Source organism: Abrus precatorius, unplaced genomic scaffold, assembly GCF_003935025.1.
Source record: "Abrus precatorius isolate BTA unplaced genomic scaffold, Abrus_2018 Scaffold3, whole genome shotgun sequence".
NCBI lineage: Eukaryota > Viridiplantae > Streptophyta > Magnoliopsida > Fabales > Fabaceae > Abrus > Abrus precatorius.
Window position 1 is genome coordinate 29,139,264 of NW_020874373.1, and position 72,089 is coordinate 29,211,352.

The following is a 72,089-nucleotide window of genomic DNA, read 5'->3' on the forward strand; positions in this document are numbered from 1 at the left end:
TCTCTAATTTGAGAGGTAAGAAGAGAGTTGACCAGAACACTAAACTTGCAGGAAACAAAGCTTAGACATATTGACATCTCTAATTTATTTCCTTTTAAGTAGTTTGAGTAAACCAGAAGCCGCATTTGAAAAGTATAGATAAATACTATACAAAGCCTTAGTATTTCTGGCTCCTAAATTTGATGTCATTGTTGAACTAAGTTCATTATCTTTCACTGTCACACATTTACTTTTCTCCAAGCATGTGGATAAGATAAAGTAAATAAAAAACAGAGCATCAGTGGACCACATTCTAAGCTGCCAGTGCCTTAATGCTTGTTATATTGTATGTTATTGCACTATTAGTTTAGGCTTCCAGCATGTGCAATACCATTCCTGGTCACATTATGTATTCCATATATGATGCATTCTTGCACATCTATTTGCAGAGATCTAGCGATGGGCAAGTTAAAAGCAACCCGAAGTTTGCAGATGAGGGTTATGAGGATGATGATGATGAGCATAGTGAAACACTTTGTGGTTGCTGCGGTGGAAATTACAACGCGGATGAGTTTTGGATTGGCTGTGATGTATGTGAGAGGTGGTTCCATGGGAAATGTGTTAAGATTACCCCTGCAAAGGCTGAGGGCATAAAGCAATATAAATGTCCATCATGCAGCATGAAGCGGAACAAGACTTAGGCTGAAGGCAATAGGTATATGTGAGGTGAATGCTGATTTGTTGCTGACAATATACTGTAATATTGTTACATCACTTGGAGAAGTTAATGTAATGGGGCGTAGTAGTCTAATGGGATTAAGTTTGTTTTCACCAAGATGAATTGTTAGTATCTGTTATTATACATTTACAGTATAGAATAGAATATGACAAATTTTAATTTGTCAATTAATTGATATTTTGCTTGAATGCACACCATAATTTTGTTCTTGCTTCTTCTTTTTTTTTTTTTTCTTTTTGTTTCATTATTGTTTCAGAAAATAAAATGTGGTCATTTTTCACCTTTTCTCCTCCACAGTTTCTTCTAATCAAACTTCCTTTTATGTTGCTTGATGGTTTAATTACAAGATTATGTGAATGGAAAGCTTGGTGAAGGCCTTTGATAAAAGAAACAAAAACCTGAATTAATGTATGTGGCTAGTAAGACAGTGAAAAAAGTTTATTTTTAGGTGCATTCTGTGTGTCGAAGTTTATTATAATATCTCAAAAACAGAATATTAAATTTAACTTCCCAGCTAATAATATTGTTTGCATTATTAAGCAAATGAGCTAAGGTTTGATTTTGAGATTTGTAAGTGTAGAAAGAATAGTGCTAGGAGAGATAATACATTCTCACTTTCATACTTGAGAGTAGTTAGAAAGATTAGTCATTTACTTGTTGGATAAGAGAATAATTTTGGAAAATAAAAAAAAAAATACTGTTGCTTTAATTGTTGAAGTCATGTTGACCATTGGAATGTTGATCTCTTAGGGATTTAATGTCAAAGCCAACTTAGGATTCGAAAATTGTTGACTCAATGGGATCTAAAACCCATGTAATGCTGCAGTTACCCCAAAGAAAATGTTGCAAAAAATGACAGAAAAATAAATTCATAAATGTTAGGCAGAGTTGTATGTAAACTTGATGCAATAGGAATGAAGGACAAGATTCGAGTCCTGAATATGTTACTTGAAGGATATGGGTTTAATTGTACGAATTCAGAGGTCAAAAGTGTAGTGTCCAGGGACGATTTTATAATTGAATTTCTTTTAATAAATTTTTTGAAAAAAATTTATTTAATTTATTCTGGTAATTTATACCATTTAACTTATAAATAAACTCATTTAGTAAAATTTTGTTAAATAAAAGCTTAATTAAGAAGCTTATCTAAACCCATTGTAAGTCTTTTTTTTAAAAAAAAAAAAAAAAACTCAGTCGTAAGCAAATGATCCGTTTCTCTAAGCAACATAGAAGAGGCCAAATAATCCGCTAATGAATTTAAATTGAAGAGGAAACTACGTGTGCTATTTCTAATTGGGGACATTGACTCAATCATAGACATTCTCGTCAAGAAAATTGTTAGCAACATAGTAGTATTCTTTAACACACGTTTTATAATTAGTTTATTTTCATAAAAGTTAAATACTCACCTTTACAATTAATCACTCCTTAAGAATCACTTTTAACATTTTAAGAAATATATCAACTATAAATAACGTGTTAAATTCCATCCATGGCTTAAAGACAAAGAATAAAGCACAAGGAAAAATGAAGTGTTGGAACAAGCATACACCTGGGTTTTTTCGACAATTACAGACACTGAGCAGAATCTGAGGGGGAATGTAGCTTAGTGAACATCGAAACCTTGGTTAATTCTCTGTGTTTTGTCCTTTGTTTGGCGTGCTTTTACTATAATCGTGTTCTTTACAACCCCATGATGGCTTGGGCCTCTTAGACCCCAAAAAGTTGAGTTATGGGTTCGAATCGCTCAGATGGTTCAGCCACTGGCAAAGAACGCTTACGATGGACACAACAACTCCATGAACGATTCGTGGAGGCTGTAGATAGACTTGGGGGCCCTGATAGTAAGTGTTTCCATCATTATTCATTACTATGAATAACCATACTACTTCTACTTCTGTTCTTTATCTTCAGAGAAAACAAATTAACAGGTTTAGAAATTTTATTCTTTTGTTTGAATTAATTGTTGAATTTATTAATTGTCCTTTAATAAGGTATCTTTTTTTAATACTTGAAATGCTTAAACAATATAAATGTTTTAGGTAAAAAAAAATCAATAAAAGAATAGTAATTAATATTGACCTCGTTTATTTTAGCTTTTGGAAAAATGTGATTTTTAAGATATATAAAAAGTGATTTATTTTTAAAGATATTTTCATAAAAATACAAGTTACGTTTGTTTGGTTAGAATTATAAATTTTTTTTTATAATTATATTAGTAGGTAGTTATAATTTCAGTTATATATATATATAGAAGATATTCGAAACAGCTTCTCTGAAAAAGGTAAAATTAGATTTTTTTCATCTTCTGATTTTTTTTTCATAAACTTAACCAATCAATCTAAAAATTGATAAGTGGTTTTTTTAAGTGCCTTTTCATGAAAATAATCGTAAACAAACGGGCTCATTGTCATGAATTTCTATGGACAAATAAATATCAATAATTTTAAGCTTTTGTACCATATTTTAAAAATAATCTTTTTAATGTGAATCTAAAGATACAATAAAAATCTACATGCATAAGTTTGACAATATTAAATATTATAATTTTTTATAACAAATTACTATGATGTGCCTTTAGACACATTAAAAACTTAAATAATGGTTATATATAATTAATAAATATTTTTTTATTCAAAGTTACCATAAAAATATGTAGTAATGTTAAATATTGTTACGTTTTTACAATATTTAAAAAACTTTTTAACCACCCCCTTTAAAAAATTGTAACAAAACCTTTTGAATTATTAGTGAGGTTAATTCTTAAGAATTATTGGACTAACATGCTTTGGTTTTTGTTATGTCAGGGGCAACACCAAAGGGTATATTGAAGGGAATGAAGGCTATGGGAGTTTCAGAATTAAACATTTACCACGTCAAAAGCCACTTGCAGGTTTCTTTATATTTCTCTTTTTATTTTGCGGTGAAGATCTTTCCACATTGAAAAAAATAAAAAATGAAAGTATATAGTGACAGTTTATAATTTATGATTATAAATTATAATCAGAATAATTTATAAAAATGAAACCTTATGCTATTAAATACACTCTCTTTCAAAAGCCACTTGCTGGTTCCTCTGTATTTCTCTTTTGATTGTGTGGTGCTGATCTTTCCACATTGAAAAGAAAATGAGAGGAATACAATATGCATAATGCATGTATCATTTCAAGCTCATTTTTCAATTTCTCTGTGAAGTTCAGTAAATGAAAACATGCTACACGCTCACTTATCTTGATATCTGAAAAATTTATAATTGATCATATTAATATTTAAAATATAAAAGTTTTAATTTTATTGCTAAAAATGAAAAATCAACAGAAAATTAAATTGCTGTGTTCAAATCCAAATATAATCTTTTAGAGATTAAATAGTATTTCATTTAAAAAATATTTGAATAGAACACCATTTTAATTTCTGAAAAATATAGAATCAATTAAATTTTCTTTTTCATATTGATATAATTTTAAAAATATTAAATTAATCATTTTTTAATATTTAAAAAAAAACTTTCTGGAATATGATAATTAAGTTTAAATCTTTTATGAATCAACAAGTTTAAGAAAGTGCATAAGTTAACTGACAATAACAATATAAATTACAAGTGTTGACCCATAAATAAATCCTCTAGTCAATAGTGGACCCAATTTTTAAAGTCTCCTTTAATTATGGGTCCACCCTCAAAATACTCATAAAATTCACCCCAAAGGAAAGAGAAACGTTTAAACCTAAACACGGGTTGGTTGTACGATTTATTTTTTATGCATTTAATAAATAATTTTTTAACACGTGTCTAAAAAAATATTAAAAGATTAACAAATAATAATTTTTTATTAAAAATTATATCCTATAACATCATTAATGTATGTATTTTTAATAAATATTTATTATATATAAATTTTTATTGTGTATCTTAAGCCTATATTAAAAAATTAATTTGATAAATATGTAGCTCTCTAAAAAATATACGATGATGTTATTTTCAACAAAAATATTTATTCACACATTATTATTTTGATAGTTACAAGTATCTGCCTACAATTTTTATTTTTTAAGACAAAAATAGTAACAGAGAGTGTTAGAAGTAAATTAAAAAAATTATAAGGTATTTTATTTTATACGTTGTATCGCCTATTTTAAGATTTAATTTGGTAAATATACTCATTTAAATTTATATATATATATATATATATATATATATATATATAATTTTTGTAATTCAAATATTGGATACCAATGTCGAATCTTTTATTATTATAGTATATAGATAGAAAATCAAGTAAATTTGTAAGTGTCATTCCACATTTATTTATCTAGAAGTTATTTAATTTTAAATTTCAATATTTTACATTTCTATAAAGTGAAATAGAATAATAAACCTGAAAAAAAAAATTTAAAAAAAGTTGGGCTCTAATAATTTAATATTGGATGTGTTCAGAAATACAGGATCTCCCAACTGATTCCAGAGTCCTCCACAAGTAAGGTTTTGAATTGAGGTAGTCATGATTCTAATTTATTATTTAGAACTAAATTCATATGACATTATGACTAGTTACATAATCATTTATGAAGGAGGAAAGCTTGAAAAGAGAAGCATATCAGATATACTGCCAAATTTTAGTTCTATATCGTGAGTCAATAAACTTGTATATAATATTTTTTTTTTTTAAATGCTAGTAACACTCTCTAAAACACTTTTTATTATTGATTAAAATTTATTAAAAATTAAAATAAATTGAAAGATAAATATTAATTTAAGAGTGAGATCTGTAAATTTTTATAATTTTTAATAAAGTTTAATTAATAATAAAGAGTGTATTACAAAAAGTGTGTTACTAGCTTTACTTTTAAGTGTTAATTTGCATTCGTTATCATATTAATTTTTTACTAATTCCGTTTCTAAATCAACAGTGCTCTTCAGCTAAAGGAAGTTCTTCAAACGCAGATGGAGGCGCAAAAACGCTTAAGTGATCAAATAGAGGTTTTCCTTTTTTTGGTTTTTCAAGTCTTTCGCAAAAATATTCCTACTAGAACTGAAGTAAGGATCAACCCATCCAATCTTTTTAGCAAACTTTCATATAATATTACTTCAATAACTTATTTATTTTGTTAAATTCTTCTGTCTTGAAATTATTATTCTCATTTATATTTTAAGTAAAAGTATGATATTCGATGTCCAAAATAAAACAGCAACAAAATTATTAAAATTTTTGTACAAAATTTACAATAAACAGAATTTAAGACCTTTCACAAGCTAGTAAATTGTTTAGATAAGCGTTTTTTATATGGATCCTATATTATAAATTTGACCATTAAATTTAATAAGTTAAAAAGAACTTATTTTTATAAATTAGATCTGGATACTTATTAAAATAAACTAGAAAAACTTATAAAAGTTATTTCAAACTAAAAAATTCCATTTTCTTTGAAAAAAAAAACACCAAAAAGTGAGAGAATATCTCTAGTGATTTTTATTTTTTTGTTTTTATTGGTTGGAAGGTTCAAAGAAGCTTGAAGCAAAAAATTGAAGCACAAGGAAAGTATTTGGATAGAATTGGACAAAGTAATCATGGCAAAATAATCATTGGAAAAGCATGCAAGCCTTTGGTTGCTACAATTGCACCTCTGCCTCCTCTCTCTGAGGAATCTGAATCTTTGAAAACACAGCCTGAGGAAGAACATAGATCAGCCAAAAAACAAAGAATCGAAGAGGAGAGTGCTTTTCCAACAAGTTTTGAAGTTGAATCATCCATCACACAAGAATTCTACAACCAAACCTGGAATCTTTCTTGGAGTCAGCTTGCAGCAGCATGCCAATCACCTTTGGTGCCCAATTTCTTATTATAAGGTTTGTGTAATTAGAATAAATGTTTCCCTAATAAAAAGGATGGTGATTATTGTATGATGATGTCGATCTTATTATAATGTTTGCTTGATTTTTGGGGCCTTCAAAACATTTTAATGGGAACATTCATATCTTGGAGGACCTAGAAAGGAACAAAAAGAAATATATGTACTTTGTAATGTGGTGTTGGACGAAAATAAAAGTTTGAGCTTGGCTACAATTATCATGTATATACTTTGATGATGCTTGATAGATTGAAAGGAAATTAATTAACTATATTCTGATTTAGAATATTATTGGTCATGCTTCATATCCATTCATAAGACAACTTTTGGGGGCACATAAGGATAAAATAATCCAGCATGCTACTAAGATGTTGGCTCTAATGGATAATCTCTACGCATTAAGGGTCGTTTCCTTCGTATTCCTCCAATGATTTTGTTCAATTAACACACCAACATTGAGCTCAGTTATCTAATAAAATATTAAAAAATATTAACTTCAATATTTAAGATTTAGTTTAAATAATTAAAAGTAATAAAATTTCATTAAAAAGTATTCATTATTACTCTTTCTATCATCAATATAATAAATATGTTCAATAAAAAATTACAATTGCTAAATATCTAAACTCAGTTTCAAAATATGAAGATACCCTTATCATAATTAACTTGAAAATGGGAATCCTAGTTGGAGCATTTATGGCATGGGAGAGTCGTATACTTGGATTATCTTTTTGGCACGTCATTTTTAATCCATTTGATATACGACGAATGGAGCATTTGGCTAGGGATTTGCAGAGTTGACTCCTTCTCCACTATGTTCTGGAAACCATGAAAAGTAAGAGCACTTGTTAGACAACAAGTAGGTCCAGTCAAAGAACACCTTTGATGTGTTGTGATTGTAGTGGTAAGGTGGCACTATGTACTTAATGGAATAAGGAAAATCGTAGATTTTTTAGTTCTTCAAATAAATCGTAGATGTTTTGGTATTTTAGTTTGTTTTTCAAGGCTTGGTTGTGTAAGTTCTTCCAAGTGGATTGGTCAACCAATGGTTAACATTTTCAAAAGCTAGCATAAAAAAATGGTTATAGTCATGTAAAGGAAAATAAGAAAATACAATCTAACAGGAAGGCCAAGCTGGAGAGAAAGGATATGTCTTCCAGCTCGAATGAATAATGTGTTAGAAAAAAAAACATCATATTTTCTCTTAAAACTTATTTTAGATAAATAAATAAGGTATAATAAATACTAATCATAATATAAAAATTAATATAAAAACTTTAAAATTAGAATAGTCAAAAAGTCCAATTGATACAACCCTATTCCTAACCCATGTACACTAGGGCTAAAAAATTCACTAGTCCAACTTTGTTACTCTTGACATCAATATAATGTGTTTTCAAATAAAACTAAGATCAAATGAAAAATTAAAAAAATTATATTTTAATTTATTTATATATATACTAAATAAAAAATACATCACAATAAGTAAAAGATTATCTATTATATATATTTTTTAATACATAAAGCTTTATTATTGTTAAATAGTAATGATATATATTTTTATATACTATTCTATAAAATATTTTTATAATTCTTAATTTAATTAAAAAAATTCATTTATAATTTGTTCAAAACTCATTAAGCTATGTTTAATAAAAAAATTTTATTTTTGTATGTTATTGTTCCTTACTTATTACTTTTTAGTATGAAAAAATTAATTTATATGTTATTTAGTATTAATGCATGCATGTTAATAAAATGATTATTTTTTATTAATTACTATAATGAAACAACTAATGTTATTGAATTATTTATACTAAAAATACTCAAGTTATTAGCAGCTAGTTAGTAAAAATTATTCTTAAAATAATAATTAATTTATTATAATAATTGAATGGTAATATTTATTTTTAATAATAATTAAAAAATTAATAAAAAAATTATTTTTCTATTTTAAAGTAATAAATAATTTGAAATAAATGTAAAATATTTAAATAACATTTAATATAAAATAAAATGAGTATACTTATTATATATATATATATATCATTTAGATATAAATATATAATTAATTCTTTAAATTGTTAAAATTTAATATTATTATTTTTATCATAAAAATAATATTTTAAGCCTTAATTAGGAGAGTACTACAACGAATGATAAGGAAACGGAAAAAAAAAATTAACAATGATAACATTATTTTTATAGTATAAATGTATATATAAATTTATACACATTTTATAAAGATATTTGTTATTCATTCAAAGTTTACACTATAACTTCTATAATTTATGGTGATTTTTTGAAAGCAATTAACAAGAAAACTAATAAAAGTAAATAAAAAAAACGTGTTTTGGATAAGAACAATTGTACGTACTTTGTTTTTTTTTTTTCATACAAAAAATAAGTAAATGTTTAAAAATATGTTAAAAATTCAATAATTATGACTAAAAAATTCAACTATTAATATTAAAATAAATATAATACCTAAATGTAATTAAGTTATAAAATTTTCATTGTTATTAATTTTTAAATATTTAATAATAATATTTTCTTAAAAAATTAATTTCATATGTTTAAAATTAATATGATGTTAATATTTTTATTAATTAATAATAGCATACTTTTCAATATATTTTGTGTGTTAACAAGTTTTTGTTCGTTGTTCTTTAAGAAGTCGATTGATTATCCATTTGACATCCATAATTTCTTCACACGATCTGATATAAATGCCAAAAAAATTATTAAATGTAAAATTTTATATAATTTAACATTTCTAAATATATAATCCGAAAATAATTATTTTATATTTCAAATAATATATTATGTCAAATAAAATAAAACAATAAAGTATCAATTAATTTTTGAATCATGTGAAATAATGGTTAGATTAATAAAATTTAACATATATAAAAAATATTAAAAAAATAAATTGACAATGATTATTCTTAAATTTCCACCCATCTCTTAATTATTAAATCAGTCTTCTCTTAAGTAATATGATTTTAAAATTTTCCATATTTCACATGTGTTGATTAATACATGTATTTGCTAATTACTCTTAAAAGTTGGGTAGATATTAAAGTAATAACAATTATTTGCAGGCCTATTTACAACGTGATGGAATGAATTAAATATTAGAATGAACTTTGGCAGAGTTGAAACGTGCATGAAAGGAAACGTGTCAACTCAAGCAGATTGAAGCTGTGCCCTTAATTAATTGGGGAAAAGAAATTCATATCGCATAGTGTTATCTTTATTTTCCTTTACCACATTAGACAACAAGCCTTAGTCAGCATTCCACTAGGACAACAGGGAAGAAGGGTATATATATGCTTAAATCAACCCTATCGCATAGCATTATTCAATTGTTTCCTAAATTGACCAACCCAACTCACTTTGAGATACATGAAAACACATGAAAGGAAAATTCTGACACGTGATTCAACCTGTTCTTTTCAACTTCAACTATTGCACCCCAAAATAAAAACATGATAGATTTAATAAACCATCCAATTGGAGACCAAGAAGTCCAATTATTTATATTCGAATAGTGTCATTTTCTATCAACACTAATCGAATCACGTTTGAGAAGCCAAAGATTCAACTTGGGCCTTTCCACAAGGTCCCTTTGTCCTAATGTAAAGTCTGTATTCATCATATGTCATTGGTGAGTACAAGGCTGGCCTATCCTCTGTCACTAGCTCCTTTGCTGGTTCAATTGCTAAATCACTCCTTGGGTTGTAAAAGAAGGCCAAGGAAACACGATCTTGATTTGAGTTCACTATCACCCTGTGCTCTACACTCTTGTATATTGCATTGCTCAGCACCTAAAAGATAAACATGCCATTCAGCTTTCATTAATCAGTTGCCAATTGTTCAAATCTGAAAATGGAGTTTTCATGCATTGAAAAATTATTATTATTATTATGTATTTTTATCTATAAAACCAATGTGGTTAAAGTAAACAGTGGTGATATAACAATTTGCCTAGTTAAAAGCTTTGAATATTATAGAGTGAGTGAGGACCTGAATTTGGTCCCCAATGTTGATGATGAAAGCATTTGGGACAGGCTTAACTGTGATCCAATCATCTCCTCTACGAACTTGAAGACCAGATACAAAATCATCAGGGAGAAGAATGGTCATGCCACCAGGGTCTGAGTGAGGGGAGAGACCAAAAGTGAGATCAGGTTGTGGGCACTTTGGATAGAAATTCACCCTTAGGCAAGCACCAATTTCACTCTCTCCCCCAAATGCATTAAGGAGAAATTCTTCTTTCAACCCAAGATTTATTGACATCAACTTCAGTATTCTTCCTCCTAGCTTAACCACCCCCTCTCCATATTCAGCAATCACTTTCCTATTATCACAAATCAACAATTAGAGAAACAAAAAAGTACAACTTTGCTAAGGATTTGTTTTCATTCTTTTTCTTCATCTCGGATAGTGACAACATTGTACCATCAATATAAAGTGCTCCTAGGCTAAGGTCCTACATAAATTTATATCAAACAGAGACATCAATTCAATTACCCAAATATGTTTCCTAATGACACTCCATTTTCATGCATAGAAGCAATTAGGTCCCAGTTAGAATTAAAATATACTATGCAGCTCGTGAGTAAAATTTACTGACATCTCTGTATGGACAATGAAAAGATAACATAATTGAATATGGCACCATTCTTTTACTAGTAAACTATATTTTATTTTCTCAACGCCAATTTCATTGTTTGTTGGTATATGGGCATGAAAGACGCGAATGATGCGAGATTTTAAGCGTTTTGTCATATGAAAATGTGGAGTTATTCTAAGATGGAACAATTCGACCGAAATGGCAGCTAATAGGAGTTTTGGTCCATCCAATTTCACAAAGCACTCGTGAATCTTTAATGTCTTTAACGTGGATCTCTCTTTCCTATAACATATTCTCCACACACTGGCCACTAACACGTTTTTTCTTCAATTTTATTCCCCTTTATCCTAAATCTTTCTTTTTTTTATTCTCAATATCTTTTTATAATTGTTAAAACCTGGCCTCTGCACAGACCTCCACATGTTTTACATGCAGTGTGTTGAGTGTACGTGTTTTCTCTTGAAAAAAAGTGTTCAATGAAGCTGCAGCACCCACTGCTTCTGGTAGTTACAAGTCTCTGAACTTGTCAAAAAGCTTTCCTTGTTTTTCCATATCAAAAAGCTTTTGGTTTCATATTTAAATAGCAAAACATTATTATCGCACTTAATACTATAATAATTATTTAACAACATACTTTGAATTTTAAAAAATTTTTTTTTTACTTTTTTGAATTTGTGTCAGAAAACATCTTTCAAAAACTTTACATCAAATTAATAAATTGATTATTTCAATTCATGTGTAACACGGCTTTGCCCGGCACAATTGACAGGTCCAAAATTCTCAATCCCACTTTTTATTCATACCTACAACCCCCAACCCCTTTTATGACCTTAATATAATGAAAAGAGCTTCACTTTAATTAGTTGGTTACCCTATCATTCAGCAACAAATATTAAGTAAATATAAGTATCCACGTCCGCATCTTAACAAACAAGACAAAATAAGAAAACACGGTTTAGAAGCGAAGAATAAAAACATGAGAAAAGAAATATCCACATCCTTATTAACTTTGACTCGGTTAATAGTGATGAGTTTAGATAATTAACTGAATAATTTTAAGTATATGATCTAGTATCTCTTTAAAAAACGTAGTAAAAGTACGTTTTAAAGATAAATGCTTCTTTGACATTAACCTTAAGAGTTTTCAACTTTCACTGCGGGTTGAAATCAACAGAGATCATTGTATTTATTATTAATTCCATTTGTCATTTGTCGTGCATGTGTTTCTAATATAAAGTTTAAAATAAATGTTAATAAAAATAATATAATTTAGATCATTATATTTATTTTTTATTTTACATCCCATCACTTATTGTATTTATTATTATTTTTATTTATCTTTTAAATCCCTAAATACATAGGCTGCTGTTAAATTATCATTCTTCTAAAGAGTAATATTATTTCTACTGTAATTTTACACAATATTTTTTTATCACTCTCTGTCACATTATCTATTTTATCTCATGCTTTCTTTTCTTATACTCCTATCTCTTTCATTATTGAGAATATTATTGTGAGAAATTTACCTAGAAACAGTATTACTCTTTTCAAAATAGAAAGCTACCAAATAAATAAAGTATTTAGATTATCAAAGAGGGATATTAATTAGAGGTATGGTATGCATATACCTTATAGATGGCGGAAGAGAAGGCCACTTATCTTGGTTCCTAAGTGAGGGAGGCATGTAATGAAGAAAGAAGTAGTCACTCCAATCCAAAGTGGCTCCCTTATTCACACCCAAGCGACTTCCATAACCCTCATAAGTGGTAGGAGAGTTTGCATACTCCTCTTTCACCTCAAGTGGCTGGTTAAAGAACTCACGCCAGAGTTCTTTAACACTCTTCATCAACTCATGGCTTACACCATGGTTCACCACTTGAAAGAACCCCCACTTCCGGCACGCTTCCGCGACGTGCCGGAGCACCTCATCCCGGAGGACTTGATCCTCTCCGGAAAGGTGTTTAAGGTCAATGACAGGGATGTTAACATGATCATGGTCATGTTCAATTTGAGAAGCTTGGTAAGAAGCAAAATTAGTGGTTTTGGAGGGTCTTTGGGAGTGTGGCCTAATGTAGCGTGCTGGGATTGAAGTTAGGCCACTTTCAGCTAAGGATTGGACTCGAACAACTGGTTCTGGCCATGCTTGGCAACTCATCATTTTTTCTTTTTATTTATTTTTAGTGTTGAACTTTTGGGTTGTAGAGAGAACTAGAGAAGCACAAAGGCAAAGAGGGATTGGAGGGAATTATAGCTAGTGGGTTTAAGAGTGTTTGTAGCTTGCTGCAGTGTGATTGAGAGCAACTAAGAGAAGGCTATATATAGATAACATGAGATGCCATAATTTCGGCGCCGTGATGAAATTGAATTGCTTATTGTTGTGGCCATAATATTCTATACGTCCATTAAAGAAAAATATTATATATTTATTTTATCTTTGATATAATTCGTATATTTTATGTGATTAACATATGGTACACATGTGAGATCGGGATTAGAATATAACATATTGTAGCATTCACTGTAATACTTCTTAAAATGGGACAAAACATGTAAATTATGTTAATTATTGCTACACCTTATGATATCACAGAACTGCATTTTGATTCTGTAAAAGGTGAAATAGAGGAACAACAAAGCAGATCAAAAATTATTCCGTTCTGTTTGTGTGCAATTGCCACCAAAAATATCGTTATGTAATAATCTTAAGGACACCATAGTTCTTGATTACAGATATTGATCACAATGTTATTTTTCGTTTTTCAAGTTATGTTCGATAATTAGAGTTAGGATCCCTCGTTAAATTTACTTATTTACACAATTTAATAATTTTTTATAAAATGTGAGATTAATTTGAAAGTTTTTATTAAATAAATTAACTTTATAAAAAATAAAAATTAAAACTATTACATACTTTATTATCTTATTTTATTTTAATAGATAATATATATTAAAAATATAAATAAATATTAAATTTTAAATAATATACTTACAAATGTCTAAATTGCATAAAATATGATATGTATCATTAGAAAAATAATGTAAAATAATTTAATAGTTGAATTAATCAATTTTATGTTTTATAAAAAATTCTCAAATAAAATTAAAATTAAAATTTAACATTTAGTATTAACGATGTGACTTTAATAAGAAATACTATTCGAATTTAGTGGTTTCTTTTGGGAAACTAACACTAACCAAATAATATATTATTGTAGTATAAAACACATTTTTTATATAAGGAAATTTTAATTTTAACTTTTAAGATTTGATTTAAGCAACTAATAATGTAAAATTTATTTTTTAAAAAACAATTTATTATATTTCTATAATTTTTAATATAATCAATGTGTTTTTTAACAATTTTTTTTTTTTACATGCTTAAAATCAACTCTTAGAGGTTAGCAAAAGTTTTTTATATAACACATACTTTTTGGTCCCTTTTATAAAAATAACTAATATTATATTTTTTTCCTAATTATAAAATATAAAAATGCATTTTCATCTATAATAATTGCTAATTTTTTATGTTGTTATTATTGTAAAATTTATGTTGATAAAACACTCAGTCGTTACTAATATAAGTGGATATATTTGTCTAATTTAATATGTAAATCATTAATTAAATTATTTAGTAATATAGATATTCTTAGAATATGCTATAAATTTATGACATATAACTAAATTAAGTTGGCGTTGATAATTTAGTTATTTCTTTTTTATAAAAATGACCAAAGAAAGGATTATACCAACAATGTACTCTATATAATATTACTTTCAATATTATTTATGATAAATAATTACTAATTTTTTATTTTAATTACAAGAAATAAATATATATTTTTGAATGCATTAATTATTAATTTTATATACCCTTATTCATTGTAAAATAATATGTAAGACATCAATTTAACTATTTAACTATATAATATTTGTGATAAAATTACAACATATAACTAGGTTTATTAATTTTAACAAATAAAATATTTCCCAAAGTTTGAAAGACTCTAATAACGCAAAGCTATTATTAAATTGGGTAGATATGAAGAAGAATCACGTGAGTATATTAAGGCAGACAAAATTTACTAATAATTTTTATAACTTAAGAAAATTCCAGTTATGAATGAGAAGATATTTTAGTGTACCCCAAAGAAATATCAATATCAAAGCAGAAAAAAGGGCATACAGCTACTTCGTCTGGTTTTGTTGGACAAGAAAATGGACCAAATTGTATAATTTGCGCCTAAGTGTGACTCACTCTTCTCCGGCATCGACATCGTTTTGTCACCCTTTTCAAATATTTTTAAATTTTCTTTTTCTTTTTTAATTCACTACTCCTTTTATTTCTTTTTATTTTTCTACCTTTAGAAATTATTTTTTAGTTATCTGCTTACTTAGGATTCAAAATAATGTATTGATCAATTATGTTTAATACTAGCTTTAAATGTTATTTTAAGAATTAAAAAATAAAATTTCTTAAACAATTACATCATAAGTATAAAAGTATAACAAATATTTTTTATTAATAAATTTCTTAAAATCAATCCTTGACTGATGTTAAAATTTTTCTATAATTATTATATTTTTTATTATATCCTTATGTTTATTTAATTTTTAAATACATTACACATTTATCATAAATGAAAAAAAAAGTAATACTGGATTTCCTGTTAAAAAGAAATAAATTTTAATATAAATGAAAATATTAATTACATCTTTTTATTTGTATCTTATTATCGCAAGTAGATAGATAAAAGAAACACTGTTGGGTGTCATTGATTATTTTCTTCTCGCTTCTTTCTTTGAATGCTCTTTTTAGTTACAGTTTTTAATTTATCTTTGATTAAAATGAATTTACTTTTAAGGAAGATAAATTATGTTATTATTATTTGTGTTTGACTAATTATTAGTTGTTGAGCCAAATCATTGAAAGAGAGAAAAAAAATCTGAAACCATGTTAGTGCAAATTGTTATTGGGCCAAGTGGGTAGTAAAATTTTTCGTATTTGTTATTTCATCACATGCAGTAATTACGAAGGCATCATTAATTCAACCTGAACAAGGCTTTAGCCCAAATTGGAACAGTCCCCGTGTGATTCATTTGTCGACGTCTTTCTTATCTCTATGTAAAAACGAGTTTCATTATTTAGACATTGAAAATATTAATATCATATATAATTATTTTTATATTTTTTTAATGTTTTATACATACGTGCACAGCTTCCACTTGAAGGTGTTATACGAATTCCTACTACTATAATTGATAAGGACTTAGCTTAAAATTTGTTTCTATTGTAAGGTATACTAAAGATATGAATAATGAAAATGACTTTAAAAGTCGACATAGCATTATCTCTTGTGGGTTTAAGTCGACAAAGGTACTAGTCTATTTCTTAATATGGTTCACTGGTAGATTTCGTCCACGTGCTCCTCATATTTGAGCTGCCCCATCAATAAAAATAAGTATTTTAGACATAATAATAATAAACGAAGTTTGAACATACCAGATGAAAAGAATGCTCAACACTTTGAACTCGCTTATCCAGTAAGGGCACTGAGTGGTTTATTAGATACTGTAAATCATGTTAGATAGGCATTTTGAGCCCCTTTACTTGAAGTTACTTCGAATATTTGTCTCATACTCTAAACAATAGGCTACGTAATTCTGAATCAAGTAATTTAAATGGTAAACATAAATATATTTATATGTATAGATAGGTGCAAACATGACAATTGAGTCATTTTTTTAAGAAAAATAAATTTATTTAAGCGAATCTTACAAACAATAAAAGATGGTCTTGGAAAACAAAGTAGGGTAAAGGAGCATAAGATAACAGCAGTTCCATATATGAGAAAAGGGAACAGCGAACAGAAGAAACAAGTAAAAGGATTGAATGTTGAATGCTAACATTAATGACTAAAGAAGATTGAGGGTTGTAATGTAGGACAATTTCTGTATTGCCTTTTGGTTAACATGGTAGCCTAGTTTGGATGAAAGGATATGCTTAAAAGCAATCCGAGTTCACAGATGTTATTGCTTAACTCGCTTATCTGAATATACTTTTCTTTTAAGTTAATTTTACCAACATTTCTTTGTTATTTTGTTAAATTTGCTTAAGCAAATCAATTTTTGTTTACATAAAAATTAACTGAATTATTATGTTTGAGAGATATTAAACCTATATATAGTAAGACTATTAGACAAGAAAGTCAGCTTCAGATTAATGTGGATCTGGGAATTATGATTTAATCATTGTAATAATGACTTGGAAGGGTCTTCCTGTTTAGTCCAATCCTAAACAATATTAAAAAATAGTGTATATATATAGATAGATAACATTATCTTTGATACCACTAATAAATTTTATTTTATTTTAGATTTCTCCAAGTTAATGAGTAGATAACTCAAAATAAATATAAAAGGGGAGTTAAAAAATTTCCTGAAAGTCAAGCAAGATAAAAAAATATTACTTTTATTTATCAATAGAAGTGTAATAAAGTACTCAAGATGTATAAGATGGATTATTTTAAGGGTATGAACAGGCCAAGGCATCATCAATCATTTTAATTAAAGATGAATTTTTTTAAGTTAACATATGAGATAATTTATACAGGTACGATTACTTCATTATTAAACAATTTTTCAACGAGATGTTTTTAAAGATAGTTCTTAAAAAGACTTTTATAAAACCATTGTCTAACAAATCAAACAATTGATTGTAACTACATAGTTTTTTTATTAAAAAAAAAACTAAATTTACTTTTTCAATCCCTTATAACAAGATTTTATCTCTTAAAAAAAATATTCAAAGCCCCCATTTGTACTTCATATTTACCTTTTCACAAGTGTCATTGAAACAAGGGAATACATGTTTTAAAATTGACATCATTAGATGTTTTTTATTTTTAACTCATTTTATTTAAGAATGTTTATATATAATTTGGATAAATTATTTCATTAAAAAAATTTAATGACAAGATCTTCTCTTGAGCATTTAAATATAATATTTTTGAAATAGATAAACATACTTAATTCATTTACCTAGTTAACTAATATAAAATGTGTTGAGATAATCTAACATATTTACTTATTAAGCTTTTGACAAGAGTAGTTTACTTTTACATTTTGCTTACTTAAAAACTGTACAAAAAAATTAAGTTGACATAATATTTTTTAAAAATAAAACAATACTCATTATTTTATTTTATTTTTTGTGTTGCACTATATTTATATTGTTCATCCTAACTTATACTTTATCCAATTTGAGCGTCCTTCCATTGACATCATTAAGAAAAAGTCTTTCTTTACATTAATATCAATAAAATTAGCCGCCATGTAGCGAGTTTGATCATCCAAATTTGGGATCTCTTTTATAGCACTCCAAATATTTTCCTTTACCTCTTTGTGTCTTTCTCTTTTCTCCATCAAGTTAGACATTTTTTCAATTTTGATGGCTATGGTCTCAATGCCAACAGATAGCTAGATTTTCTAGAACTTTGGCTTGACTATTGTTCTTAACTGAGTTAGAACTCTTTCTATACTTAAACCTATTCTGTTTATGATTAATTAGTTTTTTAGTGGGAACCTCTTAGCTTTAAGGGGGTTGAGGTGGTGAAATGTTTGAGCAAGGTGATGAATGCTGGTAAGGTGGTTCATAGTGATCTGGTGCTATAAATATATCATTGTTAAGATTATATGAAAAGTTTTTCATCACAAAATCAACATTTTCTTCTCCAAAAGTTGTAACATAAGTATTATCAAGGTCTACTGATATGAAAGTGTACCCACTAGCAGTTCCACTCCCAACAACAATCTTCAATCCTCATAACTAATCATACTTTTTTCTCGAAATTTTTTGTGACTTGGATGGACTAGAAAAGAAAATCTATTTTTAATATATTGAAAATAATATAATGCACTAACTTGTAAACTATTAACATGTTTAGAAGATTACGAAGTAATCTCACTTTTAAGTGTTTTTTCCATACTTCACCACTAGCGGTGAATGTCTTTGTAATTGAGTTCCACCCAAAGCCAGAGTTGTTGTTGCGCATAAGTGTTGACATATTGTTATATTATTTCTTAAACCACTTCATTCAATTTAAGTAATGATTATACGTTTTAGGAAATTTAATTTTAGCATTGAGACAAAAAAGGATGACTTTCTCCACATTTAGTTTGCTAATTGACCTATTAACTTCACGCAATCCATTTTTTATAGCATCCACTATCAGCTGTAATAATTCATCAGAATTCTCCTTGGTCCAAGTTTCATAGTTTTCTTTCTCTTTTCCTTTCTTTTATTATTTTTTTGTGAATCTCCCATTTGAATTACTAAAACTACATATGTTAGAAACTAGTTATATAAATAATTATGGATAAAAATACTTATTAAATTTATATCTCACCTAATAAGTACCTATATAATTAAAAATAATACTATAACCCTGTAAAAGGCTTAACTACTATATATATAAGGTATACATTATTATTTATATATTTTTATATTTAAACATCCATTTATTCAATTAAAAAAAATATTATATAGTATAGACAAATATTTCAAACTCAACAGTTAAAGGTACTAGTTAACTATTTAAAAATCTACAGTTGATTGTAGAGATTATAATACTAACTTCAACTTTCACTTTTTCCTTTTTTGACGCGTGTTATTAAAAAATTACTACTTAAAAGTTAAAATTTTAAGCGTTTTTCGTGTTATATATCTGAGGCATGTATTCTAACTAACTATTTTATCCGTGATTTTCATGTTAGTTATAAAAAAATTAAATATTTTTATTATATATTATTATAATAAAAAATTTATTTTTGTATGATTAGATTAAATATCATAATATAATTTAACAATTAAATAACTTACTTTACAATATATAAATTATCATTCTTTTGTGTTATCACAGTTTTAATGTGTATGAATTCTAAATTGTAAGAATAATATTATATAATAATAGTAAATAAATAATTTGAAATATATTTTTTTTTATCAATATAGCAATAAACATAAATATCAATGGAACAAGATGTAAGTAACATGTAAACACCTTGAAAAAAATTCTCAAATAATTATGATTTCATATAGTAATTAAGTATGTATTAATTTATCCGCTTATTTTATTGGATTACAGCGATGAAGTGAAGATAAAAAAAAAAATAATAATCATAATAGTAGTAATTACACATTAGAAATTCATATTCAAAATGAAAACTTATAAAAAAATATTAATAATAAATGTTAAAAATAATACAATTATATTTTAAAATAATTTATTAATTATTATTTTTATTTACTATGAAGTGCTATTTTAATTGATATTTTAAATTTTAAAACTATTTTCAAATAGCTGTCATAAATACACTACTACTTTTTTTTATTAATAATAAGACTGGGTAAATAATTACAATCCGTCATTAAAATGTTACATATATTTTAACATCCCAAATTCACTTAGTGTTATCATGAAAATTATTCTCTAATACACAAGATTTAACATTTCTCATTACAACAAATAATTGTAAAAATGTCTCACAAAATTGCAACTCGCTTACCCACTTATCTCTCCAAAAAAGAGTGTGCAAACTGCACCCACACTTCTATCCAACTTCTTATCCAGTCATGAATTTTTTTGATGAATAACGTTCAGCAAATTATGTCACCACAAAGAACATATGTTGTGGACTGATGAACGTTGAATAGAAGAAGCTAATCTGTCACACCTAGTTTTTAACATTCGCACCCACAATGAGTTAGAACAATTAACACCTTGCGACAACTATTTATCAATAAGTGTCCAATAGTTTTTAACACTCGCACCCACAATGAGCTAGAACAATTAACACCTTGCGACAACTATTTATCAATAAGTGTCCAATTAAACCACTGCACATTCTTAATGCTCAAGCTACCATTCTTCCGCAGTTTACAAACGGTTTCCCATTTCACTCAGAGAAACTTAATTCTAAGTTTGAAAAAAATATAAATATCTTTTAATTTTTAATATATTAGAATAATCATAACTGTTAATTTATAGAAGACATTCAATACGATTTCAAGTTTATAGGTATCATAGCAAGTACTAAACTTTAAAACTTATCATATCATATAATTTGTAGGTACATAATCACCTATATATTTCATAGTGATGTTATAATTTTTTTGTAAAATAATAAATTTTTAAGTAATTAATTAATATATCTATTAGTTGCTTAATAGTAATAATGATAAAAGAACAATAAAAACAACAATACATTATTTTTGTATTAAATTATTAACTTAGAATTTTTTTCATAAGTCATTGTTTGTCTTATTAATTATTTATTAATATTTTAATGTAAAATGTTAGAAAAAATTAAAATTTACTATTTAATTTATAAGTTTATAATTATTTATACATTTTATTAATAATATTATAATTATTTTATAAAATAAATAATTTGTAATTAATTAATTTATATATATTTATTCTCTTTATATATCTTATCTTGTCATTTACATTTTCACCAAATAGGGGAATGAAATGGGAACAGTAATACAATATTATATATGAGCAGTAGTGCAGTAGTACTAGCAACAGAGAAAAAATAGAGAAGAAAAAAGCATAAAAAAAAGAGAGATAAAAAACTCACATATAAAAATTCTTGAAACACTTGAAAAATCACTTCAAACAATCTTCCAAAATCTGATAGATTTAGATAAGTTATTTTATGAATTTAGTATTTATAGATATTACTAAAATGTCCTTCAAAATTTCTCTAATACAATAATCTTTTTAAATCTTTATATTTTTTAATATCAATATATTATTTTAAAGTTATAAAAAGTCTCAAATAAATTTTAATGAACTCTTTTAAAAATCTTAAAAATTCAGATTAAATACCAATAGATTATTTTTAAGTAACATAAAATTTTAATTAAATACCAACAGATTTTTTTTACTTAATTTATTTTTAAATCCTAAATCAATATATTCTCCTTAGTATGCATTATTTGTTTATATTAAAACAGCTTTTTTTTACAGGCTTACGTGTAATTAAAAATATATATACGAACTGAAAATTATTTATTCATAAACAAATAGCACGAGAAAATTTCCAACTCAGAGAAATGTTTTTCTTACGTGTCACTTTTGACCGACACAATATTTATTTGCATTTGTTACATCAGCATCCAATGACTCACATTTACTTGGTTTCGAACAAAGTGCGTCGTGATGTAATTTTTCTTTTTCTTGTTAGAAAAATTAATATAAAAATCAATCAATACTTTTAAAAAATAATTATTATAATTACACAGAATAAAAATTTATACATAATACTTTTTATTATAAATAATAAAGTATTACGTGTTTAAATGTATAAATAACAATTAAAATATAATCTTTAATAAAAATTGTTAGGTAATCATTTTTTATTGCCTCTTTTTAGATACACATTAAATAAATTAATTAAAAAATTATTTTTTAAATTTTACTGAAAAATACACAATAAGCACTTGTATATATATAATTTTTTATTAAAAATTAAATGATGTTATTAAAATCTATGCATTAATAATTTTAAATATTGTAAAATTTTAATAAAAATTATTATTTATATTTTATTATATATTATTTTTTTAAAATTTATAAATGTTTTTATTAAAAATTGTATTTATTTTACATTTTTATATATTATAATATAATTTTACATTTTTATTATTAAGACCTAAATTATATTATCCTCTTCGACTTCAACTTAACAACTATGCATGTTTAAATATAATAATTGTTTAATGCATATTTAAGAATGTATTATAAAAAATTATATTGTTGATTTTTATTAAAAATTAAAAAATTAATACAATAATAATGTTAAATATAATTGTAAATAAAAAATTATTATGATTATGTTGAACACATCTTAAAAAATATAAATATAAATATAAATATATATAATTTATGATGATCTTTAAATACTCATAAATCTAGGTGGGGTGTCATTGCGAAGCACAATTCGACGAAACGTACTTAGTAACATTCGCATCAACTTTAAGTAAATCAAATCGATAAATTGACAAAAATGTGTTCCAACCGAGTCTCGTCGTACTGCTGAATGCTTTAAGATTTAAGACCCCATAAGCAAATTGGGTCATTCCCAAGTCAATAACAAATCTGTTAATATTTTACTATTTATTAATCTAAGAAATTAGTTTATTTAAGTATTTTTACTAATAACTAGCGAACATATAATTATGCCTTATGAGATTATTTGTTAAATTTAAATAAAATTTAAAAAGTATATAAGAAAATATTAAAAATTATAAAAAGATATGTATAATTAATTCATTGAAAAATAAGAATGTATCATTTTTTTAAAACCAAATAAACTAAAAGTTTAAGCTACTTTCATATTAATTTAATACTTAATATACACTAGTCAATTTGAAAGTAATTATTTGAATAGTATAATAATTGACATTTTGAGATAAAAGGAAAATATTTTAAAATAAAGAAAAGTTATAATCAATTAATATAAGTAGTTGAGATTTAAATAAAAAATTAAATATAAAAAATTTTAAATAGTAAATTTGAGAGTTAAGAATGTGGTAAGTACGGGTAAATCTTTATATTAGTCCCTAAAATATATAACTTGATTAAAGTTAGTTCTTAAAATTTGAAATTTGAAATTTTAGGTCTTGAAATTAATAATCATTAATCACATTAGTCTTTATTGTTAAAAGATATTAAAATTGGATAATGGAATTAATAATTTATTATATTAAATGACACGTGACAATTTATTCTTAATACAAAATGACGTTATTTTAAAATCTGTCAAAAATAGTTCATTTTCATTCCTAACTCTTGACATTTTCAAATAATAAAGTCTTTCATCATCTTCTATTTTTTTTACCTTCTTCCATGGTATTTTCTTTCTTCTTTCGTCCTCTTGTTGTAATGAACTATCAAGTGTAGGAACAATGAAACCATATATTTCCACCAACAAGTTTGAGAGAAATTGCAACAATCCCTCCCTTAATAGTCTCAAAGAGGTTTTGAATTGTAAATGAATAATTGTAAAAAGATATAAGGATTTCGCAAGTGGTAGCTTTTGGAACATGAGGGGAATCAATGAGTCCTAAGGTGTCAAATTTGATACTCTTTTACTAAATTAATCACAATTGGTTATCTATTCACACTATCACACATTAAAGACTTGAATCTAGTGATTCAACTGAGAAAACACAAGATGAAGAACTTTTACAGCATAAATTTCATTACACCATTGTCAGAGGAAAGAATAAAACACCATGAAAGAAGGCATAGCAGAAGATGAAAATGGACCTTATTGTCTCAAAATGTTAAAATTAGGGACAAAAATGAACTATATTTGAAATATTATAAAACAAAGTGTTTTGTATTAAGAATAAATTATCGCTTAACGTGACATAACATTACTCTGTTACTCAATTTTAATGTCTCTTAACGAAAATGACTAAATGACTAACGTGATGCTAATTTTAGAGACTAAAAGTTCAAATTCAAAATTTAAGGAATTAACATGAACAATACTGCATATTTTAAGAACTAAAGTGAAGGTTTACTCATGTAAAAACTATATCATATATAAGGATATGAAAAAAAAAATATTCTATTTTTAATGTTAATTAAAATGTTTATGTTTAATTAATAAAATATGATAACTTTATCATACAAACTTTTCATATGTTTTATTTAAATTTAAATTTATCTTGTAAAAATTGTGTTAAAAATAGTTTAACAGATTTAGTAGCTATGGTTGAAATTTAAGATATAAAAGTTTGAAAGAAATATTCAAGACAAAAGATCGAGTAGAATAAGTAATCACTACTTGGAATAGTGTTGTAAAAATTTTGTTCAATTCCTCCTCAAATAAAATACAAACATGTTTCTCAAATCTAATAACCTAAATAACTATATTTTCTTTGCATTATCATACATTGAATTGTGAACTTTGTAAATAGAACTAATTAAATTTGTAAATATTATATACTACATTCTTATTTTTTTAGAAACGAATAATTTAGCTAGATTGAAATGTAGATAATGACTATAAAAATGTTGTTAAATGCTAAAAAGTACAAAAAAATTATTTTTTATAATTTTTGCTTAAACTCTACCATATTTGCTTAAAATCTACCATATTTGCTTAAAATAATTTTATACAATAATGAACATACATATTTTGTCAATATTCGCTTAAGCCATTAATTTTAGCTTAAGTCAAACCAATTTTACTTTATAATTTAACTTAAACAAAAATATGATACTCAAACTTAGCTTAAGATTCACTTAAGCAAATATCAAAATATTTTGTGGCTTAAATGAATTAATGACTGCGAATCTCTTGTCCATGTAATATATTTTTCAAAATTTTTCTTATCAACACTACTTTTTTTTGGAGTATTTTTTATTAACGACTTCTTAAATGATATTCATCTAATGAACTATTATGCAAGTGAATATGAGAATTTAAATTTGAAAATCATTAAATTGATATATAGGGTTTGTGAAGAACTCTAAATATATAAAATGACATTCAATATTTTATTTATTTAAAATTTATTTTTATTATAAATTAAAACTGCATCAGTGCATATAATTACATATATTTTTAAAATCACTACCTAAATATAAGATACATATAAATGTAACTTGGAAAAAAAAAGATTTTGAAAATATAAAATAAAAAAAATTTGAAAGTTTAATAAGAAATTTTATAAATTTTTAAAAAAAATTAAATGATAAACATATAAAAATCAGTATTATTAAGTTGAAAGTCAAATATCTAAATTATTTATAAATTTTAAAATATATCTAACTGTGTAAAAATAACTAATCACTTATGAGTCACTGACTTTGCTAATTCATATTAGTTTGAACTAAAATTATCTTTTATAAATTAAAAATAATTTATTCTTTTAAATTTTAGAAAAATAAAATAAAAAAGCTTCTCTGAGCTTTAAAAAATAAAAAAATATAAATTATTCTTTATTTATAAAATAAATTTTATTATTTTTTATTGTAATTTTTTTCAATAAATTTTTTAAAAAAATTTACTAAAACATAGCCATGTTCTCCGTTCCTCTAAAAAAATGGATAAGAACTTGTGAAGCAATGGACAGTATGGCTATGAAAAAAAATCAAAAGTTGGCTTGGCCTTGGCGTGTGTGGGGACCACTCTTGCATTTGGTTGGATGTCTCCTAACACAAACATTTCATGTCGATTGCTTCCTTTTTATCATCTACCCGTTTTCTCGTGGAAACAATCGTCTCTGAACTCACATCAAGAACATGCGCCCAACTCACACGTTAAGCCGATGCTTCTTACTCGCTCAACTGGACCCAAAATATATATAGATTATATTTTGATTATTTTCTATACTCTTGTTCTCTAATTGATTAATAGGTTAATATTCATTTAAATGAAAATTATTTATTATCAAAAATATTCATGTGTGATTTAAATGAAAAATTTAAAAATAAAATATAAAAAATTAAGTATCGTTCTTTAAAATAATTTATAAGAAGATTTCTAAAAATATAAATTATATATGTGAATTGTATTAATAATCTTTCAATTCTAAAAAAATATAGATTATTAATTTTTTTTAGAATTATAATAAATTTATTTTTAATAAAATATTAATATTTTAAAAAAAGTTATATTTGCTTTTGTAAAATTAAAAAGGTTGATAGTCTATTTCAATTCGTGTGGTTAGCAAGTTGTTTTCGTCGCACTTTCTCAATATGATATTTTTATCTAAGATTTTGATATTCATTCACATGTAACATATTTTTAGTTTTTATCTCTGTTTTATGTCATATTTTATTACATTTTTCATTAAACATGTTCCTATGAATGAATATCAATCATTTTTCTTTTATTAACCAAACACACACAACCTCAAAGGGTTCTCACATGGCTAAAATTCGACGAGTAACACATTTTTCCATTTATAAACAGCATAAGAAAAAGTATGCTATAGCTTAATAATGGCAGGTTCTTGATGTGTTATGTTTTGTAATCATCCAATTTAAGCTAATTGGGCAAAAACTGTTTTGGGGAAAGAACTTTCACTTGGTACGATCTTTGGCATCATGTCAGTGATGTCACACACATACAAGGCAACCATATCACGTGTAAATGTTTTCATAAAGGGATCAACGTTGGAAATTGTTAGAAAAAGTGAGATAATGCACTGAAACTTTTCCCTTCTAGTATGCTCTTTCACACTGTACATTGCAACATTTTTATGCAAAATGATTAACTTTACTTTTCATCGATGGTTTTCTATCTCACCAAATGTGTTAATCTGACTCAGTATATGATGGAGATAGGTCAACATAACATTAACTATGAATCACGTTATAAGAACTGACACCACAGCATGCATGATTGAACCCAGAGCCTACACACATTCAAACATTGTTTGGAGGATCATACTTAGCCCATGTTTCAAACCTATTTAATAAAATTAAGTTAAATCGCGTTTCAACTTTATACAATTTTTTAAATACTATAATTTCTATAAAAAATATATATATATATATATATATATATTTTTTATTGTTTACCATTTATTACACATTAAAAAATCAAAATACTGATACAATTCTTTAACCTTGAATAACTCTCTGTTTCAATCTAAATTCTTATTACATATTTGGCATTAATTTTGTGTATTGTGGCAGTTCACTTTTTATTGCTATTAAATACTATTAGCTAGAAATACCTCTGACTTTTGCTCCTACCTAAATAGGTATATTTTTCATATTTTTCACATGTCCATATTCATTTCTATTAAATAATTGGATTTTTTTTAATCATAAAAAATATATAAATATTATTAGTCAACACTAAAACTATAATTTATTATATTAACAATATAATGTGTACGCTAATAATATGAATTGATTTTATACCAATAAAATTATCTATTTACATAAAAAAAAATTGATAACTAAGTGTTCGATCTCAACGTGATTTTTTAATAAAAATATACGATTTTAAAAAAATTAATAAATAATTTTAGAACACTTTTTAACAAACTCTTGTATAGCATATAATAACATTAATATAAATCATAATATTTATACTAATAATTTAATTTTATTAAATAAAAAAGTAGATCAACGGAGGAAAGTTTAACGTCAAACTATTAATAAATATTTTCTCTTTTTATAGTGTAGAAAAAATAAAGTTGATAAAGCACAAATTTGATTAAGCTTAATTACATAAAATAATTGATATATACTAAAACTTAGATACTAGATTCGTCTCTGTTAATATAATTTTGCCTAATAAAAACAAAATTACTAATATAAATATCATAAATTTTTACCAACATCATAATGCACAATATTAATTGAAAATTTTATTAATATAAAAAATGTCACTGAAAATCCAACTTTTAATATAATTTATCATATCATGAATATAAACCCATAACATTAATCCATAGTAATTAAGTTACAACAGGGGGTTGTAAATGTAACATCCCCCTAATGAATATAGTATTCTATAATCAATTGAATTAAAATAATCAATTACATAATAAATTCTACAAAATTTACTTGTTCATTCTTAGCTACGAAAATAATGTAAAACTTAAAATATAATTATAGACAATCAAATTTAATTAATATTTAATTTTGGTATAGTTATCATAAAGCTGGTTGAAACTATTTTAAATTAATTTACTAATATTATTCACAGAGAAATTTTATATCTAAATAAAAGAAATACTAAATGAATGTCATTTTTGTTCAAACTACTTATATCACTTCAACCAACTTATGTTGATATAAAATGGGTATTATATTAATTTGTATTTTTACTATTTAAGATATGTAAAGTAAAATATTTTTTTTTAAATTATTCAAATTATTGTATTTCTTAACGCCATATTTTTAATAAAACTTAAAAAAAATGTAAAAAAATACATTGAAAAACTTGAGATTACAAAATCTTTTAAAAAAAATGTAGATGAAATAAATAAAAATTAAAGAAAAAATCATGTGACAATTTTAGTGAAAGAGCTTTAAGATATGTTTAGTAAATGTAACTTGTTTAGGAGCTTGTAATTTATTGACTTAGTCAATAAATTTATAAAATTATTTGATAAATAAAAAATAAAACAAACTTGTAATTTTTGAAAGCTAATTTTTTAAAATTTAATTAAAAATTATTTAATTATAAAAAAATTAATTACTAATATTTTTATTATACTTTTACTTTTCATTATTTTTTAAAATGACAACTAACTCTTCACACAAACATACGTTAATTTCATTATATTTTTGTTCTCTTTACTTGTATTATAGTTTTTTTTTTAAAATTTTTTACTTATTTTTTCTCTTTTACTCAAATATATTTTATATTAAAAAAATATATAACTTAAATTATTTCATGTTCAAAATATATATTAAATTATTTTTACATAATTAATTAATTAATTAATAGTATATAAATAAAATAAGTTATATCTAATTATAATATTATATTAATATAAACTTTCAACTATAAGATGAAAAGTTTCAGCTAGTTTTATAATTATAAATTACGAATTTATAACTTTCAACTGGATTTATTAAATAAAGTCTTTATACATTATATAAATTAGAATAAAATATCTTGAGAATCACTTTATCTATGAAAAGTAAATTAGTATACTCTCCTTTAAATAATGATTGATAGAGGTGTTTTTAACTTCTCCTTTTCTAAAATTTTAAACTAAAATTTCGAATTAAATGTTCATATCTTCTTTATAGTTTTGATTTTGATCTCTAACATATATTTTATAATTGTGATAATCCTAACTTGTGATTTCATGTATACTGAATTTATTCATCAATCGAGATGAAATCGAATTTATTTTCAATAGTGAAATTAAATGCGACGTCCTTGGTATGTATTCAATTGGTATAAAATCAATCACTTTTTCTTTCATTAATTGTTCTGTTCTTCAATCTAAAGCCACTAAATCAACCAAGCCTTTTATAACTGTGCTGCCGACAAAACGTAACGAGGATTGTATGTTAAAAATGTTAAAAGTCAGGAGAAAGTGTTCTGTGAGAGACCAATGATTTTGTTTGAAGTCAGTGTTAGAAATTGGTATCCCTTTTGGGACTCTTCTCTTTCTCCTTTTCTTAAATGCTCACAATTCTAATGTGCCAAAATATGTGGCGTGATATCTTCCATCAACAGTTTACAAAAGGATTTTTATGTGTCTAAGTTGTCCTTTTTTTTTTCTCCCTATTTTATAGTTATCTTTTTAGAATCAATCTTATTCGAATTAAGTAAGATTATCATCAAATTCTTTCCCTTAATACCATTTCTAAGTCTTTTTTATAAGAAATAAAAGACTAAATTACAAAACTAAAGAAAGTAATTAAACCAATTATATTTTTTATAAATATAAATTTTATTCTAAAAGTACATATGATATTAAATATTGTATATTGTAGTTATTAATTTGTATATTTAATGATACTAATAAAAGAAAAATATAAATTTTTTTAATAATTAATATATCTTAAATCTATTATTTATTTTTTATAATAAGGACAAAAAAATGATTCATTTTATTTCTTATAAAAAGACTGGAAGAAGTATTTAACAAATACATTTATAAGAATTCAATATATTTTACATTAGCTTATTGTTAACATGAGAATAATTATAGAAAATATGATATGTTTGAATAAATTTAAATTATATATAAAGTTGTTGACTCAGTGGAGCTTAAAATCTCAGCAAGTCTTCGAAAACCTGGTAAAACACAAAAGTGGCTTTTTAGACTAGGAGTGTTTTGTCTGTGTTAATCACATGCAAAAACTGTTTGGTGCTTTTTGCAAGTCAAAGTCATATTAGCATCGATTCAGTAATGTAAGAGAATGTGTGATTTGAAGCCACAAAATGGTTTGATTTTGATGGAGATTAAAAGGGTGTTTACTTTTAACTTCGCATAATTTATGTGGTAGTTTACATCCCATTAAGATGAGGAGGATCAACTTAAAGAGTATAAAGATAGTGTGGCCAAATAACGCGTGTGCCGACAATAATTAAGTAACCACGTTAGTCACATTTTGTTCCTCAAAAATATAAAAATATAAAAGGAAGTGGGAAGGATTTAGTTTAAAAGAATATTTCTTATCACTACTAATTAATTCATAGTAGATATTGATTTAAGAATTTATAAGGATTATAAAAAATACTATTATATAAATATACGGCAACTATTATTTTTAACGTGAATTTATTTTTTTTAATTTTTTTAATTTTTCAGGGAGTGTCTTTTAAAACACTGATTAAAAAAATTCCCAATTAATAATTTAGAATTTTATTGCGTTGATGGTTAATATATTTGTTTTTAGGCCTATTATATTTTATTGGTCTAATGACTTAAATGTGGCTTAGGTTCTATAAATATGACCAAGTTCTCCAAAGTTTTGTTTTAGTTTTAATTCACATAAATTATAATTTCTTTTTAAATAAATCTCTATCAACATTTAATGATAATGTGATGCATATCAATTCATATTAGATAGTCAATATGAACTATTTTCAAAATTTATAAAGACTAAAATAAATAAATTTTGAAGACTGAAACCAAATTTAATCTTGTTATTTAAAGAGACTAAAATCTTACATATCGATTTATCAATTGTTCAATAGATAAATTGTAGTAAGAGAACAAGTAAATACTCTAGAAACTCATTCAACTCTTAGTCCTAGGATGCAACAGTTGAGCTGTTCAGTCCAATCAACAAGCATACATTCCAATTTCTAAAATGAGAATATAATAAAAAAAATGTGCTCACAAATTATAAAATTTACTGTGTAATAAGCACATATTTGAAGCAATGATAAAATGAAATTGAGAGTTATGATCAAAACAAGGAACCAGAATTCAGGATATTCAGTCTATCTCTAACAAAAATAAAAATAGAAAGATATAATAAATTTAAAACTCAGCTTGGATGTCTCCTTGCTTAGCTCTATGAAAAATCTGTTGTTCTCATCTTTGCCAAATGTACTGATGAGTGTCAACAAAGACCCTATCATACTAGAATAGTTAAATTTCTTTTATGCATCTGAAATGGAAGTGCCAAAATGCCACAACTGCTAGTATAAAGCATTGGATCACTTAGACATTCAAACTATTAAATTCCTAAGTTCTAGGACATCTAAACAAACATAAAAGAAACCATTAAAATCATATAAATAATAAAACAATGATAAAAGTTCTAATAAAATTTTAATAAATAAAATAACTACAAATACACTTAGTAAAATAAATCTCTGTGATCCAACCAATTCATCCAGTATAAATCCAGTTCAATGCATCAATTTGTCAAAATGAAAAAGGAATGAAATGATTTCAATAGCCCAACCCACAAACAAAGCTAAACTGAATGTTTGAAAGTTGGCACATAAGTCCTCTGTCAATTAATACACCATTTTTGGCAAACCCATCTGCTGCAGTGACTGTCTCATGTTTGTTGGAAACACATTTGTTGTGTTGACAAGAAGCATTAACATAGGCCGTTTATTAATAGCCCTCAACGATCAACCATTTTACCAACCATTTGACAAAAACACGTATCATTACCAATTTGTCAAGCGTATTTCTGGCTATCATCCCCACCTTTGCTATTTGTCAATAGTAAAATTAATTATCAGTATAGATTACTTTGATGAAATAAATTAGCATGATACATTAAATTATTTTTGCAAGGGTGTTAATTGAGTATCAGCATGCCTAATGACAAGCTTAAAACTGCATATGCGCATAGAGGAAAATAAAAAATAAAAAAAACTAGATCGTGCTTGTAAAAAACAATATTTTTATATTAAAGTTAAAACCTTTTAAGCCCATTACAATATATCGTTGTCATGGATTAAACACCTGAAAATCTGAAGGTCCACGAATCAAATCTTTTGATAATCCATTTCCAGCTCCTATTCAAGGCTAGCCCTAATCACTAGCCATGGGAAGACTTCAATGACACGCATCAGTGTTGCATTGATAAAGCATGCTTTACACCTTACATCTTTTTTAATATTTTGAATGTGATACCTTTCCAGTAGCATTCAGTGTAAGTCTTAGGATACAATGGACCTGCCTCCCCCTTAGTACTTGCTAGTTCTCAAAATTAAGTAGCCAACATGTACCCATAAATTCACCAATAGCACTGGTTCCGTGTTTAATAACCGTGTCTTACAGGACTGTGATACTGGACAAGCAAAAATGTCAGCATCCCAGAGTAAGCAGGCATTAGATACAATGGAGAAAACTGTTTTATGGCGAATATCAGGAGCAGTGGTGGGTAGAATAGAATGACCAAAAGTCCAGAATACAAATTAGAAGATATTCGCACTTTGATAAACATATTCTGACTGCACTAAACAGTTTTGATTCAACATTGTCAAACCAGAAGAGAAGGCAGGAGTGGTTAAACGAGTGGAATCATACATGTCACACCATTGGCTCCAAGGCACCAGGTTTTACACAAGTAACAAAGTGCATGTATAATTTGGCGTACCCATTCCGTTGTGACTCGCACAGCACCAGGTGAAAAGGACCCCATCCAACAAGGAACCAAATAATCATCACAAAGAAGCCAAATCCAGAATGTAGGAGGAATATTACACTATTTGGAAAGACAGATCGAATATAGGCAAACACAGACAACTACTCATTTCCTAAGTTTAAAGAACCGTCTTTCATCAACTTTAAGCTCAAGCTATTGAATCTCCCACGTGAGTAATGCCTAGAAGCTTTTCTCCAATCTGTTCCAGTTTTCATCATAGCAACAAATTCATCATAGCTGATACGTCCATCCTGTAAGTGTGCAAGAATTTTGGAGAGTAAGATTCCCTAATCAAGACAATAAAGAAAAAAAAAACTCGGATATTCACCTTGTCCGTGTCTACTTCTTGGAAAATATCATTTGCCACATCTGTACAGTCATCTGTTCCATCTTCCATCAAGGCATTCCGTAGCTCATCTGGTTCAATATATCCATTCCCATCCTTGTCAAAATAGGAAAAGGCCTTGCGAAGATGCTCATCATTAGCCATCCTTTTTAAATGAAGGGAAACAGCAACAAATTCTCCGTAGTCTAGTGTTCCCTTACCATTGTTGTCTACCTGTTGCCGACAAAAATGATTAGAAGACAAGGCAACAATTTGAAGCTAAAATATTTAACTTTTAGTACCATTCACACTATGGTTTAAAAAATCAAGTGAAAACATTGCATAGGAAATGAAAATAAAAATCAACAATGTGATAAACCAAAAAACAGGCACTGATTTTAAAATGATGTAACTGAACAAGCCCAATCAAAATGATAAATAGAAAATATATTATAATTATTGCACCCAAAAAGATAAATACATCAACAATGTCAGTTTTTGGTTGACCAATAAACAATGCAGCATGGGATGTTGCAAGTGGCAACTGTCTAGTTAAGAAACTATAATTTAGAGAAACAAGGCAAAGTTAATCATACTCACAGCTTCAATAAGCATCTGAACTTCAGACTCAGCAAGTTGGGAACCAAAGTTTCGAAATCCAGCTTTTAGTTCTTCAATGGAAACAATACCATCATTATCAATATCCATCTTCTTGAACATATCTTTGATGTCTTCAACTTCTTCATTGGACAAGAAATCTGCAATAACCTGTTTTCAAATGTACAATTTTAGCTGGCATACTATAAAAGCACTAGCTGCTTATCACCAGTGATGCAGTGAACTAACCCTCAGTGCTTTTCTTTTGAATCTGTTCATCATTGAAAATTGCTTAAGCCTTGACTTGACAACATCTCCAAGAGGAACATTAGGAGCCTTCTTAGCATTTTGAAGCCAGGGATGCTCTACAAGGCAACAAAAATATGACGAACCTCATGATTCATTCTGACAAGTCATAAACATAATTATCACAAGTAATGACTAAATCTAATAAAAATCACTAAGAACAACTTGTTAAAATATGGACACACATAATCCTATCTCCTTCAAACATCAAACTTCATTTCACTTTTGAAGCTTCTGTTCAAGAAATTAAAGTTACAAAGGAAAAAGGATTTCCAGGATTTAAAAATATAAAATTCAAAGAAAAAAATCATCAATGCAGCCCACCAAATAAAGAAGATAATTTAGTGATTAAAACCCAAACGAAGACAGTTTTCAGCACTTCTTTCACTTGATTCTCTTCAGAAGACATAAAACAAGCAATAAGAAATAATTTCAGTGCTGAAACTTTCAGCATTAAATCAAGATTTCAAAAAGCCCCTTAGAGTAATATAAATGAACATTGAAGGAGAAAAGCATACCAAGAACTTGTTTGGCAGTTAACCGAAGCTTAGGGTCTGGTTCTAACATTTGCCTAACAAGACTTTTAGCACTTTCAGATATACTGGGCCAAGGTTCCCGTTTGAAATCTATAAGCCCTCGAAGAATGGCCTGTGCAACTCCTTGCTCAGATTCTGCATTAGAATCAATATCAAGGTGAGATAATAAAGACTTCCTATGACCATGGAGTAATAATACACAATCTTGAAATCACAAAACTCATGATATACATGAATTAGAAAAAAAGGGAAAACTAGTCAGATGAAAACCTTGCCTACAAGCACTAGTATGAGTCAGCCTCAAACCAAAAGAAAAAGAACGAAAAATACAAGCATGCAAGAATTAGTACAGAAAACAGAGTACACATGAAAGTTCATATATATGTACATATCAAAACATCGGTATGCAAAAAGTGCATCATAAGGATATTTAGGGATTTATGTATGTAATTACCAGCCCAAAAAGGGGGAACGCCACACAATAAGATATAGAGAATTACTCCTGCACTCCATATATCTATTTCTGGTCCGTAATTCCGCTTGAGCACCTCCGGAGCCATATAATATGGGCTTCCAACAATTTCTGAGAACCTCTCACCTGGAAATTTTTATAAAATTAGCCAAAACACAACAATATGGAAAATAAGTCAGACACAGTAATCACTGAAAAAGATTGAAATATAGTCTTCAAACACAGAAGACAAGCCATAAATCAAATGGAAAACTATCTACAAGGGATGGTATATGCTTAACCTTAAGATTAATGTCAATAGTACTGGGGTAAGCAGACAGGTTGCATTTCCCAAGAAAGCAAGCCGGCTTACTTTAGATGGTGCTCAGTTTGTTTTCTGTTTTCATTTTCAATTAACATGTCCCCATTACAATTATAAAAATGCCACCTCAGTATCATTTTGTTTCCTGTTTTCAAACTTCAGCAAAAGGAAAATGATGAAAACAGGGCTGCAACAGTCTATTATATCCATCTGCTTTTATAGTTTGTAACACAATTTTGAAACAAATTTTAAAACAAAAGTGCAGAAGAAATATGATTGAGGACTTGTGTAAATAACATATATTAATCCTTTTTTTAAGAAAAAGGATTTGAGCCTCTTAAGTGAGGAGTGAAGTGCTAAGGATAAAACCAAGCTACAACCACTCATTGGAAATTCAAAGCTTAGATTTCATAGTTTTAATGATTTGTTAATACATGTGTATGCAATTTATTACTATTTCTTGTTTTCCTTCCAGCAGCTAACACTTCACTTTACCCTGTAAAGTGTACCATTCACTTAAAAGAATCTGTGCTCTAAAAAACAAGTTTGGAAACAACCAAAACCATAAAAATCCATTTATTGTCATAGACATTAGCATTATTTTAACTTATGTCAAAGAAATCTTTCAAAAATTTCATACAAACCCTTTAACAAATCAGAGAACATAATTCCACTTATTTGGGAAATATGAAAATGGGACGATAAAGCCCTCTCCCCATCTTTTGTTGATGAATCTACAAGAGTGAGAAAAAGGGAGCAGCGCTACATAAATTCATACAAGATTGACATTCCTACATTAATCACCATTTACATAAAGCTCAAAAAGGTACTCTGACAATGAGTGGGGTGGTTGCACAAATCTCCGAAGAAAAGCTTTGAGTAGAGATTCTGTTTGGAAAAAAAAAAGGGAAATGGAGGAAGCATGGAATGGTCTGGTCCTCTTATTAGTGGAAGAGAAATTTCTTGCTGCAGAGAAAAAGGATAATTGCAAGAGACAGATTGCTTTCATTCTGAAACTGAAATTAATGAAATCCTTTATTTACCCAATTGTCATTGCTGATCTCTAGTGTTTATGGAACAAAGGTAAGAAAGCATTTTTCTTTCCTTAGTAACTGAACCGCAACATGAGCCAGTACTTTTTCTTCCAGTTGCAATAGCAGCATCCTAAAACTCATAATAAAATGTTTCTTAAAGTGACATATAGCTAATGCAGAATGAGACAAGTATGCCATATGGATTTGTACTAAATGCTTTTAATCAATTTAAAACTTTTAAGAATTATAGGTTTAGGGCTAGAGAAGAAGAAAGATAGGGAGAGAAGGCTTACCATAATAACAGTGGATATTATTGACAGGACATAATGTGTTACATACTTACAGTAAAGTAAAACAATAACCCAATGCATCTATTTATACTACTAATTAGGTAAAGCACCAGTCCAACTAGCAGAAGTTCAAGCCCATACTAATAACCCTGACATATTCCCCAAGTAACAGGCTTAAGAAGCATCAAGCCTGAAACAAGTAACAAACTAAACAATAAAAACTGCAACACACCTCCACAACGAAAATAGTTAACTAGTAACTCCCCCCCCCCCCCAACACACACACTGTTACGGACAAGTAACAACAACAATCTACGGTCGTCATCACTTACAAGAGGCGCAGCAAATAGGATTGGAATTTATTATGAATTAATTCGTTGTTTTCAGTTATATGTTTGAATTAGTATTACGGTGTGTGCTATTAGTAAGGAGACAGTTTCTAAGCAGTTATTTTATTTCTGATGTAAGTTTGAATATTTAAAGAATTGAGAAAATGAAGGAGGGGTTGGTTTTTTCTTCACAAAAATTAAGTGCATGAGATCAAAGGGTTCTCTCTAACGAGCCCTTAAACATTTTCTACAATAGGAAAACAAGGAAGGAAATCCAAAAAATCAGTTTTAACAACAAACCCAGACATCAACTCTTCTGCAAATAGACCCATTACTAGATCCTTAAGTGGGTTTAGAAATAAAATAACTGCTTAGAAACTGTCTCCTTACTAATAGCATACACCGTAATACTAATTCAAACATATAACTGACACAACTATAACTGAAAACAACTAATTAATACATAATAAATTCCAATTCTATTTGCTGCGCCTCTTGTAAGTGATGAGGACCGAAGATTGCTGTTGCTACTTGTCCGTAACACACACACACACACACAAAATCACAAATAATGGCAGTGTCATAGACAGAAAGCTCTGAGCATCTCCTTGGCACACATCCCAAGCAAATGAGATAGTTCTTGGAGTCTTTGGCCTTTCTCCTCAGCAGCTTTCTCTACCTCCCAATTGATCTCCAAAACAATGAGTTGGGTAGCACACCTCCCTCAGTTGCACAATTTGGCAGAGGTTGGGGTGTAGAAGTAGGGCATGTCCTTTAATATGGTCATGGCAGTCAAAATTGTGTGCTGACTCGTAAAACTGCACAATTTTACTATCTTCATCACTGTCTCTATGCTAGCTCGGTTGCAGGATTGAAAAACAGTGAGTCAGGTGGGATTGACATGCAGAATAGTAAAATCATTAAGCCCGGTAGATCCCACCATGTTTAAAAACTTTGAAATTTTACCAAATGAACCACAATTCATTTTGTGACCCGGTTTGCTAAAAACCTATTGAAACTCTAAAATCAATTTAGCCCTCTTGGTTTCCTCTGCTCTGTGATTTCATTTGACTTCACAAGACAACCCCATTTTGCTCTGGTGACTCTGCTCTGCTCTGCTGCGCAATCTCTGTTCTGCTGCCATACCTCTAGTCTGTTACACGACCTCTTTTCAGTTTTGGGTTTACTGTTCTATTGTCTTCTCTGTTTTTATTCTTCATCTTCTGCTACTCTGGGTGGGTTCTGTCCCCGCATGTCGCAACAGTTCCAGTAAAAATGTCAACTTTCCTTTTCTAACCCCAGAACAAAGCAGTTTTTAGCATTTTTTAGGGGTAAAAAAGACTTTCTCTCTTTTAAAAATAAACTAACTTTTCCTTTTTTTTCCTTTAAAATGACCATGTATTAAGTTTTTTAAAGGATAAAATAGTCTTATCAGAATACATCACCTAACCCATTTTTCTTCTCTCCTTCTCTGTTAGATGCTCCCTTCTGGCCTTCTCACATATCCATCTCTGTCCATGTTTTGAGGGTGGCTCCCTTCCCTCATCTGTCTCTCTTTTTCTTCCCTCATCTTCATATTTATACTATTTTATATGCATACATACAATTTTTATAGGATCTTACAATCCATGTTACAATCTTTGACTCCCTCTCTCATCAAGCTCGATTTTGACTACCATGGATATGGTACAAAGTCTTCAAACCACAAACACTTTACAAGCTAGACTACACAAAGTTACTCCAAACTCTCAAACAGTATAGTTCAATGCAAACAGGCAATGCAAAGAACAGACACCAAACGGCGAAAGAATTAAACAAAGAACAATCAAACATGCCAAATAGGCCAAAACTGCAATTCAACAACCAAGTATTCTGAACAAACACAAGGCCAGTCACAAGTCCTACTCACTCCTCACCATGGCAACTCCAGCCATCCACCGTGCCACAGACACCACAAAAAAAAGGGTGTCAACTAGCTATTCTGCACAGGGTAGACCAATATCTTACCCAAAGGTCACAGGGGAGAGCCATCAATTATCAATGAAACTAGAAACACTAGCAGCTGACAGAACAGACATGAATCACCCAAGCCCCACAGATAGCTTCATCAGCCCAACCTAATCTGTAGCAGTAGAAGAGAGACACCAAAAGTGGCCGTGCTTTGACTAGAGAACAGATTCAGCCCATAGACACTTCAAAAGGGGCTGTACTTTGATGAACTCAACACCAGCAAAAGAAGACTCTCCTCATGGTGGATGATACTGTTCTAATACCAAGTTTAGAAAAAGTAAACAAGAGAAAGAGAGCTAACTAATAACCTTGAATATTATTGATAGAATGTGATGTATTATTACCCTAATACAATAACCTATTGCACCTATATACTACTAATAATGACAACAACTAGTCCTTCTAGTATAAGCCCAAGTCCTCTACCGATGACCTTAAAATATATTCAAACAGTAATCATCAAAACAGAAGCAAAACACTACCCGTTGCTTATACAGAACCATACAATGGCGCCAGGAAAATACCACATTATTGCTATTTTTATTATTGGTAATCTAAACTAAGCGTACCAATTCCTAATACAGTTGCAACAAAGACCAGAGATGATACTACATTTGCCAATAGGTATTACAGACAAGCAAAGTTTAGGGTTTGCTGATCCTTCATTATCAAACAATACCCAGATCAAACCCAGACTCCATATCCATTTCATTTCACAACAACACTCTTACTTTTCCTTTTATGCATCAGACGCAAACCGTTGATAGGAAATTTTTAACCCTATCGAGTATGCTAGAGTCAGTAGTTACCCATCAAACCCATCCCAAACACAAGCAGCACAATCAAAGAGTAAAATCACACAACACAACCACTAAACAATTAACCATTTTTTATTAAGTTACAACAAATTTCTGACCTGGCTTGAAAAATATGGAGAGTCCAAAATCAATAGCCTTAAGAGGCGAATTCTCCTTCTTGTTAGCGAACAAGAAATTCTCCGGCTTAAGGTCACGGTGAATAACACCGTGCTTGTGGCAGAGCTGCACGACCTCGACGATGGTTCGCGTAACTGCAGCCGCGGCGCGCTCCGTGTAGTGTCCACGCGCGACGATCCGGTCGAAGAGCTCACCGCCCTCACAGAGCTCCATGACGAGGTGAACGGCATTGTCGTCTTCGCACGCTTCCCTCAACGACACGATGCTAGGGCTCTTCGGAAGGTGGCGCATGATAGCAACTTCGCGGCGCACATCCTCGACGTCGACGGCGGTCCTGAGCTTCCGTTTGGAGATGCTCTTGCAGGCCAAAAGCTCTCGTGTGTCGCGGTCTATGCAGAGATAAGTGACGCCGAACTCTCCACGACCGAGTTCACGGTCGACGAGGTAGCGGTCTTCAATGTTCTCTTTGGGCACGCCGGCGAGCACCGTGATCGGAGCTTTGTGTTTGCCGCCGGCGGTGTCGGCGGCGCGCTTTGCGTGATCGTTGTTGGAGTAGGTGGATTTGACGTCCTCGCGGGCGACGGCGGCCGGAGATCTGCAGCAATTGCCCATCGGAGGAGGGAAGGGTGGATCGTGAAGGAGGGTTTGGAAATGGAGAGAAGAGATTGTAGGGTTTCACATGATAATGTGGAAACCCTAACCCTAGAAGTTGGGGAAGAAAGGGTTCAATTTTTGAGTGTGTGTGTGAAATTGAAGGTGGTGGTGTGCTGATGGAGAAGGAGAAGAGTGAGACAGTGCAAATCAGTGTGTCGTGTGTGTGAGGGCGTACGGTAACGGCTGGGGTTGCGGTTTTTTAGGAGCCAGGAGACTCGTGTTTTTAGCATTTTTTTTAATTATTTCTTTTGGGGTTTTCAAGAAATTTTTTATTCATTTTAAGATAAAAAAAATTGTTTACTTTTGACTCCAGACTATTTTTAACTAATTAAAAAATTATTTTTATATTGAAAATATGAAAATATAATAAATATTATTTTTAGATGTTTAATTTTTCAAGTGGAATAGGGTTTAGTAAAATGACTTAGTATTTGTCTGATAAATTATAAAATTCATTTTTTTCTTTTTATCATGGGGTCCTTACCCTTCTTTTATACATTAAAAAAAATATTTTATCAATTTATAACATATTTCTATTATAAATATTATTGTTAAAATTTAATTATATGCACATTATGTTTAATAATTTAAAATTGATTTTACTATACTTTGAGGGGCCTTTTTGTACACGGTGGACAACCAATTTCCCAAAAAAAAAAACAGTCATTTTCATTGAACTCATCTTGATTTGTATGCTAAAAATATTATAATCTTTTATTTTAAATTAAAAATCTGTCATCTACCGTCAGAAGAACAAACCTCCACGAAATAAATGAATCTTTTGTCTCTCATAATAGATATGTGTTTAATTTTTTCTTAAGAAAACAATTACATTTAGTATCCTTTTTACTAAACTTTGAAATAAATGGAATTTTTATCTCTCACAAATAGGTGAATTATGCTTACATTTAATATGCAGCGTCATTTAATAAAATTATTTTTATGACAAAAATATCTTAAAAAATATGACTCATATTTTAAAATTTATGAAATGTAATATCATACACAAAGTTAATCAAACTGTAACATATGTTTGATAGAAAAGTTGAATATGTCTGATCAAATTAAATTCATTATAAAATTAGTAATATTAAACGCCTTTTTATGAATGCAGAAGTTTTTTTTATTATTATTTTGAAGATATGAAGGTAAAGGTGATTATAGGAATAATTTAATAAAAATAATGTTAATTAATGTTTTGAAGCTTAAAAATGAACAATTTTGTTAAAAAAAAAAATAATATTCGATATTATTAATGTAAATTTTAATAAAATATTAAGTTTTTAAAAACTCGTTAATGGGATTGACTTTGTGATAAATAAAATATTATGTGTAATATAAATGCACAACCGATTATAATTAAATTATTAAAAAAGATAAGAGAGATACTAATGATGTACCATACAAAGGATTTTCGCGAAATTAAGACACAAATAGTATCATAACGGCTCCATCGTAGTAGAATCCACTTTTGTATTTTACCTTTCACTTTTTCGCAGTTTCCTATGTCAAATACCACGTCATTTGTATTCATTTTCCTACAAAATTTATATTTTATATATTACGTTACCGTAAATTTAAAAAAATGAAAGAAAATAAAATAAGTTGAACATGAATGTCCAACCCCCATTAATTACTTGAAACAATTCTCTTCATTTATTGAATATTTTATTAAAAAAAGAGAGAAAAATAAGTATATATTGTGTGTTCAGAAAAATTATCTAACAAAGAAAGAGAAGTTTATTTCATCTTCGACCCTCTTAAATCTAAATTATAAAAGTCTTTATAATTTTTTAAATGATCTTGAAATAGAATAATATAATAAAAAAAACAGTGTAGAAATATAATTATTGGATTTGGAGAATTGCTTTATTCGAGTTTTTCCCGTTTTGTTTGTGAGCAGCTCTCCTTAAATTGTGCAAAGATGTGTTTGGTTATTTGTTTGTTCATAAATGTTACTTGAGCCTACCGTGTGTTATATTTGGCAAGGATGTGTACTGTAAGTTTATTAATAAATAGTTAGTGGTCAAGCTGAAATCTTGTCATACGACAAAACCAATAATTGAGATTATAGTTTATCAAATAAAATTAGTTCGTTCGAAGCATTTAATATAAAAATTCCCTCAAATTAACAGCAGACATGTTTATTGACTATTGAGAATGTGACTATACAAACAACATTCTAGTACTTCAAATTTTAGGTTATTTTATTTTAATGGACATGTGCACAAGTCTCTAAAATAAAGACGATTTACTGTCCTAAGTACTGATAGCATCTCTAGAACATAATTACAACGTGACACACGTATGTCTGTATTCAAGAGAAAAATAAACTAAAGCTTAATTGCATTTTTTAGTTTTTAAAAATAATATGTAATTTTAGTTTTTTATTATTTTGAGTTAATCAATTTTCAATATTTAATGAATTTAACATCCTCTTAATTTATTTTACTTAAAACTTTTATATTTTTTTTATTGTTTTATAAATTAAATCAATTAAATTATTGTTTTATAACTAATTACTATAATATTAACTTTCACTTACGATAAAAAAATTTAAAATATTTCCTGTTCAGATATCAATCTCATAATTTATATATTTTTTAAAATTTTATTAAATTTTTTACTTTTAAAGTTTTAAAACTATGTAATGTTCTAATTTCATTACAAACTCTCCAAAATATTTAGATTGAAAATTTGAGATTTTCAAGTAAAAAAATTCACTGTAAAAATCTTAGAAGACCAAATTTATTAAAAATTATAAAAATATAAAATAAAATCTACATAATTTTTATAAAATTTTAATAAATTTTAGTTAATAATAAAAAACATATTAAAAAGCATGTTAATAAAATTTCTTTTAAGGCTAAACTAAAATTAATGAACATGTAAATCTCAACTTCCAATTCACATTAGGCATCATAAATCTTTTAGCAATGCAAGGACTTAGGGAATGCCAAAGAATCTGAACCTGGGACACAATAACGGTTGCGCAAAAACCAAACAAATACACAATCTTTAAAAATATTGTATATATGCAACCATTTGGAGACACACAAAATTTGATCTCATCTTACTCCTTATCAACTTTTACACTAGAAATAGAATTAACAAATAATTTTAGGGCATCATCAAGACTAAGTTCAGTGATGGGAGCAAAGTGCAAAAATGTAGGAACAAAAAGAGAAAAAAGTGAGAAAAATAAGAAAGGAAGATGCCATGTGCTGTCTCTTTAATTTACAAACATATGAAACCAAAGGGACCTTCTTGTCTGTCTTCTTTCTGTGTTTGTTTCTGTCAAAGACCAAGTGAGTGGGTCTCATGGGGCATCTCTACCAACCAGCTTTTCTCCTTCTATTTCTGAAGTTGCTTGCATTGTTGGAGTGCTTGTTTTAGAAGCTCCACATATATAATTGTTACTAAGCCTCAGATCACACCCTCAACAAAGGGTATAAAAATTATGAGTCACCCAAACTTTTTTATAACTTGGGCTTATTCTATTATTGGGTCCATTAATTGGGGAACAAGAGTTATTATGCTTCATTTTGTATTGATTTCCTTCTCATTGGAAGCAGAGAACAAAGACATATATCACCAAAACAACTGCAAGAGAGACGACAAACATGGACAGAAGAAGGCCACACAGACAAATCTTATTCAGATTTGATTCTCCATTGAATTTAATTACTCAAAAACCTTATGTTAATTTAATCAATGTCATCACATGAATGGAATGAAAAATAAGTATTAAGAAATTAGTGATTGGTAAGGGAGGAAACTAGTAGCAAGAATTATGGCGTATTAAAACATTTAGAAAACAAGATAAGGGAACTTTAATTTTAGTCTTCAAAAGGGCATTGAAAGAACATGCAACTTAGCTACTGGGTTAGGTGGCTGGCACATAATGTAATGAATGATACGAGTTTTCTGTAGTAAAAATTCAATCTTGGCTTTTTATATTTAGAACTTTCCATTTGGGTGCTGACTCTATAAAAAGACATGAGTATAATATACAAACAAGTAGACAAATTTTGAATTAGAAAACACGGAAAAATGAGTAGGATATTGATTGGGTAGTAAAAAATAGCAGAAGCAGCTAACTTTTTTGCAAGATTGCAGCTTTTTATTCAAATTTTTAAATTGTCCTAGTTTTTTAGTTGCTGACTAGTTTAGCACCTTTTAGCCAAACCAGATCATTAGTTATTTGTTACATGTTTTGTTAGACTATTCAGTGTGCTGATCCTCTTGCTATGTTTAGGGACATCCATGATTCTTCTTTTTGCAATTTACCTAATCCTCTAGCAAAAATGAATTTTCTTCTCCTTGCTAATTAGTTTGTGTTTATTACTTGATAGAGTAGTTAGTGTCTCCCTTGTTTATCTTGTACACTAAAAACTGGTCCACGGTTATAAGAAGTTTAATTTCATTTTGAGAATAGTTATGAATTCAATATATGGAATTTTGTTTTCTTCTTTTATATATGAAAATAAAAATTGTATCCAACCCATCAAAATTAATGGACACTTACATGTAAAACCCACAAAATAAAAATGGTTTTTTTCTTTTGTGCTAAAAAATTCCATGATGAATTGCCCTAAAATTAAATCCAAGTTATTTGTAAGAGCAAAGGTCAATTAAGTGAGACAAATTCCCTCTAAACTTAATCAAATCACTTTGACATTCCAAGGGGTTGTCATTTATCAAGGATCAATCACGAATAATTTTGTTTGGTGCAAGTCCAAGTTATATGAATATTTTATTTCTAACTTGTAGAGAATTGTGGAGAAACACATGTACACCAAACTTTATGCTTAATTATGAACGGAGACCAGAAAATTTGTGCCCTTGACCCTTATTTGAAAAGGTAAAGAGCTATAATAAGCATCAAGGATTACAAATTTGTATGGGTATTAGAATTTCCTGTATTTCTCTCCACCACTTCAATGTCTCATCATTATGCAAGTTACTTGCATTGTGGTAACTTGACTTTTAAACAATGATAATTATCATAGTAAAGAATGAGAGTAATGGGAGAATATCATTAGTCATAACTTGAAAAGGAAGACATAAATCAATGTTATGAAACAAGATAATTAGTTTATCAATTTTAGTAATTAATATGTAGCAAAAAAAAAAAAAAAAGTTAAACACACCAAAGAATTCACCTAGTTCATCCACTTAAAAGCCAACATCACGGTAAGTTACAACACTACATTCAATATGAAGAAAAAGGATTACAATGCTTGAAAAATCTCACAGCATAAATTTCCTTTACCACAGGCATTTATGGGCTTATAAAGTATGATACTCAATCCATTACATTAAATTAACGATATTTTGGACATCGATTTTAACAATTAAGGTTAAACCTAATAAATAATAAATTTAAAATTTTAATAAATTCCATTAAAAGTGTAATAAATATTTTTAATAAAAAAATACCATTTTTAAATATTTAAAATTTCCTCTTAAAGTTGTTGTGGACATTTTCCTTAACTTATTCTTTTATACTAAATAAAATAATCTTAATAAAAAATTTCACTTAAAATCTTAATTAAAAATTTTCATTTTTAGTTGCTTAATTTCAACCATAGGACGAGGTTAATATTTTTTTATAAAATAAAATATTGTCAATTCAACAGCATATTATCACGATAAAAAGGAAATTAAACTTGATGATTATCCAAGACTCATTCATTTTAGAAAATTAACACTTTTTAAGATAATGACCAATTTCAAAATTTTTGGCGATTTAGTTAAATTTCAGGGAAGCCCAACAAATTGAAACACCTAATTTGAGAAAGGTATACATTAAAATAAGGTGAAAATCACATTGGACGATTAAAGTTGATCTCTAGAAGAACGTCACAAGTCAAGCCTTCCTTTTAACTTTGGTTGTTTGTAATGATGGAAAAAGAGATGAGTATGGTGCAAAAGCTCCATTTGTCTCCTTCAGCTTACTAACATATTTCCCAAGACTGTTTGTTGGTTGAAAAGCAACCAATATAATTGAAAATTAGAGAGAGAATATATAATGTTGTTGGTTAAATTGTGGAAATAAGATCATTTCCACAGCATCAGCACCCTCAAGTCTTCTTCATGCAAAACACATTTTATGATATAACTTATCAGAATAAAATACTTTTAGCTTACTTAAATAAATTTTATGATATAAAGCTCTTTATACGATACAAATTTATTAAATAAACATTTTAATTAATTTATTATTTGTGATCTTCAATATATATTTAATATTTCTTTTTTTAATTGTTATTTATCGATTACTTGAATAATGCTCTTAATGTACTTATTAGTAATCATTCTTAATTTGTGTGGAGAATTAGTAATTTGATTACTAGCGCAATAAATTAAGTGTACCTTTCTGTGTGTTCCCAATTCTTGCTTGGTGTACATGACCATGAATTTCAATAATTTTTTTCCTATAATAATATCATATGGACAAAAAAAAGTATATAAAGTCAATTTCTAGGTATAGAAATAGCTAGAAGTCAAGTTCAGAGAGTCATCGCAAAGCACCCAATAAAAGAAAGTGAAGTGTGTAGCACAAGAAGTTGAAATATTATTGTATAGGAAAATTGTCCAAAGGGTAATTTGATCCTACTCTTGTATTGGTTCTTCTTATTTGGGGGCTCGGAAATATTTAATATATAAAAATAAATTAAGATAAATGATATAATAATTAAGTTGTGCCTTAGAGGCTTATTTTTGTTTAAATTTGTTAAAATGGAATGATGTAACATATATTTATCTTTTGTCATAGAAGCTAATTCATTAATCACTCTTCCATTTTATCGTCCAAAGCATAAACAAAATATATTTAACATATAAGTTCATAATGCCTAATGCAAATTTAAGCACAACATAAAATTCGTATCATATGTTTCACCCATTTATCAATAAGTGCATCAAATTAAGTCGTAGAAGTACACCTCAGCATCATTAAAGCTTATATAGGTAACTACATAACAAATAACCAGTCATATAAGTATTTTTATTAACAATAGCGAAGAAATTATGATGTATAATGTTGATGACTATTGACTAATTTGAACATACGTTGAGTTTAAATATATCATTTCTTAAATATAAACTAATTTGACGAATGTATAAATACTAATAATATAATTAGTGATTTACTCTATTTTTTTTCGAAAGATTGTTAAATTAATTTTATTTTCTCTGATTTTAGTATATATACCTCCACTTTTTGAAAGATGAATATGGGTGTGTTACACTTTAATATTAAATGAGATTTTAGAAAATGTATTTCTTTTGTAATTTTAAACATGATTGGAAATTAGTTTTAAATATTATTATTAATTGTAACTTTAGAAAATAAAATAATAATTTAAAAATATTTTAAAAAATAAAAATAAAATAATTTAGAACTTCATTATACCTTTAAATTAAAATGAATATAAGAAATTTAAAGTTTGTTACAAGTAAAATCTAAATGTTGTAAAGAAGGAATATTACCAAAAGACATTAATAATTATTTATCATTAGTAAGAAATTTATTTATATTGCAAAAAATTTAAGCATTTTCCTCCAAGTAAAATAAACATATAAAGTTTACAGTTTAAAGAGCACCATTTAGGAAATGACAAAACTAATAGTTTAATATATGATGTTTATGTCACTTACATTAACAATTAAAAAAAATTTATATTATTAATAAAGATTAATCCGAATAGAAAACGATTCAGTATCGTTTAACTAAAATTTTAAATTCAAATTTTTATGTATATAAAAAAATTTAATAATAAATTCATCCACCACACACAACTCAAATTAGATTGAAAAATTAAAAAAAAAAAAAAACTCCATGTTTTCATAGAGCTAATAGCATGTAAAAGTTTTCACACTAAAATAAGCACATGTGATCGATCGGGTAGATCAAGCATAAAAACAAAGAATAGCCCAAATTATTATATAAAATTTTGCATGTGTTCAAAGATTATATTAAGATAAGGCACATGTTAAAACATATCTCTAAGGTAATATTCAAAATATTTAACAATATTTTGTGAAAATATAAAGAGGGTACGTGGGAAGTTAAGAATTGATTTCATTGTCGGCGATGTGACACAAATCTAAAGTCAAAGCTAATATGAACAAATATTCTTGTCTGTCGCCTCTCATCGATTCGTGGCAATATTCAAATTGATTATGTTAACTTAAACTTTCTTTTTTTTAATATCCATATTAAGAATTTAAAAACTTTACTGTATTAAAAATACAAATTATAAAAATATTTTTAACATATTTAAATTTAACTGTAAAATTAAGATTAAAAATTTATATTAAAATTAATCTTTAATTTTAATTATAAAAAATTATTATATGTATATTACTTTATAAAAAATAAAAAAAACTTTTACATACGTATGCAATTTCTTATCGTTTAAATGCCAAATAATTTATTGTCAGCTGAAGAACAATATATTTATGTAAAATCAGCATCTCTATTTAGTAAAAAAAAAAATATACAAGAGTAAAACGAATAGATTTAAATTGTATAATTAGAAATAAATAATTAAGATTAAAAATCATGTGAACCATTCATAACAAGATTTAATAATTAATATTTTTAATTTTTACGTAAAAATAATCCTCTTATTTAGTATAACTCTCATCACTAATTGAGTCTCTAGTTTTCTGTTCATTTGAACTGTACGACCACTCCATTATTAGGGTAGTCAAATCCTTTGATCCAAACCTGGTAAATGAGAAATATCATATCCAGTCCCTGTTTTTCTTCTTTATCGTTAACTTAAATCTCTTTAAAGGAGTGTAATATATTAAGGCCATTTAATTTCTAGAAATAATCATTTAATAGTTAAGAAAATATGTTTAAACTTTATGATAATTGGAAAAATAGATAAAAACGAAAAATAAACTGTTTGGGCATTTTTTAAAAGTTTTAAAATTATGAACCTCTAAAACATTGCAAAAGAAATTATACCATAAAAGTATTTTTCAAAATTTGTCCAAATACACCTTTAAGTACTTTGCATGATAACTTTACGTCGAGCTTCTTAGGTTTCTTTTTTTTCTTTTATGTCTATCTCTAATAAGATGTGATCTTGTTGGACTTGACCTTGCCCACTTACCAAATCCAACACTTTACTTTGGGTCAATCCAATCTTTAATGTAGTTGACAATGCTCACAAGAAACCTCGGAATCAGCACAATTTTTTTAAGTACAAATAAAAAATTATAAGTGTTGAGGTAATTTTTATTAGTTTAATTTTTAAATAAGAAAAATTAAATTATTATTAAAAGTTTAAAGATTTATACAAATAAATAATACAATATATTGAAATTTATATATTGATAAACATATATTAATTAATATTGTGTAGTAATGGCATTATTTGTCAGTATAAATATCATTTTTATCACTAATTCAAAATATTTATATTAATAATTTAATTTTTATTAAAACATATGGTCACGGAATCCAATCTAACGTTAAATTGTTAATAAATTGTAAATTTTTTTATTGAATCTTATCTTTTGTTTAAAATAAAAAGAATGGCTTGATAAAATTTTAAGATGATTTTCTAATTTCACTATTTCATCTGGATAGGGGACTCTTCGATCGCATATTTAGAAAAAGTAAACTAAATATCTATTCGGCCTAGTTTGGCCGAATATTTAGTTATCAAGATTATGAAGTAATTGACCCAATTAAAGAATAATAATCAGAGTATTATCGATGTTAACTAAAAAGGTCAAAATCAAGGCTGATTCAGTAGGCCCATTAGCCCGTAATAATGCCTATAAAAAGGAAGATAAGAAATACAGGTAAATGATTGACTTTCATTATTAAATAATATTTATTACTCAGAACCGAATTCTGACTTCAGCATCGGAGTGTCTTTTGCAGATACTCTCCCCACGTCATCAACAGCTAGAGAGACGTCATCACTGCAGATTAAAGACTTGAAGATTAGTGTTTCCGAAGCAGGAACATTTTGGCGCCCACCGTGGGGTTCGATTAGCCTCATCTTTTAGATTAATTATGGTACTAACGAGAAGCTAGCAGGAAGGACATGCTTAACAGGGAGGAACCTCTCGGCAACAATGGGAGGATGTCACACCTAATGAACCAACACCTGAAGTTGTGATGCAAGGAGGAACTGACGAGAGCCTCTTAATTATACTAAGACAGCTCAAAACAGAAATGATGGAGATGAAGAGAGAGCGAGAAAAGGATGTCTTGGAGCTTTCGATTATGAGAAGAGAAAATGCTAACTTGAGAGAAGAAATAAGAACACACATCCATTCCTAGACTACACCCATTGTCCAGATCAGAGGGAGTCCTCGACATTGCAGGAGAAATCAAAGTAAGTTTATCAATCTGAAGCTAAAAATAATTGAGACGATCTTATCTTTTGTTTAAAATAAAAAGAATGGCTTGACAAAATTTTAAGATAATTTTCTAATTTCACTATTTCATCAAATACACACATATATATAAGACAAAAATAGAAAATAGAAAAAATAGAATAAACAGTTTATTCGATCATAAATTATTATCATATTGAAAATGATTAAATTTGATGATAATTACTTTAAATTTTATAACTTATAATTTATTATTAATAATTTATTTTTTGCTGTACTATTGCGCTACTATGGTAATAAAATTCGATCTTCAGTATTATATAAATTATAGGAAGAGCATCCCCAACAGCCAACCGTATAGATAGGATTTGATATATAGCGTTTAAATTTTGTGTTCTACAACTGAAACTATAACGCATACCCCTTTTATAATATGAACGTTGAGACAGAGATATGCAAAAGTGAGTTTTGAGAATGATAGAGCACCAAAGATAAGGAACCAAAAGGTTATGATGAAGGTTTGTAGCATATAGACTCTACCATAGACACTAGTCACGAGCTATGTACCATAAAAAAGGACAAGAAAGAAGTGAGAAAGAAATCGACAAGAGTTAGACAGAGACTTCTCTTTCACGTTAGCAATCTCCTCATAGAATTATTGTCAAACACCCCCAATTAATGCTTATTTCATAAAACTAGCTACCCCTTTTGTGCTTTTCTTCAATTTTATATTTTATATGGGTGTAATTGAATCCTTAAAGTAATTACACCATTCCTCATAATCTTTGTATTTTACCCAAAAAAATCCATCCTCCAAGTGGGGCTTGATTTCTTTCATACCCTGTTTTTGTGTAAAATATAGCTTGAAATGACACTTTTGTTACCCTTGTTTTATCCAAATCCATGTAGCTTTGAATTTAATGCGTGCAAGATATTCCAATTCAAGTGATTTTATATTTTATTAGATTAGATTAGGCTGCCCTCCATTTTGAGGCGTGCTTATTTAAATCTCAATAATTTCAAATTGGAAAAACCAATAATGATCATATTAAAGAGAAAAACTCAATTTTTATTAATATTTTAAAAATAATAACAAGTTTCCATGAGAGCATTGTCAAAGCTTGGTTTTATCTTTAGTTTAGATTCAATATTTTAAAATGGAAATTGATCAATAATATGGATTGAACATAGTACCTCACACCCTTATTGATAGAATGACAGCTAATTATGAAACACATCTATCATTCTGATTTCTCATCCCATGACATGGTCGGTTTTTCTCTGCTGCTTTTGATACTCACTTTCTTTTTCTTGCCGTGGAGCTAAATTATTTTGGGTACGAAAAATAAGTAATATAGAAAGATATTATAGGAAGGAAAAAGATAAATATGAAGAAGATGAAATAAAGTGTGGAAAAGAAAGGAAAGGGTGGCAGTCAATTTGTGAAGGGACTTTTGGTGGGGGCAATTGAAGGGCTCAAAGGATCCAATCCAAAAACTTGACTTCAAGATGGACTCTGACCATTGAGGCCCCGCATGCTTTCTTATGCTCACACTCCATAGCCACTCCACATTCTTGCATTTACCACACAACAAATATACTAATGCATGGAGAACCCTAGAAATTGCAAAACAATCAATTATCATACCATCACCTCTTTTCAATTTGATTTAAAAAAAAACAAATAATTCATAAAAACATATTTGCTTCTAATTTTTATTTTTAATATTTAATTATTTTAATATCAGTTTTTGCCTTTTCTATTTAGAATAAATAGAGAAAAATAAAAAAAAAATTATTTGATTTTTTTAAAATAAATCATTCATAAAAATTATTTTACTAAATGATATTTTCGTTGGTCGTTTGCTTTTCTATCATGTAATTATTTTAATTGTAATTTTTTTATTTACTCTATTTAGAATGAGGGACAAATTAAATAATCCATGGAAATAATTGAATCAAAAATTCAAAATATTTAGATAAATCAATGTAAACTAAATTGAATAACAACAAAAAAAAAACTAATAGAACACCAATAAAGGGATCATTTAATAAAGAAATTATGAAGAACTCAATTAAAAAGAACCAAATTATAATAAAAATATTTTTTAAAAGACTGAAAAATTAATTAATCTACAGTTTTAAATTTAAAATTATATATAATATTTTTAAACTTTTTTAAGGATTAAATATTGTTCAAATTATAATTTATTAATAAATAATAAAATTATCACGTCCAATAAAAAAAGAGAATTATATAAAAAAATATTTTGATAAAAATAAAAAATTATAAAAACATTATATAAAATATTTTTTAAAATTAGACTAATGATTGAATCAATAAAAACAGTGATATAAGGTTAAATAGTTAAATCATAGTAAGGTTAATGCTAATAAAATGTTATTTTTTTTATATCATATAATAAATTAATTAAAAAAATTAGTGTAAAATTTTAAATAAATCTAAGTTAAATAAATTTTTAAATTTATATAAAAGGATTATATGATATATTTATTAAATAATAGTAATATATATATATATATATATATATATTCAATCAAGAGATAATTATTTGAAAAGTGAATTATTAATGGAGATATTCTTCCTTATATTTCACCATTGTATATTTTAAGATTAAAATTGACTAAAAATAATGTGTGAATTGCACTTTTTTTACTGCAGTAATATTTTTTTAATCCATATTTTTGTTAATTTTATTTTAAATTTTAGAGATTAAAGTTTGTATCTAATTTTCTTTTATTATCTTGTAGAAATTTTATATTTTTCAAGATTAGCTATTTTTATATTTATAAAAAATTATCTTAATTTTTTTTATAATTTTTCAAATTTAGAGTTTACTTTTTAGTCTCATATATATATATATATATATATATATATATATATATATAATTTTGACATTTAATTCATATTTTTTTGACACTATACAATAAATCTATCATTTTAAAATAAATTATATTTTTAAATTATTAAATTTTTATCATTGTGATAATACTATTAAGAGAAAAGAAAACGAAAGATCATTGATAGAATTTGTATGTTTTAACTCACAATAAACTAAATATTATATTGATAATAATATCAGTGATGATTATAAAAGATTGAGTTATCTAATTATCATAATTATAATATACTAATTTTTTTAATTAGCATATTGACATATATTTAACCTTCTTCCTCAAATTTAAGCATATAAATTGCACGCATCAAACTTGTCACATATGTATTTAATACATGAACTTCTTAAAGACTAATAAATACATCTTCTAATTGATTGACAAACTTGTGGTGATGACTCCAAATTTGATCTTTTCATAATGGACATGGTAATTTATCTTACTGTGTTTTGTTCTTTTGTGAAAGATTAGATTCAAGGCAATATACAAGGCTACATGATTATCACAAATAAGTGTCACTTCTCCAAATATCAATTCTTTAAAATGTTTTAGTTAAATAAGTTCATGTGTCGTTGGTTGAGACCATGACTTGATATTTGGCTTTTGCATTGGAAAAAGAAATCATATTTTATTTCTTACTATTTCAAGAAATAGATTATCTCCAATCAAAATGCAATAGTCATATATAGACCTCTTATTATCAAAGTACCTTACAATTCGAGGATGACCCTTGTCCTCATACATGAGAGCTTTTCCTAAAGCTCCTTTTGACATATTTTAAGATATAAATCAATGCATCTCAATGTTCTTCACAAAGAGAGTTAAAGAATTGACTTACCATACTAACAACTAAAAAGATGTCTCGATAACTGACAATGAGATAGTTCAACTTTCCTGTCTATCTCCTATACTTTTTGAGATTAGAAAGAAGTTTGCTCTAACTTGGCAAAAGTTTAGAATTATGATTCATAAGAGTATACATATATTTGGCATCCATCCTTCTAACATATCCATTGCATCTTTCTTTGAAAAATTACAATACCATTCTTAAATTACACCACCTTTATTCTTAATAAGTATTAGAATTTGTCAACATTTTTTTGTCTAAAAATGGTACATAGATGGTTCTTTATATATATAATGTCATGGTAATCACTACTTGTAATAACAATTTCATCAGCATAAACAATTAAATAAATGTATCATATGGTTGAATATCAATATAAAACTAAATTATTAGCTTTCACTCTGAAACATCCTATACTGTTGGACAACAATATTGGATATACCAAATCATGCCATGAGAGATTGTTTAAGGTCGTACAATGATTTTTGTAGATGACAAACTAATCGTAAACACTACTTTTGTTCAACAAATCTAGGAAGTTGCTCCATATAAATTTTTTCATTAAGATTGTAATGAGGAAAAATATTTTTTATGTCAAGTTGATGTAGAAGTCGATGGCGTATGACAACCACGAATAAGAATAAATAAATAGAAGTCATCCTAGCCATTGGAGAGAAGGTGTTTCCATAATCTAAACCAAAGATGTGAGTGTAACCCTTGGCCACTAGACTAGTTTTAAGGCGGTCAACTTGACCATTAAGACCAACTTTGACAATGTAAATCCACCTACAACCAACAATATGTTTTTTCGAAGGAAGAGCAATCAGGTCTAAGTGTCGTTGTTGTAAAGCACACATATTTCGTCATCATTGCTTGACACCACCCAAGGTACAAAAGAACTTCATCTATATTTTTAGGGATCAAAACTAAAGACAAAAAATAAACATAGATATACTAGAAAGAGGACTAAGAGTGATATATAAAAAAAATGACATAATGAGAAGAAGGATTAAGAGCAGAACATATACCTTTTGGAAAAACAACAGAAAAATTAGTATTAAGAGGCAAGGTCGAAGGAGACAAAGGAGTTGATTTTAGTAGTGAGCCAAATGGAGTCCTAATGCTGGTGAATAATGACAAAGGAGAAGAGTCATCTAGAAGAGATGGTTATCGACAATGATGCACCTATAAAGGACGCAGAGGAAAGGTATATGGAAGAAGTGATACCTTTGGTGGGTGAAAAACAATTATAACAGGGAAAAGAGGCATAATAGACCTTGAAATTGAAGAAAGTGAATTCAATAGAGATAAAGTAATGCTTAAGAATCGAAAAGTAATACTTATAACCCTTTGAAAAAGACCATAACCAAGAAAGACACATTTATAAGTACGAGCATAAAGTTTATCATCCCTTTACCTAAACACATGAGAAAAAAATGTAGAGAGACTGATGAAAAGTTAAGATAGAGTGTGGTACCTAATTGTTGAGAACAAAAGAAGGCAACTAGATAAGCTAACATGTTGTAAAAACATTACTCCAAAAATTATAAGGGACATTACCATGTAGAAAGTGGTGCAATTAATTTCAATAAGATGCCTATTTTTCCTTTAAGCAACCCTTATTTTATTGAGGAGTATGAGTACAAGAGATTTGATGAAATATTATATTAGAAGTCATAAATTATTGAGAAGAATAAGGCAAGTATTCTTGATAAGTTTGTATTTAGGCTCATTTTTATAGTCCTTATATTATATTTGGCCTGTATTTTATTCAAGTTTTGCATTAATTCATATATATTTTATGTAGTTTAGCATAGAAATTTTGCAGTAGAATTTTTGGGTATTTTGAGTCCAAATTGGTTAGAAATAAGAGCTTCGCAGCAGTCAACAAGCCTAGTCTTTAGAAGCAAGTACGGAGGTGCTTCCAGCCCTTGCACGACTGTGCTTATGGCCTTGCACAGCTGTGCTCATCTGCGACAAGTCCAATTATGAACAACTTTTAGGATTTTCAAATTCTATTAAAAAGAAACCTTAGACACTCAATTTTACACTTTGTCCTTGATTTGTGATACACCTCTCATCTCTTTACCCTGCTTTCGATATTTTGGCATACTCTTAGCGGGACTTGGAACTTTGAGCGACCATATTGGAAGACGAAACACTCATCTCATTTTAGTTTACTTTTATCATGGTTTTATTTATGATTGTTTTAGTTTTTTTGTTTAACATGAGTAACTAAATTCATAACTAGAACTATGAGAATTCTTTTTTATGTATTTATGGAATTTTGAAGTTTAAATCAATGTTTGATTTCTGTTTGTGATTAATATTTATCCTATTGCGCATAATTGTGTAACCCTATTTAATTATATTGTCAGGTGACCGTACCTCAATTAGTTAATAGATCTATAGGATTAAATGAGACAAAAGATTAGGTGGACTAAATTAATCTTTCACTTTCAGTTGTTATTAAATTAACAAGTTCATAGGTATTTTATACTTTTTTGAATTAACATATTCGATGATCATTGTAGATGTTAGTTTAGAGAAAAGAATATTAATATTCCATGGTATTGATAGTATTTGTATGAATGATTGATAATCACAAGGGAATCAAATTTATAATTAAATAGAAAAATAACATAAAAGATTTAACGAGAAAACTCATACGCCATAAGTTTCTCTCATACAATTTAACCACAACGTGTATTGTATTACTTATTTTTATTCATACTTGATTTTATAATTGAAATCTTATTTTATTTAAATTCGCATCCTTTAGGCTCAAACAATTGAATTAGAAAATTTTTAGTAATTGGAACTAATTCTTATGGGACGATAATTCGAGAACTTAATTTAAAAACCCTATATTACTAGTTGGTGAGTACACTAGCCCTCCAAAAAATTATCAACCACTATATAAAGTACATATAGAAATATCAAATTGAACTTTTATTTCATTATAGAAGGTTTGAAAGAAATAACAGTTAGGAGTTTTTTTTTTAATATAAAAAACAACCAAAATTGCACAAGAATAATTATCGATAAACATTAATAAAATACTAATATGCTAAAGTAGACATAATACAACTAGGACTCTAAATATTTGAAGGAAGACACAACTTGATTATTAATGACTATGAAAGAACTATAAACATGTTTGCTTAACTAATATGACTCATAAGACATGGAGCCAATCAAGCACGTAAAAGGAAACAAGAATCCATTACTGAACCAACATAAACATTAGGATGAAGGTGCAAAGGTCATATGTCTTACATATGATGCCAATCATCTACCCTAAATTTTAGTCCTACAAGAAAATAGAGTATTTAGTACAAGCGACAACACAATTTACCGTGCGAGTAAGATAACTAAGAGATAAAATATTAAAAGGAAAGCCAATGCTAAATAAGATATTGTCAACAAATAAGGATGGAAAGAAATGAATAACAGCAATACCCTAAGATTGTGTTTAAGAATTGTTAATTATAGTAACAAAAGGTAAAAAAAGAAAAGAAAAGGGAGATTTGTTATTGGTGATATGATCAATGACACCAAAATCAAGAATACATGGACCAAGAGATGCAGAATGAGAAAGACCACCAAAAAAATTACAGGTATGTGTAATGAAGACCATGAAACTAAAGGCCAAATGATCTTTGTACCAACAAAGGAAGTCATGAAGGATATAAGTGGAGAGTGGTGTAGAGACAAAGCTGGTAAAAATAGAGATGCCAACTTTAAGAGGGGTTGAAGACTACATGAGTAAAGAGAGAGAGAGAGAGAGAGAGAAAGCCACATGAATCCTGAAATAAAACAAAATAATAATTCATAATTGTCTTGATGAGGTGAGTCAAACAAGCTAAATGATGATAAAAAAAATTGCTAAAAATTAAAAAAGTAATACCTATGAAAGCGACAAAAAATAATAATATTGACAATGAATAAGAGATAGCACTGAAAATTAATGTTTGAACAATATAAAGATAAAAGGTGGCATGCAATGAATGATGACACAACAAAGAGAAGACAAAAAATTGAAGACTGTTTTTTACCATTATAGACTAAAAAGTAAAAATAATATTAAATTACTAGTATAAAGTAATTGACAAACTATTTACCATAATGAAAAAATTAAATAGTATAAAAATTGCAAAACTCACCTTAGACAAACGCAATAACCCTAGGAAGTGACATATGATAGACAAGGAGAGTAGCTCTCCACGGGTCAATGCAGAAAGAGATTCCTAGTGGACAAGGGCTACTCATTCTAGTGCTGCCACATATCAATTTTGACCAAGTGACTTCTAGTGAATAGACGTCATTTAAAGAGATTTTGCCACATGTCTTCATTTGATCTCTTCTAAAGAAAATAATAACAATTCAAATAATTTTAAAAACAAATGCAGTTATTAAAATATCTTAGATAAAATTTACTAACAACAAAATTTAACCATAAACTTAAAAAAGAAAAATAGGAGAAAGGTGGAGATAATATATAAACTCTAACATCATTTCTAAAGGTTGAAATATAATTTATAATTAATTATTACCTATAATAAAGAGGTGTAAGTGACACGTGGCAATACTAGAATGAGTGGTGCTTATCTGTTAGAAAGCAATATTTTTTTTTGCAGTGACATATGGCACTTCCTTGAGTAATGACTTTTATTAAATGGGAGCCACTCTCCTTGCCTGCCATATGTCACTTCCTGGTGTTGTTACGCATGTCTAATGTGAGTTTTGTAATTTTTACATTGTTTAATTTGCTTATTATGGTAAATAGTTTGCCAACTACTCTATACTAGTAATTTGTTATTGGTTTTAGTCTATAATAGTGAAAAGGCCAAAATTGAAATTAAAACATGGTTTTCAAAAAAAAAAAAACTATTAATGGACAATCAACTTATTGTGTTTGCATAAATTTTAAATTATCTTTTTAGTGAGCTTTAAATACTATGGTAATAAAAAAAAAATGAAAAAGTATTGATGAAATCTATATGTCTCGACTAGATAAAAGAGTAATAATAATAATAATAATAATAATAATATAAATAATTATTATAAAATAATTATATAATATATAATTACTTAATTACTATAATTATAAAGATACTAATTTTTTTAATTAACATATTTATACATATTTAATAAATACTATACATAATTATAGTGTTTTAAAAAATATTATTTAAATAATTATATAGATACTTATTTATAAAAATATACATTTTTATTATTTAGTTAATAAAATACCTATTCATTGCATAAATACTAAAATATAATAAATAATTTTCACTCACTTGAGCCATTCTTGACCAATTTACTATTTTGTAACAATTTTTTTGCTTAACCAATTCTTTAATGTTTGTAAGGTGATTAAGACTAATTATCTATTGAATTGAATAAATTAATTTTATAAATCATAATACAAATATGGTACAAAAGTGTGAACACCTTCACTTCAATTTATATCGGTACCATAATTTTTACCACCTACTTTAAAACTAAAGAACCATTCAAATATGGTACAAAAGGATTTTAAGAAATTAATTACATATGTAATATTGTGTTTGTCCATTGATGAATTATAATTTTTTATTAATGTAAATTTTAACTAGTTTAGTTATTTTAATTAAATATATTTTTTATTTGAAGAAAACACTATATTAAATTTTTTTAAAAAATTATAAGAAAAAATAGTGTAATAAATAAATAAAATTTCTCTTATAAATTAAAAACAATTTATAATTATTTTTTTAAAATTTAATATTCTCTTGTTTATTTTCTCTAAAATTTGAAGCAATATTTTATTTTTAATTTATTAGATAAATTTCATTTATTTTTAATACTATTTTTTTTTATAAGAACTTATCTATAAGTTCACTCACATAATCTATATAAGTTTACGTAAGCTTCTAGATAAATACTTGTGGGAGAAAAAAAATTTAACATAAAAAAAATAAATAAAATTTCTTTTATAAGTTAAAAGAAACTTATACTTCTTATATATGCTTTAAAGAAGTTAAACGAAATTTTTTTAAAAAAATAAAAAAAAAAGTTTAATTTAAATTATGAGAGAAATTTGATTCTTATAAATACTTCTTGATAATTTTATCTAAACCGGGTCTATATTTTATTTATGTCTACCATATATTTAAGAATGTATAAACTTTAATCCAATTATTATATTTTTATATGTTAGTCTTAATCACACTTTTATTTTATTAATTTGATTTGTTGGCATTTTATTTTAATTTTTTTTGAATTAGTTAACTCTTTTTTTTTAAATCAACTCAACATGACTTATTCATATGTATTCTTTGATATATTTAAAATTTGTAAATTAATATTTAAGTCTAAATATTTGAGGATATGCGTTTAGGATATAGAAATAATTTTAAGGATTTTAGAAGTTAAGATTTTGGGATTCAAAATTTTGGATGAAACTTAATAATATTTGAAGCATTTTATAGGATGTGATGTTGTAGTTTAAAGTGGGGTAAGTTCTTCTTGATATTGTAGTTCAAAGTGAGAAAACTTGGCTAAGTGAATTTTGAGTAGAACAAGGTTTGAATTGATTCGTATGATGAATAGTTAAATTAAAAAAAATAATGGAAAAGTTAAGGGTTTTAAGGGAAAAAAAAAGAGAAGACTACAAGCTTGAATTTACTTGATTTGAAAAAAGAAAAAGTTAATTATTTTAAAAAAAATTAAGATTTTTTTTTTACTTAAATGGGATAATTTAAGAAACTAATGCTTAACGTAGTGTTACAAGAAAACAAATTTTCTCAATGAAGAATGATACATGAAATAAGTGTTGTAATATACAGTATGGACACATCTTTATTTTTATTTTTTAATATATATTTATTCTAATTTCAAAATTTATTTTATTCTATTTGATTCAAATAGAAATAGAATCAAATAGAAAATATTTCTTTTAGATAACCTTTAGTTAAAGAATTAAATAGATAGACCATTCTTCAATTATTTTAGAGAATGAATTAAAAGACACTAAAGATTAGATTGAATAAAAATAAGAGCATGAATATGCAAAGTAATTTATTTATTTTTTTATATTTTTTTAACTTGATGAAATAGGGAAAAATAAAATTCAAGTTTTATTATTCTTACTTGTTAATAATATTTATTCTCTTAAAACTTTTAAGGATGTTTCTGGATGTTTTGTTTATACTTAATATTTTTCAATTTTATTAGAAATTATATAAAAATTTATTAGATGTTTTGATAGAATTTTTTGTGAATGATGTTATAGCTCGGAATTCATTTTTGACTTGTAAGTATCATAAAAATGACAGCTCACACTAGCACCTTTGAGCATATGTCGCAATAATTAATAAAAAGAAAATTTAAAAAATCATTAATGCCTGAAATTAAGATACTAACAATAAAAAAATGTGTTTACAATATTTTCTTGCGATACTTACTTGTTCTTGCCTCGACAAAATATTTGTTTCCCAGTAACCTTACGTTGATAAAAGCCAAAATTTGGACATCAAAACTATTCCTATTATAAATAGTTGTACATTTTTTCTTTAAATAATTATGTAATTTTAAATAGTCTTTTAAATCTTAACTATCTTTATAATTATTTTAAATATTGTTTGACTCAGCTATAGCTATGATGATTTAAAATGCTACTTAAAATTTTAAAATTAAGAAATTAATTAAAAAATTAAAATAAAATGTAAATTAAAATTAAATTAAAAATAAATAAATATCTAATGCAAAAAAAAAAAATGACATGACATGACATAAAAAAATACAACTCCTAAAATAATCTCATTTAATATATATTTTTTAATAATATTCTCCTTTAAGAACGATCACTCACGTTTAATATAGAGAGATTGATTATTTAGCTTTATGAAGAGTTAATTTAGTTTAGCTAAATAATGCTGTATATCTACAAAGGTTTTCCATTGGACTACACACATATCATTATGTTAAAATATTTTTTGAAAAAAATTTAAGGTATATACAGCATAGGGATGATAATGGGTAAAGTACCCGATGGGTACCCGCAAAATTTACCTTCAACGGGTAGGGTATTTACCCGCTAAACGGGTACGGGTATGGGTATGGGGAAATACCTGCAAATTTTCATGGGGATGGGAGCGGGTATGGGTACCTAAGTACCCACCTCGCCCCATACCTGCATATACTATTATTATTATTATTATGCTACTTATGTGAGGAAGGCCTTAAGCCAAAAGCTCATAATGGGAGAGAATTAGGGTTAATACTTTATATACTTGGCTATGTCTCTTTTATAATCATTGACAATTATATAATCATATGAGTTGCTCCACAATTTGCCTATCGAGAGTTGTGTTTTAGAAGTGTGACTTACATAAAGATCTAACCTATCACTTCTCATAGAATTCAGAGATTAAGTACAACAAATTTTATACAAAATACAAGTCTTCAACAAGTAAGCCTAAAACTCTATTATAATTATTATTGATATTTTTAATTATTTTTATTGTTCTAATTTCATATATTCTAGTTTGAATAATTTTTTACTTATAATTGAGGAACTAATAATTTAAGAAAACAAGAATCTAACTTACTTTTATTTTTTAGAAAGTTTTTGTGGATGCTTTTGTAAAATTTTGGTCAAGATAAAGATTTTACTATTTATTTTATGTAATTTCATGTCTTATATTTTTTACTCAGTTCAGACTTCTTTTATAGGTCATTTATTTTATTTTATACTACTATATTTTCAAAAAAATTTCTATGCAAAATAAAAGGTTGAGAAATTTAATATAAATATTTATATTACTCATATAAAAGAATGCATATTTAAATATATAAAAATCTATCTAATCGAATTTATTTTATAAAATTAACATAAAAATATATTTATCAATAAAGTAAACCATAAAAATAGTTTTTTTCATATTTTTAATAGAAAAATGTATTTACTATTTTATATCGTTTAACTAGACTAATATAATTTAATTATTATATAGTTGATATGAGATTGATTTTTTTTTAAAAAAATTATTTATATATGACACATACAAAATGTTTAGAAATTTAGTGATTAAAATTATGTGATATTATATTGACTTGGGTTAAATAAGATTTTTTATTTAATTTCTTGCTTTTATATAGGTAATAACAAATGAAAAATGTATGTGGAGTAACTCCTTCAAAGGAATCTGAAAGTAGCTCTTCTCCAATTATTTCCATTATTCCCACACAACCTGAAAATGTTCCTAAAAGTATACTTAATGATTCTGGATCGAGTGACAGTTCTGATATTAGAGGTCAATCTCAATCCCAGTCTGATATGCTTCCTATTTCGGTAGATGGAGATGATTGTGATGCAACTCATGATGAAAAAAAAAGAAAGATGTCGATTGTATGGAATCACTTTAAGAAAAAAATTATTAATGGGGAAGAAAAAGCTATATGCAATTATTGTAACAAGCAACTGACAGGTAGAAGATCAGATGGAACAAATTATTTGCATAAACACTTTCAAACTTGTAAGAGGAGGCCATATAAGAATATAAGACAATCAATCTTATTGAGAGAACAAAAGAAAGTAGACGGATCATCCACTTATTTAAGTAATTATCACTTTGATCCAGAACAATCTAGAAGAGATCTTGCTTTTATGATAATAATTCATGAGTATCCGCTTTCTATAGTAGACCATTTGGGGTTTAGAGCATATTCTGAAGGCCTCCAACCTTTATTCAAGGTTCCTAGTCGGAACACAATAAAAGGTGACATTATCAAAATATATCAGAATGAAAAGTTGAAGACTATGAAACTCTTAGAGATGATTGGAAGTAGAATTGCTTTAACAACAGACATGTGGACAGCTAGCAATCAAAAGAAAGGGTTTATGACTATCACAGTTCACTACATTACTGATGATTGGGATATGCAAAGTCGCATATTGAGGTATAATTTTTGTGATCATTATATGATATATTCATTTAGTAATTATTTGCATTATTTCAATATTTTTTTTATATATGTATATAATTTATTTTTACATTAATAGGTTTGTATATGTGGAATGTCCACATACAGCAGAAGCTGTAACATCCTATATTTTGATTTAAATAAAATGAGGTTTGTTAAAGTATAATTGGAATAGATTTGGATAGAATTTATTAAAAAAAAAAAAAGTGAACAGTAAAACTGCCTATGAACAGTGTCGATGAACAGTAAACCGCCTATGAACAGTGAAACCGCCTTTGTACAGTGACGATGACGTCATCAATGACATTAGCATGACGTCACATCCGCGTACAGTACGCGTACAATCCGTGTACAGTATATGTGCACAGTGTTTCCGGCGTGAACAGTTACCGCGAACGGTGTTTCCGGCATGAACAGTAAGGCGGTGAACAGTGTTTCCGGCAGTGAACAGTAAATTCCACGCGGTGGACAGTAACTTCAAAAATTTTCTATAAAAAGAGGGTTGCGGATAAAATTTTCATTTCTTCACTCCTATCCAAGGTTCTCAAAGGTTCTAAGGTCATATCTCGCCATTTTCTCCCATACTAAACCTCCTAAACTTAGATTTTTCTTCTAATCTGTGATTCTACGTTCGATCTAAAGGATTACAAGTAAGTTTTTTTAAGTTTGAAGTTAGATTTTCCGTTCGTTTCTCTTCTTCTTCTTCTTCTTATAGATGTTCATGATGTTCTTAGGAAAACCTCCGTTCTAGAGTTAAACCTTCAGTTAAATCCTTGTAAAAGCTCTGTTTTGAGGTAAGGGGGCTCTACTTTATCATTTTGTTATGTTTATTACTTGTATTCTCATAGATCTTGTCATGTATGTGATTATATGTGGAATAATTGTTGTTTTATGAAAAATAATCGGTGAATAGTGAGAATAATTGGCTGTTTATGTGATTTATGATGAATACATGGTGAAAATGTGATATTATGTCCAAATAAGGCATGATAAGGTATATTGAAGATGGTTGATATGATTATATGATTTTGTGATATGAAATATACAAAGAGATGGAAGTTTTATGTTTGAATATATTGTGTTTCATGTAAAAATGATGTGTATTGTTAATATGTCATGGTTTGATGTATATGATGAAAAGTATGTGGAAATATGATGAAAATATGTGTGAACATGAGAAATGGCATATGTGAACATGTAAATATACTCGAAAGAGTATGAGATGGAAAAAGATATGATGTAAATAGTTACAGAGATACACTGGGGGAGTGGAAGATGGAGACGATATGGGATATCTTGGGGAAATGTAGGGTGGTGAGTGACATTCGGGATTGTGCACGGAATATTGTGTTCGAATGCACCACATGGCCACACACTCATTTCTCGACTTGACTCCTGACCATTACCTTTGCTAAGGGGCTGTCTATTGCATGTGTTGTATCTGTATTGCATTGGGCCATCCGGCGACTATTTACATGACTGTGTAAGACCTCGAGATAGAGGCATCGGATAACTGTGGCCACAGGGCGCGGTAAGCGCAGATAAAAGTAAAAGAAATTGTGAATCTGTAATACACGTTGAGATGAGAATATGCTTTATATGACCCTGTGATATGTAATGCCATGATGTTTTCTTTAATCGTGATAAGATGTGTTTTGTGAAGAATGTATGTGTTATGTATGAGTGGTAGGGTAGAGACTCACCCTTACACAACATTTTCAGGAAACCAGGATGAATAGTACCAGGCTCACAGTGCATGGATGGATGAGAACTGCTATAGGACTTAGTTATTTTGAGTTATGTAATGAATATTTTCAGTTCTATAGCATTCTTTTGAAACAGTTGTAAAACTACTATTTCTTTTTATTGCTGATGAAAATTCTAGAATCTTTGTTTTTCTAAAGTACTTATAAATTAATAAAATTTTAATTTATGAACTTTATATCATTTCCATGTCTGTTTCTATTTAGAGAGTTTTTGAAAAAAAAAATTACTCTACTATTTAACTTTTTATGAAAATTTATTATTTATTTATTGAGAAAAGAAATATAAGGCGTTACAGAAGCTCTGTCTAAAGTGTTAGTTGAATGCATGCTAGATTGGAATATTGATAGAAAATTATCTACCATCACTTTGGATAATTGTAGTACAAATGATTCTCTTGTTGGTTTGTTACTAAACAAACTTGATTGTTCTTCTCTTATGCTTGATGGTCAATTATTTCATATGAGGTGTTATGCACATATTCTCAATTTAATTGCTCAAGATGATTTAAATATTCTTGGAGATGGCATAGAGAAGGTTAGAAGTAGTGTTGCTTTTTGGACAGCTACACCTAAAAGAGAACAAACCTTTAAGGAAGCAGCACGTCAAATCAAAGTTTCTATTACAAAGAAACTTGTACTTGATTGCAAAACAAGATGGAATTCTACTTATCACATGCTTGTTGTTGCATTGGCTTATAAAGATGTTTTTATTCATTTGAAAATAAGAGAGCATATGTATACATGTATCCCTACAACAAATGATTGGAAAATTGCTAAAGAAATTTGTAGTAGGTTGGAAGTCTTTAATCGTGTGACTGAGATGTTTTCTGGGACACAATATCCTACAACAAATATTTTATTCCCATTGGTTTGTGAAATAAAGTTATCTCTGCAACAATGGCAAATTTGTTCAATTGAGGCTATTAGAAATATGGCTACAAAAATGGTAACCAAATTTGAGAAATATTGGTTTGTTATACATGGAATCATGGAAATTGCCATTTTTTTGGATCCAAGATATAAATTAAAGTTGTTAGAGTACTTCTTTCCCAAGCTCTATGGAAGTTCATATCCTTTTCAAATTAACAATGTGAAAAAATTATGCTACTTGTTGTTTGAAGATTATCAAGCTAAAGCCATGGGAATAGTAGAAAGTTCAGCTGAAAAGTCTAATGAGATGGAGATGAATTTGGATATACTTAATGTTAATAATTTTTTAAGTGATTATGATTCATTTGTTAAAGATACAAATGATATGCAATCAAAGTCTGAGTTGGATATCTACTTAGAAGAGAAGGTATTGCCTAGAAGTGTTAGTTTTGATATCCTTGGGTGGTGGAAATCAAATGGGATCAAATATCCAATATTGCAAAAAATTGCCAAGGATATTTTGGCCATCTCAATTTCAACCGTTGCTTCAGAGTCTGTTTTTAGCACAGGAGGTAGATTGTTGAGTCCTCATCGTTTTCGACTTCATGAGGATACTTTGGAAGCACTCATGTGCGCACAAAGTTGGCTGAAACATGAAAATGAAGGTATTGAATACTCTATTAATATATTTATTTAATTAAATATTTTTGTTAATTTTAATTTGATAGCTTAATTATTGATTTTCTTATTATGTACTTGTATGTTTTAGTTTCTATTGGTATTACTGGACTAAAGCAATATGTAAACTTAAAAGATAAACGTTTACAGCCATTTGGAGAGTCTGATTTTGATGAAGAGGTAAAATAGCCTAACTATACCATTTTGACTTTACAATAAATAATTAACTAATGTTATTTTTTTAGGTCTTGCAGAGTGACAGTACAGGAATATAAAGTTTAGGAGTTGATTGTTTTACAAGATCTTGCAGATTATGTGTGCAATTTTGTTTTTGATTTTTAAGTACTTTAGTTTAGAAAGTTGATGTATTAAGATACACTTAACACTTATGATCTTTGAATATTTATTTTTTACTTATACTTGAACTTTATTCGGTAATATTATATAAGTATATTTTTTTTATAACTGCTTTTTTTTTCTTAGACATGCGCAGGTAATAGGGGCGAGTATGGAGTTGGGTACGGGTATTTTTTTTAAAATGCGGGTATGAGGATGGGTACTATAGTACCCTACCCATATCCTACCTATTGCCATTTCTAATACAGCATATAGTTTAGCTAAATATTAAGTTTACATACTTTATTTTGGAAAAGGAGTTACTTTTTTAATGTGTTTGAAAAGAAAGAAAACATTTTACCTAAAAATTATGTTCTAAATTATATGATAGAAAATAAGCTCATAAATCTTCAGTTACTGATAAATATATGATAGAAATAGATTTTTAACATTTACTTAGTTTATTCATTAATTTTATCAAATATATAACAATATTTAAAAACCGGCTTTTATCTCATATAATTTTATTTTAATATATATTAAATTTTAAAAAATATAAATAAATTAATATTGATAAAAAATCATTTATTTTTTTAATAATCATTAAAATTAATAATAATCTATGACGTTAAAAAATAAATTTAGTATTTAGTTTATTTAAAATTTATTATCTATAATGATTAAAATAATATTATTAAAATTAATGAATAAATTTTTAAATTTAATAACAATGCATGACAACCGAAAAATAATATTATTTTTTTAATATCCATTACCCTATCCACATATTCGGTGATTTTTCCTATAATTGAATATTTTTTCATAAATAATTTTTTTTAACATTTGTATAAAGTGTATTTTAGTTCTTCAGATTTAAAAATAAAAAATAAAATTTACTTTAATTTTTATTAATATAAAATAACAGTAAAAAATGGACATTTACAAAGTTCAAAAATAATGTCTTAAGAACTAAAATCCTGAAATCATATAATTGTAAAAACTAAATTAAAGATTTAATCGTTCCTTATGGTGTAAGAAATAAAATAAAGGGAGAAAAGTTAGGTGTAGCGTCTCAGATTAATTGTCTCCCAATAAAACCCCAAAACAAAATTGATGAGCTGAATAATATACGTTAAATCATAAATGTCACTCTTCTTTTTGTCATGTCTTATTACCTTTCAAATCGTCTTTTGCTTATTAAACTCTTCCAAAGAATCTAAACAATACGTTCACACCACCAGAGGCAGTGCCTTAGAATATTCTCACAAGTTTCCTTAACCAACCATCATCAAAATCAAAATTAAAAATATCCAAGTCTACGTCCCAAGACTTACACAAAAAATAATAATAAACGATACGATAAAAAAAATATAAATGTTAAATAATTAAGTCTTGACATATTTAAATATGAATCGTAATTATATAATTATGCAATATGCATGTTCAGAATCTCACATGCCATTTAGAAAGTCCATTATTCCAGTGCCTTTGGGTTCCCATGAATGACTATTTCAAACCGCAAATTTGTGACGAAAACTCATGAAACGTATTGATCATATACCTATATAAAAATGAGATACATACACGTATTTTTTAAGGAATAATATCTTTTCACACTGTAAATTTTTTTCATATTAATATAGTTTTAAAAAATTTTATATTTAGTATAAAATTTTTTAACTTGCTCTGACGTGAAAAAATCCTTCTCAATCTTTCAAACTTTTCAGTCTCTTACTATTAGTTTTTCTCATTTTTGCTGCATTGAAGATGATGACAAAAAGAATGACATGAAGTTGCATGGAAAAATACGTAGGACCATAGGGTGAGGGTTAAAAGGAGTGGGTCAATCACGTTGTTACTTGGTCCTCGTCATCGCAAAAGGAAACGAAACAACTATCGTAATTTGTCTTTCCTTTCTTATTAATGCACTAGTCTACACAATAAACTCCAATACACGGTCAATGCATGCAACACAATTTTTTTAACCAAAGATTGTTCTTATCTTATTGCTTCCATATTTGTTTATAATGTTTATCGATTATATTTGGTTATGTAATTTTTAATTTAGTGAAGTTCAAACTTACATCAATTGTATATATGTGATGTTCGTTTAGTCATCTTTAATAAGACTATTTTTCAAAAATTATTATTAAAATATTTAGGACAAGCAAAGTTGTATAAGTCGTTGATATGAGCCTATGGGAACAATTCAATGGAACGTGCATTTGATTGTTTGTCAGAGTTATATTAATTTTATGAGAAATTTTTACTGTAAAATTTTTATATTAATAATATTTTCTCTCTCTATCTCCATCACATTATCTATCTAATCACCCGCTTTTCTCTTTTTATCTCTTTCAAAGTTATTATTATTATTATTTGTAAAAATAGCATTTATATTTGTCAAAAGCACAAAAGTGAATTCCCACAAACAAATTTGACTCACTTTTTTTTAATTGATCAAACTATCTTTTCTTCTTACAATGTTTTGCCATTTAAACCGAATGATGTTTTCGTACATTTTTCTCTTTGTCAAAAGCACAAAAGTGAATTACCTCAAACGAATTTGACTCACATCTTTTAATTATAAAATAATCTTTCGTTTAACAATGTTTGGCTATTTAAATCGACTGATGTTTTTTATTATATTTATTCTATTGAATTATCGTTTGACCCCAAAAGTCAATAGGTTCAACTAAACAT

At 27.3% G+C, this 72,089-nt stretch overlaps 4 protein-coding genes across 8 annotated transcripts in view; 2 read left to right on the top strand and 2 right to left on the bottom strand.

Moving 5' to 3' along the window:
• Positions 1 to 926, top strand: part of LOC113860961 (PHD finger protein ALFIN-LIKE 1-like) — a 3,284-nt gene extending 2,358 nt beyond the window's left edge. For 2 of the 3 annotated variants that reach the window (XM_027493542.1, XM_027493543.1), the window contains exon 5: positions 429 to 773. In XM_027493542.1, the coding sequence (XP_027349343.1) occupies positions 429 to 680 (252 nt within the window). In that variant the 3' untranslated portion in view covers positions 681 to 773. Of the gene's footprint in view, positions 1 to 428 lie in introns of all 3 variants that reach the window. The other variant, XM_027493544.1, reaches the window with a different exon arrangement.
• Positions 927 to 2,450: 1,524 nt separating this feature from the next.
• On the top strand, positions 2,451 to 6,562 carry LOC113863862 (myb family transcription factor PHL7-like). Its single transcript, XM_027497616.1, has 6 exons — positions 2,451 to 2,562; positions 3,526 to 3,611; positions 5,154 to 5,193; positions 5,288 to 5,345; positions 5,627 to 5,696; positions 6,215 to 6,562. The coding sequence occupies exons 1-6, from the start codon at positions 2,451 to 2,453 to the stop codon at positions 6,560 to 6,562; spliced, it is 714 nt and encodes a 237-aa protein (XP_027353417.1).
• Positions 6,563 to 9,972: 3,410 nt separating this feature from the next.
• LOC113863072 (probable 2-oxoglutarate-dependent dioxygenase At5g05600) lies at positions 9,973 to 13,491 on the bottom strand. 2 transcript variants are annotated; one of them, XM_027496479.1, is made up of 3 exons: positions 12,833 to 13,491; positions 10,646 to 10,928; positions 9,973 to 10,395 (listed from the first exon to the last, which is right to left on the bottom strand). In XM_027496479.1, the coding sequence occupies exons 1-3, from the start codon at positions 13,360 to 13,362 to the stop codon at positions 10,147 to 10,149; spliced, it is 1,062 nt and encodes a 353-aa protein (XP_027352280.1). In that variant the 5' UTR covers positions 13,363 to 13,491; the 3' UTR covers positions 9,973 to 10,146. The 2 variants fall into 2 exon arrangements, with proteins under 2 accessions (XP_027352280.1, XP_027352278.1); XM_027496477.1 differs by having other exon boundaries at positions 10,055 to 10,395; positions 10,595 to 10,928; positions 12,833 to 13,474.
• Positions 13,492 to 33,076: 19,585 nt separating this feature from the next.
• On the bottom strand, positions 33,077 to 41,797 carry LOC113860603 (calcium-dependent protein kinase 13). 2 transcript variants are annotated; one of them, XM_027493027.1, is made up of 7 exons: positions 40,952 to 41,797; positions 36,054 to 36,197; positions 35,582 to 35,734; positions 35,007 to 35,122; positions 34,761 to 34,928; positions 34,164 to 34,394; positions 33,077 to 34,086 (listed from the first exon to the last, which is right to left on the bottom strand). In XM_027493027.1, exons 1-7 carry the CDS (start codon positions 41,580 to 41,582, stop codon positions 33,937 to 33,939), a joined length of 1,593 nt encoding a protein of 530 aa, XP_027348828.1. In that variant the 5' UTR covers positions 41,583 to 41,797; the 3' UTR covers positions 33,077 to 33,936. The 2 variants fall into 2 exon arrangements, with proteins under 2 accessions (XP_027348828.1, XP_027348829.1); XM_027493028.1 differs by having other exon boundaries at positions 33,137 to 34,086; positions 34,164 to 34,390; positions 34,757 to 34,928; positions 40,952 to 41,723.
• Between the last annotated feature and the right edge of the window lie 30,292 nt (positions 41,798 to 72,089).

Excerpts from the sequence above, each read along its gene's own strand:
- LOC113863862 (XM_027497616.1), top strand. The coding sequence starts at position 2,451 with ATGGGTTCGAATCGCTCAGATGGTTCAGCCACTGGCAAAGAACGCTTA. Across the intron at positions 5,194-5,287 it reads GATTCCAGAGTCCTCCACAA|GAGGAAAGCTTGAAAAGAGA; the intron begins GTAAGGTTTTGA and ends TCATTTATGAAG. Across the intron at positions 5,346-5,626 it reads CCAAATTTTAGTTCTATATC|TGCTCTTCAGCTAAAGGAAG; the intron begins GTGAGTCAATAA and ends CTAAATCAACAG.
- LOC113860603 (XM_027493027.1), bottom strand. The coding sequence starts at position 41,582 with ATGGGCAATTGCTGCAGATCTCCGGCCGCCGTCGCCCGCGAGGACGTC. Across the intron at positions 35,735-36,053 it reads CGTTCCCCCTTTTTGGGCTG|AATCTGAGCAAGGAGTTGCA; the intron begins GTAATTACATAC and ends ATTCTAATGCAG. Across the intron at positions 35,123-35,581 it reads AACTGCCAAACAAGTTCTTG|AGCATCCCTGGCTTCAAAAT; the intron begins GTATGCTTTTCT and ends GTTGCCTTGTAG.
- LOC113863072 (XM_027496477.1), bottom strand. The coding sequence starts at position 13,362 with ATGATGAGTTGCCAAGCATGGCCAGAACCAGTTGTTCGAGTCCAATCC. Across the intron at positions 10,929-12,832 it reads TCTCTTCCGCCATCTATAAG|GAAAGTGATTGCTGAATATG; the intron begins GTATATGCATAC and ends TTGTGATAATAG. Across the intron at positions 10,396-10,594 it reads ACATTGGGGACCAAATTCAG|GTGCTGAGCAATGCAATATA; the intron begins GTCCTCACTCAC and ends TTTATCTTTTAG.